Here is a 72,089-nt window from a genome sequence, read left to right as displayed (position 1 = left end):
CTTCCGCTATGAGGGATGATTTTGTAGTGTTTTGGAGTACAACTCCACCATCCTCAGAATCTACTAACCGAACCCCCAACGAAGACAATTGATGAATCTCTCTAGCTAATTGTCTTTTCTCGGGATCTACATGTGCTAAGCTACCCATAGATCGACGACTTAATGCATCTGCTACAACATTAGCTTTCCCTGGATGGTAGAGAATGTTAACATCATAATCTTTCAATAACTCAAGCCATCGCCTCTGTCGCAAATTCAACTCTTTTCTGCTTGAAGATATATTGTAGGCTTTTATGATCAGTAAATACATCAACATGAACACCATATAAATAATGCCGCCATATCTTAAGTGCATGGACAACCGCAGCTAACTCGAGGTCGTGGGTCGGATAATTCCTCTCGTGCTTCCTCAACTGCCTTGAAGCATACGCAATTACCTTCCCATGTTGCATCAGGACACATCCTAACCCGACACCTGATGCATCACAATACACGGCATAACCCTCTAGACCCTCTGGAAGTGTTAGAACTGGAGCTGAGGTCAACCTGTTCTTAAGCTCTTGGAAACTCCGCTCACAAGCCTCTGTCCATTGAAACTTAGTTTCTTTCTGTGTCAACTTCGTCAATGGTGCCGAAAGGGAAGAAAAACCCTCTACGAACCTCCGATAGTATCCTGCTAAGCCTAGAAAGCTACGAACCTCTGTCGGAGTGGTAGGTCTAGGCCAATATTTCACGGCCTCAATCTTCTGAGTGTCCACCTTTATCCCTTCATCTGATACAATATGCCCCAAGAATGCTACAGACTTCAACCAGAACTCACATTTAGAAAACTTAGCATACAACTTACGATCACGGAGGGTTTGGAGTACCGCTCGCAGGTGGTCCGCATGCTCATCCTCTGAACAGGAATAAACCAGAATATCATCAATAAATACTATCACGAACAGATCTAAAAATGGCCGGAATAGGCTATTCATCAAGTCCATAAATACAGCGGGTGCATTAGTCAACCCGAAGGACATGATAAGGAACTCGAAGTGGCCATATCGGGTCCTGAAGGCTGTCTTTGGAATATCTTTTTCCCGAACTCTGACCTGGTGGTACCCCGACCTCAAATCTATCTTTGAAAAGCATCTAGCCCCCTGCAACTGATCAAACAAGTCATCGATCCTTGGAAGTGGATACTTATTCTTAATAGTTACCTTGTTCAGCTGCCTATAATCGATACACATCCTCAGCGAGCCATCTTTCTTCCGCACAAATAGTACTGGTGCACCCCAAGGTGAGGTACTGGGCCTGATGTAACCTTTCTCCAGCAAATCTTTTAACTGCTCCTTCAACTCCTTCAATTCGCCAGGTGCCATTCTATACGGAGGGACGGATATTGGTTGAGTTCCTGGAAGCAAATCGATGCTAAAATCAATCTCTCGCTCTGGAGGAATACCTGGAAGCTCATCTGGAAACACATCTGCATACTCTTTGACTACGGGAATAGACTGAAGTGTAGGTATCTCAGCATCTGCATCTCTAACTCGCACAATATGATAAATGCACCCTTTTGCGATCATTTTCCTCGCCTTCAGATAGGAAATAAACCTACCTCTGGGTGTTGGTGTATTACCTACCCATTCAAGGACTGGCTCACCCGGAAAATGAAATCTGGCTGCCTTTGCTCGGCAATCAACTGTGGCATAGCAAGCTGCCAACCAGTCCATGCCCTTGATAGCATCAAAATCCATCATCTCTAGCTCAACTAGGTCAGCTGAGGTCTGACGACTACAAATTGTCACCGTACAACCTCGGTAAACCCGTCTAGCAATAATCAATTCTCCGACCGGTGTAGATACCGCAAAAGGATCACTTAGTATTTCAGGCACTATACCAAAATTCCTCGCGACAAATGGGGTAATATACGATAAAGTAGATCCTGGGTCTATCAAAGCATAAGCATCGTGAGAGCAAATGGTTAATATACCTGTCACAACATCTGGTGAAGACTCCTGGTCCTGTCGACCCGCTAAAGCATAGATACGATTCTGATTACCACTTGAACTGGAACCTCTACCTCTGCCCCGACCTCTACCAGCTGAAGACTGAGACTCGCGCCCTGAAGGATGCACTGACATAGATGATCCTGTTGCTGAACTCGCTAGTTGTGCCATTCCCCCCGAATATCTATTTGGGCAATCTCGCATCATATGCCCTGGACGCCCACATGTATAACAAGCATCAGAACTTGCTCGGCATTGGCCCAAGTGTCCTCTACCACAGATGTCACACCATGGAGGAAATGACCATGTCTGCGCAGATCCTCGCTGTCGCTGCAAACCCGACGCCCGTGAGCTCTCACCTGGTCCTGACTTAGTATAACGGTCATACCTGTAACCCTGTAACTGAGGTAGCAGAGGCCTAGGTGGCCGTCCGAAGTACTGGGTCCTATAACTACCCTGATATTGCTCCTGAGACCTGGGAAATCTCATCCTCTTACGTTGCCCTTGCTCAGCCCTCTCTGTACCCTGCTGCCGACGCCTACCCCTTTCTATATTCTGGGCGAATGCCTGAATCCGGGAGATATCCATACTATCCTGCAATGCAGCGGTGGCACATGCCTCGGTTAACTCTGGGGCTAACCCTGCTATAAACCTGTGAATCCTGTCCCGCATAGTAGCAACTATGGATGGTGCATATCTGGCCAATGAGTCAAAACGGAGACTATACTCTCGAACACTCATATTACCCTGCTTGAGGGCTAGAAACTGATCGACTCGAGCCTGTCGGATCTCCCGTGGTAAGTACTGGTCAAGGAAGGCATCTGAAAAATTCTCCCAAATAGCTGGAGGTGCATCACGTCCCCTGGACCTCTCCCATCCCTCATACCAAAGGATGGCTATATCTCGGAGTCGAAAAGCTGCTAGCTCAACTGCCTCTTTCTCCGTGGCATGCATAACACGAAAGATCCTGTGAAGCTGATCTATGAAATCCTGTGGGTCCTCCCTCTGATCTGTCCCCGTGAACTCTGGGGGACTCAAAGCTGGCGTACCAAATTGCGACTAAGGGACTCTGAACACATAATGTCATACTTTGGCCATAGGGCCACCTTGCAAGACAATTTGCGAAGCAAAATATAAAACTGAATGGAAACTAGCACTAACTAAACATCAATATAAAGCTAGGCTGAAAAGGCCGTCATAGCTACTACAGCTGACAAACCACCAAATTATACATACCAGGCCTACAAACCCAACATACTGCACTAACCAACAGGATATGTCTACAAGCCTCTACTGATAGATGTACTATGATCGGAACAGGGCCCCGACCTACCCATAACATATATACAGATATACATAAGATGTACACAACACTCTAGACCTGGCAACTCCGAAAGGCGTGGAGCTTACCGATCAGGCTGAACTCGGGAAACACCTACTGAGGAGATCTACTCGTCTGTCTATCTGAACCTGCATGCATGAAATGCAGCGTCCCCGGAAAAGGGACGTCAGTACGAAATAATGTACCGAGTATGTAAGGCAATAACATAACTGAAAATCGAAACTGAACTGATAATATAATAACTGGAAGTAACTGGGAGTCAAAGATGATCTGAAGATATACTTACCTGCTGATACTGACTCAACTCCTTCAATGTAGAAAGTAAAATAATTGTACGGCCTTATAAGGCTCGGTATATATAACTGTTGTGCCATAGTAGGCTCGCTCATAGGCGCTCGGCCATACTAGGCTATGTATCTCGACCATGCTGGGCTCGCTCATAGGTGCTCGGCCACAGTAGGCTCGGTATATAACTTTCCATCTGATCAGAGGTTGCCCAATAGGGGCCTGCCCATCGATTATAGCTCGATGGTAATGAAAATACTGTAATACTGTATATATAGGCTTGTTGCTCTCTTGACTGGAAGAAGACAATACTAAATTGAATATAGAATCTCGATAAGGAATAATATTGTAACTTATGAGACTAGAATAGTGTGAATAAATTCATGAATATGAACTTCTCTTTTTGTCTTATTACTAACACATGTAGCTACGAGATCATGCCAAAATGAAGGAAGGCTTAGCCTTAACATACCTTATCACAATCTTTCCAATCACCAAGTTGAACTCACCTCTTTGCACCTTAATCTACAAGAACGATAATAATACTATCATTAAGTTACGAAAGGTACAACTATCGCACAACGAACGACAAACTTATTTTGTATTAAAACGGGCAGCATCTCCCCTATAATCCTTACTTCCTCCAAATTCAAGATAACACCAACAATACAAGAACAGAACAATAACAACATATATACATCATTTTCCAGCCCTATATACACCATCAAATACTACAAAACAGCCCAACACACCCCAATCTCTTCGTACACAAAACGACCACCGTAGTAGTGTCAAACGACCCGAAAATGTTATGACGAACGACCAGCCAACCACCCTACATTTATATGGTGTTTATAAACCCCCTTCCTCCTCCAAAACTCCACAAAATAGTAGTAAAACACGCAGCCCAACAGCAACACAAAACAGTCCACAAAACAGTCCGCTACAAGTGAATAACTCGAACTCACGGCTTCCGATCACCGTCCCGTGAGTTCTTACAAGTATAGAACGACTTACCATGAATTTACAGAAGAAAAATTGGATGAAAGAGAGAAGTAAACTCACCTTATTTGTTGGATAACTCAGCTCTTATCTTGGTTCTTCAAACTCTAGGTTTTACCTCCAATTGGAACTTGAAAGGGAGAGAAAATCAATTAGGGTTTGTGGGAAATTTTTGGGAGGATTCTTTGCAGAGCTTATGTCTGGTTATTATGCTCTATTTTAAGTCTAATATATGAAGAAAATAGGCCCTTAAAAGGCCTCTTTGGACGACCCGAAATGGCCCATTTTTGGGCTTTCATTTAAGCAAGTAGGTGACACACCTACTTGTCACCTAGCAGCTTGCGCAGTATCGCACAAATGCCCATATCTTTCTACTCCAATGTTGTATTGACAAACGGTTTAGTGCGTTGGAAAATAGACTCATAGATCTTTAATTTGATGGGTGGAACACCCCATAACTCTAAGTATATTGGGAGAAAATCGCAGTTACATTTGACCCAAAATTTCAGTAAAACTTATGAGTGTAACTTGTGATGACTTTCATCGACTTTTGTTCCACAACTCGCTTGACATTAAAACATAACACACAGATGTCATACGACTAATATAAATCATAACATAATCTCCTTATCATGTTAATCACCCTAGTCTCACCCCAAAGGTACATGTTATAACATTCCCAACTTGTCGACTTTCGACGAAACATTATTTTATTTAATTGCTTTAGCTTCTGAACTGTCCAACCCTCTTTGTACTTGTTGTTCATGATCTTCAATATTTGTAACCTCAGAGGTAACATGATTAACTTACTTTATATACTTTTAAATATTATCTCATTTTTGGTCCTACATTAGTTTGCTTACGACGCATTTTTACGTACGAAAATATAGGGTGTAACACCAGGTCATGGTATAACTCAACTGGGAAAAATCAGAACAAGAATTAAAAAATTGACTTCTTATTAAATATATGAATAGGTTGGCACAGGATATGTACGAGATGTCCGATTTGAGAATCTTGAATTCGACTCTGTGGACAACCCTATTATTATTGACCAAAACTATTGTGATGTTCGAGGAACCTGCAAGGAAATGGTAATATAGCAATAAACTTGAACTGTAGTAATTCAGTGCCATGCACTGATATAACACTGCAAATCCTAAAGGGAAAGTTACAGCATATTGTAAGAATGCTCATGGCCAACAGTATGGTATTGAACCTGATGGTCCTTATTTAATTACACCGTAGGTCTTTGTAGGAACCTGTAAACTTTAAATTATGGATCCGTTTCTGCACATTTAGCCTCTAAATATATGAAGTTGGAGTTCTAGTTAAAATTAGAAAGATATATATATAGATTTCGTTTTTTATAGTATTTGGTTTAATATGTAGAGTTGGTACGTAGGCGGAGTCAATGACAAGATGAATGCATATATAAAGTAATTTCATTTATTATGATTATTATAAGTCTGGTATTTTAATTACTCTCTCTATTTCTTTGTTTCAATGTTATGTATCTTAATTTCAATTTTAAGTAAGCGGAATGAATGAAATTATAAAATGTTTTAGTGACGAACAGAGTCGCCAGTAACAGCCTTAACCGTGCTACTTAAAATTAGCATAGTAGGTCACCGCTAAAAGGCGCGACAAGCCAGACCAACTTTTTGGGGCGACAGTAAGGCTTTTAGTGGCGACTTTGGGCGCTGTGAGCACCTAATTTTTTACCGTGCTTGAATATTTCCCGCTCTCATCTTCCCAGGTATGTCCCCACTCCACTTTTCTTTGTCCCCCATGCTTGTCCCCCATACTTGTCCCCCATATTTTGTCCCCCATGCTTTGTCCCCCCATGCTTTGTCCCCCGCACTTGGTCCCCTCTTCACTTTCGCTTGCCCCCCATGCTTGTCCCCTCACTCACAAACTCCATACCACTCTCCCTACCCATTTAAAACAGCCCAATTCCTTTCTTCTGAAAAGAGGAAAAAATCACAGGACCCTCCCGTTTTGAAAACTAGCGTCTGCTCACCTTCATCTCCCTACTGCCAACTTCAACCAGCGGAGAACCACCCCAGAAACAACTTCCAAAACTCAGCAGAATTCCAGCTCCAAAACACACTCTAACACACTTAGCCATCATCCTTTACACTCTAAAGAAAAACACAACATCAGAGAGAAACAAAACAGTAGCTAAAATAGCTTTCAGTTCTCTCTTTGTACGTTCCAAAAATGAAACGAGTCTCATTTGGTGTTTAGCTTCTATTTTTTTTGTCTGTTGGCTCAAGCATTATCTGGGTTATTGAAGTTTTTGATATTCGCTGCTGCTGGGGTATTTGATTTGAATTGTTCTGCTGGCTTCTCGTCGTTGTTGCTCTAGCATTTGAACATTTAGGTATTTCTTCTTCTATTGTAGCTTTTGAATTGTTTCATATGAATAAAGAATGCATGGTTTTGGAGTCTTTATTTGAAATTATTCAACAGTCTTGATTCGTCCTTGTTTGTCATATATGAACAATTTGAGCTGTGGTAGTAAATATGGATGGCTGAAGCAATGAAGTACGTATATAGTTTTGAGTTCATACTTGTCAAGTTTTTTTTTAGTGTAGGTGCAGCAGTCCCTATTAAGGAAAGAATTGATTTTACTTCATTAAAAATCTTGGTAAAAATCTCCCATGATTGAACTTTACTTGAATATTTTCGTATATGGTTTATTGTTTCCTCGTAATGTTCATGTATACAAGGTTTGGTGGAAGTTGATACATTTCATGTCTACAGGCATAATTAGCTTAAAGATAATTGTGAAGTATTTTTTTTTTTGTAAGAATCTACTGCCTAAATTCTTGTCATGGAAATAATTTGTTCATATCTTCCTGTATGCATATTTAGGCTAGTTTATTTTATATTAATAGGTTACTTCTTTTAAATACTTATTATTAGTTATAAAAATATGATTTTTGTCTTCAATCAACCATCAATGGCCAGTAAGGGATAGCAATTGACCTTTGAATAAGTGCTGGAATTTAGGAAAATATAAAGGGACATGAGACTCAAATAGTCTGTTTTGGTGGTGATCAATTAAAGAAGAGATTTGGGCCAAGTAAATTTCAGCAGCTACCCATTTTCTTTTAGTAATAAAGGTTAGCCCAAGTTTAACACCATGGTTGTTTACATAATTACTTTTCAATAGAAAAAATAAATTTGTTCTGTAATTAGAATAACTCATTAACTTAATCACCTTAATAATTAATTCATGCTACTAGGCAACTAGTAGGCGTGCTTTAACCTCTTTTTTTTATTCACGAACTCGCTTGTGTAGCGTGATGTTTAACTTACATTAAATTAGTTTCAATAATCTCATACCATACCCATTAGTTTTAGTTAAATTTTTTTTAATTTAATTAATCCTTTGCTAAAATCACAGATTCGCTTGCGTAGCGCGATAGTTGATAAAAATAATTTTCAAGAATTAATTTGCTCAAATGTAGTAATTTCTTTAAAGTATTATAAATAATTGATTGTCATAATTTCGGATTCGCTTGCGAGTCACAATTATGATAGTTTAATTAATTTTGTTATTCGATCATGCATTCGCCTGCGTAGCGTAGTTATGTCAACACATTTTTTTTTTTTAAAAAAAATTTAATAAAAAAAATAAATAAAAAGCGATTAGGTAAAAATATGAAAACCAATAAATCACAGTTTATTCCAAATTAATTCAAGCCAAATTATAGTCAATAAAGCGACCGTGCTAGAACCACGGGACTCGGGGAATGCCTTACACCTTCTCCCTGGTCAACAAAATTTCTTACCCGGACTTTATTTTCGCAGACCAATAATAATAGAGTCAAACCTCCTTTGACTAGGGATTCAAATAAAAGGTGACTTGGAACACCCCAAAACTCAATTCCAAGTGGCGACTCTGTAAGTAAAATAATCCCTACTCAAGTTTGTCACTTTAATTGGAAAAACTCTTTAACTCAATCCATATGACACACCATTATCGTTTTGGGGGTAGAAAAGGGGTGTGACAGCTCTGGCGACTCTGCTGGGGAACTTTCAAGAATTCGAGCTTGTACATTGACTTTATTTGGCTTTATTATTTTTTGTATATATTGTGATTTATTTGAGCCTAATGTGTTACTTGTCGAGTTTTTACCGTTTTGATATTGTTGAACTGTACATATAAATTGTATCTTTCCTCGCATCCCTCTGAGTCTTCTGATAATTAGTTATGTTGTGTTTGCCTACCAGCATCACAAAATTTCTATCTTGAGATAAAGCCAGTTAGCCTACCAGCTTCTGGTGAAGGATTTAGTCACACATGTTTAGGCAGGAGAGCCGTTAGCTAGCCAGTGCTGTTCTACTACTGGTAATGCTTGACGCTCCTCGGCTCGGGTTGTCTGTCCGGGTAAGCCAGGTCTAGATACCATCTCCTTTAGGATTTACAAACTTAGAAGAACAAGCCACAAACAATGAATATCCCTAGTAGGTTACGCTTTATTTGCATCATGTGCATTTGACTTAGCAGCTTTTGACACAAGGGTCGAGTTCTATTTTAGGACAAGTACCTTGTTGAGACCATTATGTCATGTTATGTGCTACTTGCCCAACTTGGTGCGATATGGCTGTGCTACAGGCACATATACTGCACACCCAAAAATTCTTAAACATGATATATTAGGCTTATGAGCCGAAACTAATTGCAACGGAAATATTTATGATAATTTATCGGTCTAAGACGAACTAGCTGTTACAACCCAAATTCGCATATCATAGATCACGCCGTAAGGTAGTCGACGTAAATCCAAGAAGAGATTATCTTTGAGATGATAATAAGTTAATCCTATTGGTCTTAAACGATACAAGGGTGTATAAGAGTGGTTAACAAGTATTTGAAGTTAAGCTAATCAAGGATGTTGTAACCCGTATTTTCGGATAACACTAGAGGTGATTAACTGTCCCAAGAGGTCTTGTTTTAATGTATTTGAATCATATAATATCCGCATCATAAGTCTTGAAGTCAAGCGAGTTATGAAATAAAAGTCGATAAAAGTTGTCGCAACTTAGGTTTATAATTTTACTTAAACTTTAGGTCAAATGTTACTGAATTTTACTCCCAATGTGCTTGGAATTATGGGGTGATCTACCTATCAAATTGAAGATCTACGAGTCTAGTTTCCAACGCATTAAACCGTTCGTCGATACGATCTCGGAATAGAGAGATATTCGCGTTTTCGCGAGAGTGCGCCAAGCTGCTCTCTATGGGGCCCACAAAGGCGGTTTAAGACATTTGGACATATATAAGATAACTCAACCCCGTTTTAAGTCATTATTTTTCAGTATATTCAGACCTTATAAACCTAAAAACATTCTCTCAAGGTTCTCTCATGATCCAAGACCCAAACAAAGGGCAAACAACACAAATCAAATGTCGGGAATCCCGTGGTGCTAGTAAGTTTCTTATTTTTCTTGTTGTTGCTGATTTTTGTGTTGTTCCAGATCGTGTGGGAGGTTGTTTTAAGTGCTTTATGTTCTGTAAATACACCTTCAAGTTTTTAATATCAACCCTAGGTGATTTCAAGTCTTCTAAAGTAATTCTAGTGCCGAAAAACCCGAATTAATTGCTAGTTTCGCTTCCTTGATCTTGTGGCAGAATTGAAGGGATATTTCGAGGAAAATTAAGGTCAAATTGGAGTTGTTCTTTCTGTTTAAAGGTAATGAACCTCTTACTCTATATATATTTAAGATTATCCAAGTTGTGGCTAAGTCGTTGATGCTAGAACTTGTGAAATATATATTGAAAGGCTTGGTAGTAATGTTGTTAGTTGGTGGACTGTTTTGGAGGCTCAATATGATTATTAATGATGTTGTTTGGGCTGTTTGGTGATTGTATTGACTTGTGTGAAGTCATATAAATAGGGGAGGTGCTGTCCGTTTCATCGTAAAATAGGTTGCGGTCGATACATAATAGTTACGACGCTTAAACGATAATGATAGTGTCATTTCTTTTATTGTAGACTAAGGAGTCGTGACATTTGCATAGCTTGAGGTTGGGCAGTATATACAAGGTATGTGAGGCTATCCCCTTCATTCTTTTGCACGACTCCAATTGTACATAATGTAATGAACGAGCTCCCAAAGATACTCTACTCTTAGAAGCTAGCAGTACTTACATTGCTGCCTTTCTTATGAAACGATTGATATTGATGTTACTTCTCTTATTCTTATATTATCAATGTTGTTGGTAGTTCCTGATTCTTATAAGATTCTTGATGAAGAGTTAATCCTAATAACGTGTACGAAGGATACCGACCTTACGTCACTCCGAAAGGTTCAAAATATGATTCCAACGAGTCCAGCATGCATCATATATATGTATCTATTTTACTCTACCGAGCCGCGCTATAGTCGGCCGGGTATGGCACCTATTGTGCAACCACTGATCAGTTGGGTTTTACCGAGCTCCACGTGGCCGGGTACGATTCTACCGAGCCCTATGATGGCCGGGTACGTTTTACCGAGCCTATTATGGCCGGGTACGATATGATGATGATGATGCCCACAAAGGCATATGTTTTAAACGTTTATGTATATATATATGTATGTATCATGTATTTCATGTCAGTAGCCCTCAGAGGTACCCAGATGTCACAGATTGTATATTCCCTATTACTGTTTACATTATTGTTCTTACTTATGCTATTCTGCCTTACATACTCAGTACTTTATTCGTACTGACATCCTTTTTATTTGTGGATGCTGCATGTCGTGCTGCAGGTCCTGATAGACGGGTAGACGCAGCTCCCCCATCACAGTAGGCTATCCGGTTCAGCGTTATTGGCAAGATCCTTTCTCCGGACTTGCCGTGGTCTTGGTATGCATTTTTGTTATAGACATTATGGGTATGTCGGGGCCCTGTTCTGGCAATGTTGTAGCACTTATGTTCTTTTAGAGGCTCATAGACAGGTGTCGACTCATGTATGGTTTGGAATGCCTTGTCGGCTGATTTTTGTTGTATAGTCTTTCATGGCACCATGGTAGCTCGTACCTTATATATAGTTTCTTGACAGTCTTGTCGTCCCATGTTACGTATGTTCATGACATTATCTTTCATTATTGGATGTTCATGATCCATGTCTTTCATTTATATTGGTCTTGTCGGCCCTTAAAGATAATAAGGAAGGTTAGATAAAATGTACGTTGGTGCTCGGCAAGTATGGCCCGGGTGCTAGTCATGACCCTCCAGTTGGGTCGTGACAAACTTGGTATCAGAGCAAGTCTGTCCTAGGGGTTGTCTATGAGCCGTGTCTAGTAGAGTTTTGATTATGGATGTGTAGCGCGCCACATTTATAATCAGGAGGCTACATGACATCTAGGGTTGTTACCTTCTTCCTAAATCTAGATCGTGCGTAGAGTTGAGTCGTAAGTGTTCATATCTAATATTCACATTGTTTTCTTTCAGCGATGCCTTCGACTAGGAAGCAAGCGATTAGTAAACGGCTTGATACAGCTGTGGGCGAGGGTAACATTCAGGTCCCTCCAGCCAGAGCAGGCCAAAGTGAGGCTCAGAGTGAGATGCCGTCTCATACCTCTCCATCTCCTCCAGAGGATATTAGGAGGCACCCAGTACATCCAGTTCCACCATCTGGCACTACAGACCACGATATGCGCAGTGCAGTGCAGTTGTTGACTAGCTTGGTAGCTGCTCAGGCTCAGAGGCAGAATACCGGTGTTGCTGATAAACCGGTTAGTGCGAGAGTTCGTGATTTTATTAATCTAGACCCTCCAGTGTTTACCGGATCAGATCCCAAGGAGGACCCACAAACATTTATTGATCAGGTTCATCGTACATTGCGGGTTATGCATGCTAGTGATACGGAGGCAGTAGAGTTGGCTTCTTATCGGTTACGGGATTTAGCGGTTTTCTGGTATGATAGTTGGGAGAGATCTAGGGGTCCGAACGCTCCTCTAGCCGTGTGGAAGGAATTTTCTAAGGCCTTTCTTCGTCACTACTTGCCAGTTGAGATACGACGAGCAAGAGCTGATAAGTTCTTGAACCTTCGACAGGGTAATATGAGTGTACGAGAGTATAGTATACAATTTGATTCTTTAGCAAGGTATGCTCCCCATATGGTGGCCGAAATGAGTGATAGGGTGCATCTGTTCGTGAACGGGTTGGGACCACATCTGATAAATGAGTGCACAACAGCCTCCTTGGTAGAGGGCATGGATATTTCCCGTATTCAGGCTTATGCCCAGACCCTAGAGGATCGTAAGCGCCAGCAAAGGGCAGATAGGGAGCAGGATAGGGGCCAGCATAAGAGGGCAAGATTTGCAGGGTATTCTGATGAGTTCAGAGGCAGTATCAGGCCCCAATCTTCGAGGAGTTCGGCGCCACCTGTAGCTAGTGCTCCTCCACAGTTTCAGAGGCCTCAGTATGATCGATTTACCTATTCTGGTTCAGGTCAGAGTTCGAGGGCATCAGGCTCACAATTTCATAGAGATACTAGTCAGACGAGACCCCCAACACCTCGTTGTGATCAGTGCGGCAAGGCCCACTTTGGACTGTGCCGTCGAGGTTCCGATGCGTGCTATTCTTGCGGACAGCGTGGCCATATGATGCGGGATTGTCCTAACAGAGGAGGTGGTGGTATGGCTCAACCGACTGGATCTGTGTCTGGTTCTTCCTCATCAGTTCGACCTCCAGCACAAGGTTTTCAGCAGTCGACAGGTCGTGGTAGAGGTAGAGGTTCAGTGCCGAGTTCGAGTGGTGCTCAAAATCGAACCTATGCTCTAGTAGGTCGACAAGATCTCGAATCGTCTCCGGATGTTGTTACAGGTATATTGTCTGTGTTTTCTTATGATGTATATGCGCTAATTGATCCAGGATCTACCTTATCATATGTTACACCCTTTGTGGCTAATAAGTTTGGCATTGAACCTGAATTGATAAGTAAACCACTTGCGGTATCCACTCCGTTAGGAGATTCTGTGATTGCTAGAAGGGTATATAAAGGTTGCACTGTGATGATTTGTAGTCGTCAAACCTCGGCAAATTTATTTGAGTTAGAAATGGTTGATTTCGATGTGATAATGGGAATGGACTGGTTGGCCTCATGCTATGCAACTGTTGACTGTCGTACGAAGATGGTTAGGTTTCAGTTTCCGGGTGAACCCACCATTGAATGGAAGGGGAACATTGCTATGCTGAAAGGTAGGTTTATTTCCTATCTTAAGGCAAGGAAGATGATCTCAAAAGGTTACATTTATCATCTTGTTCGTGTTAGGGATGTGGAGGCGAAGCCGCCTACTCTACAATTAATCCCCGTGGTCAATGAATTTCCAGATGTTTTCCCAGATGAACTCCCAGGCCTTCCTCCTGAAAGGGAGATTGAGTTTAGCATTGATGCATTGCCTGACACTCAACCGATCTCTATCCCTCCATACAGGATGGCCCCGGCAGAGTTGCGAGAGTTGAAGGCACAGTTGAAGGACTTGCTGGATAAGGGTTTCATTAGGCCTAGCACTTCACCTTGGGGTGCGCCAGTCTTGTTCGTGCGGAAGAAAGATGGGTCGTTAAGGATGTGTATCGATTATCGACAGTTGAATAAGTTTACAATAAAGAACAAGTATCCACTTCCAAGAATTGATGACCTGTTTGACCAACTCCAGGGTGCCAAGTATTTCTCCAAGATTGACTTGCGTTCAGGGTATCATCAGGTGAGGGTTAAGGAGAAGGATATTCCAAAGACGGCCTTCCGGACAAGATATGGGCATTTTGAGTTCTTGGTGATGTCGTTCGGGCTAACAAATGCCCCAGCAGCTTTTATGGATCTCATGAATAGTGTATTCAGGCCCTATCTTGATGTGTTCGTGATCGTATTCATTGATGACATTCTGGTGTATTCTCGTTCGGAGGCGGAACATGCGGGCCACTTGCGGATAGTATTACAGACCCTTCAGGATCATAAGTTATATGCTAAGCTCTCTAAATGTGAATTCTGGCTGAACTCAGTAGCATTCCTTGGCCATGTGATATCTGATGAGGGTATTAGTGTCGACACTCAGAAGATCGATGCAGTGAAGAATTGGCCGAGACCTACAACACCATCAGAAGTCCGCAGCTTCCTGGGGCTAGCAGGGTATTATAGGCGGTTTGTAGAAGGGTTTTCCTCTATATCAGCACCATTGACTAAGTTAACACAGAAAGCTACCAAGTTCCAGTGGTCTGATTCTTGTGAACATAGTTTTCAGGAGCTAAAGAATCGATTGACATCTGCGCCAGTGCTCACTCTCCCAGAAGGAACAGAAGGTTATGTGGTATATTGTGATGCCTCAGGTATAGGTTTGGGGTGCGTATTGATGCAACGTGGGAAGGTGATTGCTTATGCATCACGACAATTGAAGAAGCATGAAAAGAATTACCCGACTCATGATTTGGAATTGGCTGCAGTAATATATGCTTTGAAGATATGGCGGCACTACTTATACGGCGTCCATGTTGACATCTACACAGATCACAAAAGTTTACAATACATCTTCAAGCAGAAGGAGTTGAATTTGAGGCAGCGTAGGTGGCTTGAATTACTGAAAGACTATGACGTCGAGATATTGTACCATCCTGGTAAAGCCAATGTTGTGGCAGACGCTCTCAGCCGTAAGTCAATGGGAAGCTTAATACATATTGAGGCAGGTAGACAAGGGTTGACCAAAGAGCTTCACCAGCTGGCCAATATGAGAATCAGATTGTTGGACTCTGATGACGGAGGTGTTACTGTACAGAATACAGCAGAATCATCTTTGGTAGCCGAGGTAAAAGCACGGCAATATGAAGATCCTACCTTAGTAAGATTGAGAGAGGGAATTCAGCAGTGTAAGATTACAGCTTTCAAGATCGGAGGAGATGGGACACTGAGATACCAGGGCCGATTATGTGTGCCTAGTGTGGCAGGGTTGCGAGAGAAGATTATGATTGAGATTCATCAGTCCCGATATTCTATCCATCCTGGCTCGACAAAGATGTATCATGACGTTAAGGAGCAGTATTGGTGGGACAACATGAAGAAGTCTATTGCAAAATTTGTAGCCCAGTGTCCTAATTGTCAACAAGTAAAGATCGAGCATCAGAAACCCAGTGGATTGATTCAGAATATAGAGATTCCGACCTGGAAATGGGAGGTGATTAATATGGACTTCATTATTGGATTACCTCGCTCTTATCATAAGTTTGACTCCATTTGGGTGATAGTTGATCGACTTACAAAATCTGCCCATTTTCTACCAGTTAAGACAACTTACACGGCTGAAGATTATGCGAAGTTGTATATCAAGGAGATTGTTAGGCTTCATGGTGTGCCGGTATCTATTATATCAGACCGAGGAGCTCAATTTACGGCTAACTTTTGGAGGTCTTTTCAGAAGGGTTTAGGCACACAAGTAAATCTCAGCACTGCATTCCATCCGCAGACTGACGGACAGGCTGAACGTACCATCCAGACGCTGGAAGATATGCTACGAGCATGTGTTCTAGATTTTAAGGGGAATTGGGATGACCATCTGGCACTTATAGAATTTGCCTACAATAATAGCTACCATTCCAGTATTAAAATGGCCCCGTATGAGGCACTGTACGGGAGGAGATGTAGATCACCAGTTGGATGGTTCGAAGTCGGTGAGACAGAATTATATGGGCCAGATTTGATTTACCAAGCCATTGAGAAGGTGAAACTGATACAAGAGCGGCTGAGGACGGCACAAAGCAGGCAAAAATCTTATTCCGATGTCCGACGTCGTGATCTGGAATTTGAGGTTGGTGATTGGGTTTTCCTGAAGATCTCGCCGATGAAGGGTGTTATGCGTTTTGGGAAGAAGGGTAAGTTGAGTCCGCGGTATATTGGGCCGTACAAAATTCTTCGACGAATTGGACAGGTTGCTTACGAGTTAGAATTGCCATCTGAATTGGAATTTGTCCACCCGGTATTCCATGTATCTATGTTGAGGAAATGTATTGGAGACCCTTCTCGGGTCGTCCCTATCAAAGATGTACAAGTTACAAAGGATCTATCATATGATGAACTGCCAGTGGCTATATTAGATCGACAAGTCCGCAAGCTGAGAACAAAGGATGTAGCTTCCGTGAAAGTATTATGGAGGAACAAGAATATAGAAGAAATGACATGGGAAGCAGAAGAGGAGATGAAGTCTAAATACCCTTACCTATTCCAGAGTGAAAATAACGAGGATACCGGGGGAAAGAAGGACGCATTATAAGGTGAAACGGCTCTATGAGGTAAGCAATAGCTTGTGAATACTCTTTTTTTAATACAAAATGGTGATATGCAGATAATGTACATATCCATAATGCTTTGTATAGTCTTGTATGGCCATAGGTTGGGTTTAACTGCTTGCAAGTTTGGCTAGTGTCCATTTTATAAGGGAAACTCAGCCGGAAATCTCCGTCGGAATCCACGATGAGTTAGACACCCCATAAACCCTTACATTCGAGGACGAATGTTCCTAAGGGGGAGAGGATGTTACAACCCAAATTCGCATATCATAGATCACGCCGTAAGGTAGTCGACGTAAATCCAAGAAGAGATTATCTTTGAGATGATAATAAGTTAATCCTATTGGTCTTAAACGATACAAGGGTGTATAAGAGTGGTTAACAAGTATTTGAAGTTAAGCTAATCAAGGATGTTGTAACCCGTATTTTCGGATAACACTAGAGGTGATTAACTGTCCCAAGAGGTCTTGTTTTAATGTATTTGAATCATATAATATCCGCATCATAAGTCTTGAAGTCAAGCGAGTTATGAAATAAAAGTCGATAAAAGTTGTCGCAACTTAGGTTTATAATTTTACTTAAACTTTAGGTCAAATGTTACTGAATTTTACTCCCAATGTGCTTGGAATTATGGGGTGATCTACCTATCAAATTGAAGATCTACGAGTCTAGTTTCCAACGCATTAAACCGTTCGTCGATACGATCTCGGAATAGAGAGATATTCGCGTTTTCGCGAGAGTGCGCCAAGCTGCTCTCTATGGGGCCCACAAAGGCGGTTTAAGACATTTGGACATATATAAGATAACTCAACCCCGTTTTAAGTCATTATTTTTCAGTATATTCAGACCTTATAACCCTAAAAATATTCTCTCAAGGTTCTCTCATGATCCAAGACCCAAACAAAGGGCAAACAACACAAATCAAATGTCGGGAATCCCGTGGTGCTAGTAAGTTTCTTGTTTTTCTTGTTGTTGCTGATTTTTGTGTTGTTCCAGCTCGTGTGGGAGGTTGTTTTAAGTGCTTTATGTTCTGTAAATACACCTTCAAGTTTTTAATATCAACCCTAGGTGATTTCAAGTCTTCTAAAGTAATTCTAGTGCCGAAAAACCCGAATTAATTGCTAGTTTCGCTTCCTTGATCTTGTGGCAGAATTGAAGGGATATTTCGAGGAAAATTAAGGTCAAATTGGAGTTGTTCTTTCTGTTTAAAGGTAATGAACCTCTTACTCTATATATATTTAAGATTATCCAAGTTGTGGCTAAGTCGTTGATGCTAGAACTTGTGAAATATATATTGAAAGGCTTGGTAGTAATGTTGTTAGTTGGTGGACTGTTTTGGAGGCTCAATATGATTATTAATGATGTTGTTTGGGCTGTTTGGTGATTGTATTGACTTGTGTGAAGTCATATAAATAGGGGAGGTGCTGTCCGTTTCATCGTAAAATAGGTTGCGGTCGATACATAATAGTTACGACGCTTAAACGATAATGATAGTGTCATTTCTTTTATTGTAGACTAAGGAGTCGTGACATTTGCATAGCTTGAGGTTGGGCAGTATATACAAGGTATGTGAGGCTATCCCCTTCATTCTTTTGCACGACTCCAATTGTACATAATGTAATGAACGAGCTCCCAAAGATACTCTACTCTTAGAAGCTAGCAGTACTTACATTGCTGCCCTTCTTATGAAACGATTGATATTGATGTTACTTCTCTTATTCTTATATTATCAATGTTGTTGGTAGTTCCTGATTCTTATAAGATTCTTGATGAAGAGTTAATCCTAATAACGTGTACGAAGGATACCGACCTTACGTCACTCCGAAAGGTTCAAAATATGATTCCAACGAGTCCAGCATGCATCATATATATGTATCTATTTTACTCTACCGAGCCGCGCTATAGTCGGCCGGGTATGGCACCTATTGTGCAACCACTGATCAGTTGGGTTTTACCGAGCTCCACGTGGCCGGGTACGATTCTACCGAGCCCTATGATGGCCGGGTACGTTTTACCGAGCCTATTATGGCCGGGTACGATATGATGATGATGATGCCCACAAAGGCATATGTTTTAAACGTTTATGTATATATATATATGTATGTATCATGTATTTCATGTCAGTAGCCCTCAGAGGTACCCAGATGTCACAGGTTGTATATTCCCTATCACTGTTTACATTATTGTTCTTACTTATGCTATTCTGCCTTACATACTCAGTACTTTATTCGTACTGACGTCCTTTTTATTTGTGGACGCTGCATGTCGTGCTGCAGGTCCTGATAGACGGGTAGACGCAGCTCCCCCATCACAGTAGGCTATCCGGTTCAGCGTTATTGGCAAGATCCTTTCTCCGGACTTGCCGTGGTCTTGGTATGCATTTTTGTTATAGACATTATGGGTATGTCGGGGCCCTGTTCCGGCAATGTTGTAGCACTTATGTTCTTTTAGAGGCTCATAGACAGGTGTCGACTCATGTATGGTTTGGAATGCCTTGTCGGCTGATTTTTGTTGTATAGTCTTTCATGGCACCATGGTAGCTCGTACCTTATATATAGTTTCTTGACAGTCTTGTCGTCCCATGTTACGTATGTTCATGACATTATCTTTCATTATTGGATGTTCATGATCCATGTCTTTCATTTATATTGGTCTTGTCGGCCCTTAAAGATAATAAGGAAGGTTAGATAAAATGTACGTTGGTGCTCGGCAAGTATGGCCCGGGTGCTAGTCATGACCCTCCAGTTGGGTCGTGACACTAGCATTGCTACATGTAAAATGACATGACCCCAAACAGAAGTGGGCAACCTTTTTTTCATGAGTAATTGTCTTGCTATCAATTGAAGACGTTTAATCAAATACTTTACAATGCCATTTTGAGTGTGAACGTGAGCTACAGGATGTTCCACTTTTATCCCAATTAATAAACAATAATCATTAAATGCTTGGAATAAAAACTCAGCAGTATTATCATGTCACACCCCAACCTTGGGAGATACGACCGGCACACGACGCCCGAAGGCCCGTGCGAACTGACGTCTGTACTTACCTTTCTCACCATGATTTTGGGCCAATCAGGCCTCCATGTATAATAATGAAAAATTAATAAGGGTTTATAAGTGACTGTAGAAGAAATCTCAACATTGCAAATGTATGTGTGTGTGTGTGTGTGTGTGTGTATATATATATATATATATATATATATATATATATATATATATATATATATATATATATATATATATATAACCCGGACACTAGCCTACAAGCCTCTAAGAGTACCTTTATATACAATGTGGTCGGGACAGGGCCCCACCATACCCAAAATAATAGGAAATACACAATTTAGTACCTATCGATTCCCATACAACTACGCTAAAGAAGTGGAGTATGATAACCAATCGCTGAAATAAGCACCCCTCTGTGGAGGAATGCCACCAAGTCTACAAGTACATGTGGGCATGAACACAACGCCCAAAGAAAAAGGCGTCAGTACGAAAGATGTACTGAGTATGTAAAGCTGATAATATACTTGTAAACCGGGGGTTACCCCGACCCGGCTACTGCACCCGGTGGGGCAGCTGGCACAAATCTAATGAAGCATAATCATAACCTTGTCCCCATGAGGTGCCTCCGGCTGATTGGTTGTACTAAATATGTTTATTCTTTTCCCATTTTTTTTAGTTTCATAAATGAGTAAAAAGGTGCAGGGTGTAACATCATTCCCCCTTTGGAACATCTGTCCTCGAATGTTGAATTGCAATCAATCTCTCGTAATTCTTTTCTTCTCTTCAATCATCCCTGGTGGTACTGGATCTATAAAAGCATACACATTAATGAAAAATATGAATAGTATACATGTAACCATATCCGGTGGTAATTCTAAGTTCTGTTGTCCTGACAATGCATAGATACTGTTTTGTGGTCCATCCGAATTAGATGCTTCGCTTCTATCTCTACCTCTACCAACCGATAGCTACATGCCTTGATCATGAGGGTGTACGGATGATTAAGAAGCTGCAACAGATCCCGTTGGTTGCATCACATTTCTCCTACCTCTTACTGGGGAAAAACGCATGATATGTCCCATTTGCCCGCATAAATCTGAACCTTGGCGACATGGCCCAAAATGATTCTTACCACATCAGTCACAATATAGCATCGGGGGTATCTCCTTACTACAATCCCCACTATAGTGCGAGCTCTATCCCCGGAAACTCCGGCCTTGATCGGAATAAGCGGTATGATCACGATTCTGGCCCTGGAACTGTGACGGTACATTAATTACCAAATAAGATGGGGAGCTAAGGAATTGGAGGTTTAAATTCACCTCGAGACCCTCATGTATCATTTGTGGACCTAATTCTCTTATTCTAACCCGGATCATGCTCTCGGACGGTCTGTTTCTGCCTCTTTCGATCCTCCAAGGTCTGCGCGTACATTTGTATACGAGTAATGTCCATAATTAGATTCAAAGAAGCAATATTACACTCATTAATCAAATGTGGCCCCAAACCTCCCGCAAATCTATGTACTCGATCATTCATGTCAGCCACAATCGAAGGAGCATACCTAGCGAAAGAGTTATATTGCATGCAATTCCCTCAAACACTCATATTAGCTTGTTCCAACCGTAGAAATCCATCTTGCCTGGCTCGACGAAGCTCAACAGGTAAATACTGCTACATAAATGCCTTAGATAACTCCCTCCATCCTGCTGGGGGTGCAAGAGGTCCCCTAGATTATTCCCAAGTTTCATACCATACTATAGAAACATCCTACAATCTACAAGAAGCAATCTCTACAGACTTAGTATCTGAGAAATGCATAACTCGTAAGGTTTGCTGCATCTGATCTAAAAAAATTTGGGGATCTGCTTTCGAATATGTTCTTGTGAATACCGGGGGGTCCAAATTAATGAAGCCTCTAACCCTTTCATTGACCGTTCTATCTGAAATTCCATGGGCCTGATGCTGAGCATGGGAAGCTACTAATCGAGTCAATAACTGTACCACACTCCTCATATCTAAATCCTGCTCAGGAGAAACCGGGGGAGGGATATGAGGTACACTAGTTTCTCTTTGCTGTTCCGGGGAGAGTGGTGTCGTCCCCGAAATCTGAGTATCAGCCTCCTTATGAGATTCACGTTGATCCATAAAGGCAGGTGACACCCGGCTAGTACCCTTTTCTGCATCCTCACCTAATGCTGAACAACCATCTGATGTCTCATAATAGGAAAATTATAAATATAAATAAGACGGGGATAAGAAGTAAAAACTTATGACTCAGCTTTATCGCACGATTTAGATCGGAAAGAAAGATATTCACCCTAAATATCATGTAGCCTCATGTCTATAAGTATGGTACACAATATACCTATAAACAAGACTCTACTAGATACGGCTTGCAGACTCCCTAGGACAAACCTGCTCTGATACCAAGTTTGTCACACCCCAACCTTGAGAGGTGCGACCGGCACACAACACCCAAAGGCCCGTGCGAGCTGACATTCGTACTTACCTTTCTCACCATGATTTTGGGTCAATCAGGCCTCCATGTATGATAATAAAAAATTAATAAGGGTCTATAAGTGACTGTAGAAGAAATCTCAACATTGAAAGTGTGTGTGTGTGTATATATGTACATCTATCATCGACAAAGTCATAACCATACAACCCAGACACTAACCTGCAAGCCTCTAAGAGTACCTTGATATACAACTTGGTCGGGACAGGGCCTCACCATACCCAAAAAAAATAGGAAATACACACTTTAGTACCTATCGACTCCCATACAACTACTATGAAGAAGTGGAGTACGACAACCAACCATTGAAATTAGCGCCCTACTATGGAGGAACGTCACCAAGTCTACTTGTACTTGTGGGCATGAACACAACGCCCAAAGGAAAAGGCGTCAGTACAAAAGATGTACTGAGTATGTAAAGCTGATAATATACTTGTAAACCGAGAATTTAACAATAACATAAGAGGTACGAGGACACAACTTTAACCGGAGAATCGAAGACAAGCCACCGAGGAAGTACACTATGGTAACCCCAAATCATACATGCATGCAATTTTTATAGAAAATAAAACCTCTCTTTGGGGAATATCATATCATATTATGTCACATCATACTCGACATCATAAAAGACTCGGTAAAATATTATACTTTCATCCTATTGTACCCGGCCTCAAAATGTCTCGGTTATCCTCAGTTTTAAGAGCATTTAGTAATATCACGTTAACATATCATTTTGTACTCGGCCACATCGGGGTTCCGTGATACCACATATCATAGTATTCGTACCTGGCCTCCTCAGGGCTCGATGACGTTGGCCAACTCATCATTTCATACTCGGTCCTATCGCGGACTCGGTTATAATATTTAAGACATCATCCATACCCGGTCTCATCGGGGACCCGATTAACTAAAATAAATACATAATATGAAAGCATAATACTCAGTCGATTATGAGGCACACCAAAATTAGACTTAGAATGAACGACATCTCACAACTTTACGACATTATCTGGAGTCATCTTAAACTGGGCAAGAAATGTCACCGGTGAAGAACATACATGAACATGAATAGTATTTCAAGAATACTTAGACCAACCCAGACTTACACCATAAGGATCAAATAGAAAGATACACTTATATCAAATCATGCCACGAAAGAAGATTGCCTTACATCTTGACGAATTACCTACGCTTCTAAATTCTTCACCTCTATTGTGATTTATCTTTACTTCCAAGAAAATCTTCAAAATCAGTATCACAAGAATATAGATGATAGTACAAAGATGATCACGAGTCCTTTTTCTTAAATTTCGCTAGGTTCACTTTGAATTTTTCCCATAAATTGTTCAGAGAATTTCTTATAAAGCTTGAAAGAGTTTCTAGAGTGAGCTAAAACTGGTGATACCACCTAGAATGTAAGAGAATAAAGCTACACGCCCTTATAATACCAAGTCTAGAAATTCCACCGCCCTAAGTTCCAAATGTGTTGCCCCTACCCGGCCACTGCACCCGATTGGGCAGCTGGCACAAATCTAATAAAGCGTAATCATACCATTGTCCCCATGAGATGCGCCGACTTATTGGTTGTACTAAAAACGTTTATCCATTACCCATATTTTTTTCAATTTCATAAATGGGTAAAAAGCTGCGGGGTGTAACATATCAAGTCGAATAGACTTAATTGGATTATCAGGAACTGTGTCTGTAATCGAATTATCGAATTATTTATGCCATTAATTTTGTAAATGTCAGGTTGCGAGATGATAATAGATACGCATGAGACTATCCAAAAGATGAATCTATTAGTACCATAAAATATCTAAATGACCCACTAGGTGGGTGAATAGGTTCACAAATATTCCCTTATATGTTCCAAAAACACAGGAGATTCAATCACAACCTTTGTTGGTGATGGTCTAGTAATTAACTTGCCTTGATAACAAGAAGTGCAAGAAAATTCATTGTTTAAACAAACCTTTAAATTCTTTAATGGATGCCTATTTGATTTTTCTATAATTCATCTCATCATAATTGATACAGGATATCCCAATCGATCATGCCAAAGTACAAAAGTATTGGAACCAGTACCTTTTGGTTTATGATAGAATGTGCCTCAATTGCACAAATTCTTGTCAAATATAGGCCAAAAGACAAAGATAAGAACTTCTCAATAACCCTTTTTTGGCCAGTGACATTCTTGGTAACGATGAGATACTCAAGATTATTCTCATCTATAATCTCAATATGATATTCATTTCGGCGGATAACTTTAAAACTCAATAAGTTCCTTCCGGACTTGGAGGAGAACATTATATTATCTATGATAAGTATTGTTTCCCTAGGTAGAGTTATAGTAGCTCCTACAAAGCCTTCAATTAAATTACTATTACCAGAATTGTAGCAACATCTGTCTTACACATACTTAAATGAGAGAAATATTTTAGCTTTTTGAATATTATATGTGTCGTACATGAATCGATTAAATAAATATTTTTACAATTGAATTTTGATCCAAGTTTGCTTTGAGAGACATCCATTTTACTTCCCATGGTTTGACATACAAAATAAAATATATGAATAAACATTAATATTTTAAGAGAAAAAGAAAAAAATAAAGTTAAATCAATAATTCAATAATGACTTTTTAATACAATTTCGAGCAAACTCTAATCATAATACAAATAATTATGTAGCTAAAAATAATGCAATTATGATTTACATTGAATGCCACATAGAGAAGATTGGATCCCTTAAAAATATACTCAATCACTTATTCAACTAATGTGCCGATAATTACTCCTTCGAACTTTCCGTAAGACACTTTCTTTAATTGAACAATTTAATTTTTTATTAGAAAACAAACACCAAAATTTCAGTTTGACATGCAAGTGCTTGAAAGTGTTATCATATCAGGATACAACACATCAAAATGGTTTTCACTTGAAAGGATCCGCATACTAAAATAACGCTTCATAATGAGTCCTATCAGACAGGTATTTAAAGATTAATATGGTCAATTTAAAGATATGCATTCGTACCCTTTCTATCCAAAACCAGTAACTAAATGTTCTTTTCACATCACAACGTTACTTTAATAAAAAAAATTGTTAATCCTTGAAAACTAAGCAAACTGAAACACTGTTTAAAGTGAATACTATAACTACATTTAATCAAAACGAACTAATACTATTTCATAAAATAAATAATACTAATTGATACTAATGACTACTACTCATTTAAAGCACTGTGATTACATGATGTTTATTCGCTATCTACTACGAATAGGAAAAAATAAAAATCAAACTACTCAATCATCTTTAACCACGGATTCATCATCGATCAGTGGTCTATTTTTCGATTAGGGTGCTCAAAGAAGTCTGTCACATCCAAGTGCGTGATGTCAAATTCATTGTTAGAGACAAAATTAACGTCAGGGCCTTTATTTTTTTGAGATGCTTGATAAAGCTCAACCAAATATCTTGGTGTACGATAAATATTTGTCCAATGCCCTTTTCCACCGCGACGATAGCATCTAGTTTCTGAACTCTTTGTTTTTGGCTTCTTATCTTTCCCTTTCCACTTTTGGTGGTTATTTTTCTTAGGGTATGATTAATACTAGAAAAATTTCTTCTTTGGCCACGGCTATGAACAAGGCCATGAAATTTTCCACGCTTAGCATAATGGGAATATATCTCATTCACTTCGAGTAATAGTATAGACCTAGTGGGTCGATTCTCGTGATTTCTCATGAGCAACTCATTGTTTTGTTCAGCCACAAGGAGAAGAAAAATCAACTCAAAGTACTTCTCGAAACCTTTCTCTCGATAATGTTGTTGCAGGAGGCATAAAACACTGCGAACGTTTTTTCAAGCGTATCATAGTGAGTGATATTATCCCCACAAAACTTCATTTGAGAAGCAACTCTGAACACCGCATAATTGCATTCAGAAACAGACTTAAAGTCTTGGAGCCTCAGATGAGCCCAATCATATCGTTCTTATGGAAGTGTGACCAGCTTTAGGTTGTCATATCTTTCCTTTAAACCATTCCACAAAATAAGTGAATCTTTGACTGTGAGATATTCTATTTTTAACCATTCATCAAGGTGATGGCGCAAGAAAATCAAGACCTTAGCACATTCTTGGGTAGATGCTTTATTTTTATCTTTAATAGCATCACCAAGACCCATTGCATCTAAATAAATTTTAGCATCCAATACCCATGACATATAGTTCTTGTTTGAAATTTTAAGGACAACGAACTTTCGTTTCATAATATCAGTTATAATTAAAAAGAGGAGATAAATTATACCTTAGTCTTCTGTCAAGACCCAAAATCTAACCATGGTCGTGATGGAGCCTATCGTGTTATAAGGCAAGCCTATTTCCCAAAATATTACTACTAAATCAATTATAAGAATTTAATAAAATAATACCAATATTTGAATTTCTCATAAACTAAATCAACTCTAAATATAATATAAAAAATACGGAAACGAGCCCCAAACATCGGGGTGTCACTAAGTCATGAGCATTTAAAACTATGAACTAAGATATATAAGCTATCTAACTGTCCAAAAGAAGAAATGACAAGAGGAGTAACAAGGTCTTGCGGACGCTAACAACTACCTTGCAGTCTCCAAAGATAGCCGGCATGAACTCAACGATCGCCGCGCTCTAACTCACCTGGATCTGCACATAAAATGCAGGGTATAGTATGAGTACAACCACCTCAGCAAGTAACAGAAATAACTAAGGAACTGAGCAGTAGTGACGAGCTAAGTAAAACAGTTCAATTATTTATTTCCACAATTAAGTACAAACAGGAGTAGACAGGTAATTTCATAAATCAGTAAGACTACAAGGAAAATTAACAGGTAAATGCAGCAACAGCATAAATAAATACAACCTCACAGCAGTGTCACTCCATCACTCATCACTCATCACTCGTACTCAGCACTCAACACTCAACACTCAAAACACTCAACACTCTGCGCTCACTGGGGGTATGTACACACTCCAGAGGGTCTCCCAAAGCCCAAGCGCTAAGCACGGACAACTCACGTGCCATCATATCAATACCTAGATCCGCACGATCAACTCACGTACTACGCGGACAACTCACGCGCTATGGTATCAATACCTGGACCCGCACGGTCAACTTACATGCTACGCAGACAACTCACGCGCTATGGTATCAATATCCTCACAACTAGGCCCTCGGCCTCACTCAATCATGTACCTCACTAGCCTCACCATCATCAACAAAAAAGGGAACACAACTCACATCAAGTATCACAGCATATTAGCAAATAATAGAGACTGAGGTAAATATGTACAATAATTTCTATGACTGAGTACAAATAATGTGAGCATGAATAAAGCCTGAGCATGATCTCTAACATGAAGGCAGACAAGTTCAACAACAAGTAACTATGTAAATACAGATGATGGCCATGAGGCCTCACGGGACGGACCAAGTCTCAATCCCTCGCGGTGCAAACCCACACGCCCGTCACCTAGCGTAGGTATCACTTCTAAACAATCACGTGATATCAAATCTCCGGGTTTATACCCTCAAAGCTAGAGTTAAAACTCTTACTTACCTTAACAACATAAAATCCTACTCCGGGATGCCCTTGTCTCTAGACTCGGTCTCCAAAATCTCCAAATCTAACCATAATCAGATTAATACCATCAACATAGGATAACGAATCGAATTCCACAATAAAAATTATAAAATATGCCAAAAATTTGAAATCGGCCAAAACCCGCCCCCGGGCCCACATCTAGGAACCAGTCAATAATGGCAGAATCAAAACCCGCGTCCCCTCCCGAGTCTAACCATATAAAATTTATCAAAATTGAACTCCGTTTGGTCCCTCAAATCCCTACCTAAAATTCTCCAAAACCCAAGCTCTAACTCCCTCAATTTCACTTTGAAATCATCAATCAAATCCAAAAAATGAAGATGGATTCATGAAATATAACCAAAACCGAGTAGAGAACACTTACCTCAATCCCTATGGTGAAAATCGCCTCCAAAATGGCCCCAATCCGAGCTCCCCAACTCAAAATATGACCGAATGAACAAACCCTTGTTATATATATATATATATATATATATTTTTCTGCCAGTTATTCTGCCTCGTTTCTCATATCAAACGATCCCGAAACTCGCCTTTTATGCCTTCAATGGATTCCTTGTGTAATTATAGTCAAGTTAGGCTTTTGAATCACTCAATTTGACCATATAATGAAGGAGATATGTTGGTTTCAATATTCGCAAATAGTGCAGATTTTCAAATACGCCGTCAGTGGCAATTTCGCAAGTAATCTGAAAAATATGGCAACCCAATATTTAGTAAAATGACCATAAAATCCTCATACGATGTTCAAATTCGACGATTCTTTTTGCTACGAGTCCGTAATTACGATACGGATCTAATGCTTCAATCAAAAAAGAAATCAGAGCACATTGTTTCAATATGATATCATTTATGCTTGAAGAAACAGTTTCGAAACATAAGAAAAACGAGTGCAACACAACCCAAATCTACCAACTCGATGCAACTCAACACAGCTGAACAACACATAAAGAAGCAAAAATGGGGAAACATGGCTATAACTCTCGGAACGACTGGCCGGGTCGTTACATCCTCCCCCTCTTAAACAAACGTTCGTCCTCGAACGTGCCAAGAGTTGTTCTCAAAACCATCAAGAACTCTCTCCGAACCCCAATGGCACAAAACCAATCCGTCAGGACTGAATCCTTCTAACTCAGCCAAGCTTCGCATACCGCCAAAAACCCAAGGACATTGCCACAAAATACTTGTAGAGCTCATTACCTCATACACACCCAAAGAACTAATTATACCCATTACCATACCGATCCAACCTACTACCAAGATGTCCTATCTATCCGAGTTCCTTCTGAATTACCTTCAAATTGATACTTTGCCCCGCCATAACACCACAATCCTCAACCCAGACTCACCACACGAGACTCAAGCATAAAACCACATCGCCCTAAGGCTCATAAGCCGCTGAATACTCTCTTAAATATCCCCAAAAGTACCACAAGCACGCGCTCACACAATCAACAGCTCAGTGCTCAAACTACAGTCAAAACCCGGCCTCATGTCCTCGAGACTGGCCCGACATCAACACACAAAAATCACATCTCGCACCTCATCCAGGGAATCACAAGTCGTCGATGCACAACTGATACCGAGCGCCCATGTGCGCATACGAATGCGTGGAAGAAATTCAAAGAGTTACACGTCAAGCTGAATCAATACCGCACGAAAAGAATTCAAGAATGTGAAGTTTTCCTAAAGGTTCTGCAGCCTCTCGAAGATAAGTACAGACGTCTCCGTACCGATCCGCAAGACTTTACTAAACCCGCTCATGACTCGTGAGACCTATGTAACCTAGGCTCTGATACCAACTTGTCACGACCCAAAATCTAACCATGGTCGTGATGGCGCTACCATGTTACAAGGCAAGCCTATTTTCCAAAATATTACTACTAAATCGATTATAAGAATTTAATAAAATAATACCAATATTTGAATTTCTCATAAACTAAATCAACTCTAAATATAATATAGAAAATACGGAAACGAGCCCAAAACATCGGAGTGGCACTAAGTCATGAGCATCTAAAACTATGAATTAAGATATATAAGCTGTCTAACTGTCCAAAAGAAGAAATGACAAGAGGAGTAACAAGGTCTTGCGGACGCTAACAACTACCTTGCAGTCTCCAAAGATAGCCGGCTTGAACTCAACGATCGCCGCGCTCTAACTCACATGGATCTGCACATAAAGTGCAGGGTGTAGTATGAGTACAACCACCTCAACAAGTAACAGAAATAACTAAGGAACTGAGTAGTAGTGACGAGCTAAGTAAAACAGTCCAATTATTTATTTCCACAATTAAGTACAAACAGGAGTAGACAGGTAATTTCATAAATTAGTAAGACTACAAGGAAAATTAACAAGTAAATGCAGCAATAGCACAAATAAATACAACCTCACAACGGTGTAACTCCATCACTCATCACTCGCACTTAGCACCCAACACTCAAAATACTCAATACTCTACGCTTACTGGGGGTGTGTACAGACTCAGGAGGGGCTCCCAAAGCCCAAGCGCTAAGCACGGACAACTCATGTGCCATCATATCAATACCTGGATCCGCACGGTCAACTCACGTGCTATGCGGACAACTCATGCGCTATGGTATCAATACCTAAACCCGTACGGTCAACTCACATACTACGCAAACAACTCACGTGCTATGGTATTAATATCCTCACAACCAGGCCCTCGGCCTCACTCAATCATGTACCTTACTATCCTCACCATCATCAACAAATAAGGGAACACAACCCACATCAAGTATCACAATATATTAGCAAATAGTAGAGACTGAGGTAAATATGTACGATAATTTCTATGACTGAGTACAAATAATGTGAGCATGAATAAAGCCTAAGTATGATCTCTAACATGAAGGCAGACAAGTTCAACAACAAGTAACTACGTAAATACAGATGATGGCCATGAGGCCTCACGGGACAGACCAAGTCTCAATCCCTCCCGATGCAAACCCACACGCCCGTCACCTAGCGTGGGTATCACCTCCAGATAATCACGTGATATCAAATCTCCGGGTTTATACCCTCAAAGCCAGAGTTAAAACTGTTACTTACCTTAACAACGTAAAATCCTACTCTGGGATGCCCTTGTCTCTGGACTCGGTCTCCAAAATTTCCAAATCTAACCATAATCAGATTAATACCATCAACATAGGCTAACGAATCGAATTTCACAATAAAAACTATAAAATATGCCAAAAAATCCGAAACCGGCCAAAATCCGGCCCCCGGGCCCACATCTCGGAACCAACCAACATTGGCAGAATCAAAATTTTCGTCCTCTCCCGAGTCTAACCATATAAAATTTATCAAAATCGGACTCCGTTTGGCCCCTCAAATCCCTACCTAAAACTCTCCAAAACTCAAGCTCTAACTCCCTCAATTTCATTTTGAAATCATCGATCAAATTCCAAAAACGGAGATGGATTTATGAAATATAACTAAAACCGAGTAGAGAACACTTACCCCAATCCCTATGGTGAAAAGCGCCTCCAAAATCGTCCCAATCCGAGCTCTCCAACTCAAAATATGACCGAATGAACAAATCCTTGTTATATATATTTTTCTTCCAGCTATTCTACCTCGTTTCTCATGCCAAACGATCCCTAAACTCTCTTTTTATGCCTCCAATGGATTTCTTGTGAAATTCTAGTCAAGTTAGGCTTTTGAATCACTCAATTTGACCTTATAATGAAGGAGATATGTTAGTTTCAATATTTGCAAATAGTGCAGATTTTTAAATACGCCATCAGTGGCAATTTCGTAATATTTGAAAAATCTAGCAACCCAATTTTTAGTAAAATGACCATAAAATTCTCATACGATGTCCAAATTCGACGATTATTTTTCCTACGAGTCCGTAATTAGGATACGGATCTAATGCTTCTATCAAAAAAGAAATCAGAGCTCATTGTTTCAATATGATATCATTTATGCTTGAAGAAACGACGTCGAAAGATAAGAAAAACGAGCGCAACACAACCCAAACCTACTAACTCGATGCAACTCAACACAGCTGAACAACACATAAAGAAGCAAAAATAGAGAAACATGGCTATAACTCTCGGAATAACTCTCGGAACGACTTGCCGAGTCGTTACATCTTCTCAAAAGTTTTCTTGAAATAATAAAGTCTTGTGGTGATAACGTAAAATAAAATAATAAAATATTATAGAGAAAAGATAGAATTCTTATTCATTTTGGGATGAATTACACAATAGAACATATCTATTTATATGGGAAAATATAGCCACAAAGTAATAAATTGTGAAATCTATCTAAAATAGACATTCGAATACAATATTGCTTATAATAGTGTGCTATTTTTTCAACGAAATTTATTTTGCTGATAATAACGTAATTGCAATATCACTTTAGCTTGCTTGCCAAATCCTCATTCCCAAATTCCAACTGCCACGCCAAAAGACCGCTAAAGATCACCATTTACCTCCCAAATAAGAGCACAACAATCAACAAAATACAGCGAAAAATTGAACAAAACTAGCTCGGTAAATTGAACAAAAGCTCCGGTAAGACGAAAACTAGCTCGGTGGCTTCAACAGCACCATGTTTGCTAAAATCTTTGAAAAGCTCAATCCTACGCCACCGGTAAATTGCTCGATTTCACGATTTTTTTTGAATTGTGAATTTTGCGTATTACTCTGTTTTCTCATTTTACCACCACCTACTTTACTTTCCCGATCTGTTCTTTTTTTTGGGGTGGGGTGGGGGGGAGGGTGGTGGTAAAGTTGCAATGATACGATTATTCTATTATGAGTTCTGCTGAATTCGTTCCTTATGTCATTTTCAATTAGTGTTTGATCGTTTGATTCTTATAGATTCTATATTACCATTTATGTAGTCTGTCAATCTTACAGAAATCTGGAAAAAAGAAAGAAAGAAAGAGGAAAATCTGTTTTACTTTTAAAAGGCATGGATTAGAATTATGCATAACTTAATTGTTATTGCTGCAAGAGAAAAGAGATACACCTCAACCTAAAGAATGAGATTTTATGGTAGTCTTAGCATGGATATTGACATAAGAGTATTTGGCGCGAGTTTATATCTGTTATGTTTAGTTACATAAAATTGTGAACAAGGGTAAGAACTAGAATGATAGAGAGACCTATTGATTTACTTCCTTAAGTAAAGTAACACTTACTAGTTTTGGTTGTGTCAGACAGAAAAGATCCATTTCGTCCATAAAATATATAAACTTGCAATTATATCACATGATCAAAAACGATTATTAATCATCACCGATTACAATGTATGGTGCAAGACACTATGTGATTGTTAATGACAGTTCCAAGATCAATATATGCTGCCTAAACTGATTTTCAGTGCATGACAGGACCAGAGTTGCATTCATTCAGCTCCCCGAAACCCTATATCCATGCCCTTCTCTTCCTTTTTGCTGTGAAAAGAAAATCTAAGAGAAGTCATCAGCAATGATTTCTGCTCAAACTGCAGGAAAGCAGGGGCGGAAGGGGGTTCACCCGAACCCCCTTCGCCGAAAAATTACACGGTATATATAAGGCAAAATCTGTTTTTTACCTCTATATATTAAGTTTTGAACCCCTTTGACACAGCCCAAAAGTGTAGCTTAGTGGTCAAGGGGGTTCAAAATCTTTGTAAGGTCATAGGTTCAATTCCCACTAGCTACGATATTTTTTTTCTTGAACCCCCTTCGCGGAGATCCTGGCTCTGCCACTGCAGGAAAGATATGAAGCATTACACAGAAGAATTAATATCCTGTGTTTGACAATCTAAAGTAAAAGAGTTATCATTTCTTGTCAGCTCATAAGCAATAGCTAGAGCCAATTGTTTCTATTGGAGCATTTTTGCATTTCTTATAGTCAGGTCTAGGGCTAGGCACATTCCAAAATGTAAATGTGTTGAACTTGTCTTTTTTTTTTTAAACCTCTCCCAAATAATAAAAAAAAAAAAGAAGACAAGTTGAACTTGTCAATATGTCTTTGTCGAACTCTTTCAGTCTTTAAACTGAAGACCTGAAATATGAGGTAACATTATCTGGGCCTTCTTTCATGTCCTGTGAAAAGGGGGGCTATGGATTGGATTTCAGGCTGCGGAAGAAATTAGACAGAAATAAGCAAAAGTATGATTAAAATGAAATCAACAATTTTCTTTTTGAGTCAATACCAAATTCTTAGAAGTTTGGTTTGCGATATTGTGAAGGGTAACTCTATATATTAGGTTCAACTAATTGTTTTTCTTACATCACTCCAATACAAATACAATAGACTGGGACAGGGGCTGTACCAAGTAAAATGCAACACAATGTAAGAGCTCCTCCATAGGATAAGATCCTTAATTCAAGTGCGGGTACTATCTGTAGTCTATCTTTTATCTCTTCCTCGCTCATGAAGGGGGATCAAAGATAGTTAACTTACTTCTCTCCTGAGCAAATGTCTATTTATGTCGTGGTCGGCCTTCCTACTTGATGCAAGATCAAGAAAGCCAAGAATCCAAGAAACTCAAGAAAGTCCAAGAATACATTCAAGATTAGGATTTCTTTTCCTTAAAAACTAGGATTTCTTTTTTCTTTTTTCCTAGTAATTTGATTCTTGTTTAAGTAACTAGGATTGTTAGTTGGTACCCCATTCCTACTAGAATTCTTTTTTCTATTTTAGTTAGGATAGGTATTTCTTAACCTTATTCTTGTTCTAGTTTAATTAGGATTAGTTTTCCTTAACCTCATCATTTTTACTCATTATAATACCTATTTAAAGAGCTCAATATGCTGAAAATAGAGATTAGTGATTAATTTTTCTAAGCTCTTGCTTCGAAAACGTAATTTATTCTTTTATTCATTCTTCTTCCTTTATTCAACACTCGTGCAATCTTGGAGGATTGAGGAACGAGTGGGTAAGGTTCATCTTACATTCTTCTCACGTGAGTTTGAAGAACACTTTCACTAGTTTTGTAAAAAAAACTTTAGCGAGGTGCTTTTGTTTTTCTCTCTTCTTTGTGCTTGAGAGGTGCAAAACCTTGAAAGTACATCACTACTAGAATGCCTTCTTAGTTGAAGAGCATTTTGTGAACTACTTAGGATGGTGGAAGCAAAAAAGAACTTACTTGAATGATGTTTTCTGCTTTGCTTCTCCCCAAAGGCCAAGGAAGAGACTGCATTGTAGATAGAAAACATGGAGAGAAAGAGATGGTAATTCTAAGTTCAGCTTTTGCTGCTTTACCAGTGCAAGAGATGATTTGTATTGCTCATTGCTCCAACACTTTCGTTTTCCTTCTGTCAATGCAACATATGATTACGGACAGTTTGATAGTGCACTTAGAAAGTCTCTTCCAGCTTGCATGAACAATACTTGCATAGTATATAACTCAAACCTAGTTGTCTCTATCTGCTGATCTATTATATTGTGCTTTCAAACTCTCTTACCACATGTTCTCAGCATAGTGCATCCCGAGGAAATGAGAAATTGACAGACCTGGAAGCAACAATTGCTGTTCACTATGGGATTCCATCTACAGCGTCCATTCTGGCATTTGACCCTATACAACAACTCTTGGCGATAGGAACATTGTGAGTAAAAAGCATATTATTTAATATGCATTTGAAGATGCTTATGATGGTGCTTTGTTTAGTGTACAAAACTTTTATTACCGGTTTTTGTATGGGCTGATAAGTAGCAGATAATATAGTGCATTATTTGTCACCTTTACCTACAAGGTACAGAAGCCTCTCCACTTTGGAAGTAGCTCAATATTTTGAGGAGTTCATCTGGGAGTAATAAGTTCCTTGAGAGAACTTTCAAACAGTACCTTGTTATATATATATATATATATATATATATATATATATAGAGAGAGAGAGAGAGAGAGAGAGAGAGTGTTTGAACAGAGAAAAGCAATTATTTTTTGCTAGAAATTTTGTTCGAATCTATTGTTGTCTACTTATTCTTCTTGAGCTTTGTTAATGACTAGAAAGCAAAAAGTATTTGTGGTAAAAATTACTTTCTTTGTAAACGCTTAATATTTTATTAATAAGTTATCTTATATAATAGCAAAGTGTTATAGTACTTCGTGTGAATATATATGGCATAGACCAAAACCAAACCAAGTTAATAATCAAACCAAAGCACCCAAGTTAGGTAGACCAATAGCCTGTTTGGCCAAGTTTTTTTTTGGGCCAAAAGTGCTTTTTTTGGCCAAAAACACTTTTGGCCAAAAATTGAGGTGTTTGGCCAAGCGTTTAGATGGAAAAAAAAGTGCTTTTGAAGAGAAGCAGAAGCAGTTTTTGAAAAGCAGAAAAAAGTAGCTTCTCTCCAAAAGCACTTTTCTGAGAAGTACTTTTGAGAAAAATACACTTAGAAGCAGTTTTCAAAAGCTTGGCCAAACACTAATTACTGCTTAAAAGTGCTTTTCAAATTAATTAGCCAAACACAAACTGCTTCTCACCAAAAGCACTTTTTTGAAAAGTACTTTTGAGAAAAGCACTTCTCAAAATAAGCTGATTTTAGAAGCTTGGCCAAACAGGCTACAAATCTGGTATGTAACCCACACCCACACCCACACCCAAATCGTTCCAAGTGACAACAGGGGTGCGGCAAAATTTTGAAGGATCCGAGCAACACATCATTTAACAATTCTTTCAAGGCTGCAGCATCACCATGTAAACACATATTAGGACCAATTGTCATAATTTTTCAGGTGACGTGAATATAGCATTTTTTTTATCATAAGCTGTACAAAGAAGCTGAACTTATGAAACTTCTTCGACCTCAAACATAGTTCAGAAACATGTCATTTCAGCTTCCGCATTCATGTGTAACAAGCATGGATGTAGTAGCTTGAAGGAATTGCCATCAACTAGAACTGTCTTATCCTCATTTCTCTGTCCTAGTTCTTGTATACAATTCAATAATCATTATAATTACAGGGATGGAAGGATTAAAGTGATTGGTGGATCTAATGTTGAGGGCCTTCTTTTTTCTCCTAAGCCATTACCATTCAAGAATTTGGAGGTTTGTAATCTGAGCTGCGCGAAGTCTCTCTGTGTGTGTCTGCATATATGCACTTTTCTGAACTTAGACTGCGAGCATGTGGGAATTCTTCTTGGTGCTGAGGCTCTCAGTTTTGTAGTCAAAATATATGACTGATTTTACGTAGGTTGCCTTTCTGTTTCTTCTTTCTTTCCAAGGGATGTTTCTCCACATATTTGTTCATCACTTGTTTATTTGGTTTTGATGTTTTGCATTATCAACTGATGAAATTCATTTCTGGTTTCATGATATTTTTGTCAAGCTGATGCTTGACTCTATGCATCCAAATGTTTGATGCTATATATTTTACTACATGGTGATGGTTAGCATCCACTTCAAATATGTTGGTGTTCTTCTGATATACATATATGTTTCTCTTACCTCTTTCCAGTTCCTGCAAAACCAAGGATTTTTAGTGGGCGTCTCAAATGGAAATGAAATTCAGGTAATTTTTCTGCTTTGCAATTTAACCTAGTAAAGACTGGTTCCAGAGCTGGCATTATTGAATCTCTTAGTTCATTGGTGGAGATGTATAACAATGTGCTTACTTTGACAGAAGCTTTTGATGTGACAGTGGTAGGCAAGTTAATTCACACACATATACATATTTATTTGTTTAAGAAGTATTCATTCAGGTACCCAGGAAACTCTTCTTTCGCATTAATGTGTCTTTGCGGGAGATGGGATTACTGTTAGCCAGCCATGAATTTGCACCACTCTCTTCTCTTCCTTCATCACTGCCTTATTTCTTCCCCAATTGTCCATATGCTGCATTCACATCTCTTTAACAGCCAATTTCCTTTAAAATTGACAGGTTTGGGATCTAGAAAACAGGAGAATGTCTTCTAATTTACAATGGGAGTCCAATATTACTGCATTCTCCATGATCTATGACACTCATTACATGTAAATGGGTAGATATTGTTTTTCAAAGGATTTTTGTTTACTGTACAATTAAGTTTGTGTTTGATACAGGCGATATGGCTGTACACAGGTTTGTGGGCGATGAATATGGTTATCTCTCTGTTCTGAAGTACGAGAGCAGAGAAGGGAGCTTGGAACTGCTACCTTATCACATTCCTCCAAATCTTATAGCTGGTAATGGGATTGCTTTCAGAAATCTGGTATATAGTAGGTGTAAGAGTCCCACATAGGGCACCTTAGAGATGTGAGGTCTCTTTAAATGGTCTTGGACAATCCTCACCTCATGAGCTAGTTTTTGGGGTTGGGTTAGGCACAAGGTCCATTTCTTTATCAGTAGGTTTCATATAGTTAGAGGATCGTGGCTTTACCAGAAATTAGTGACTAAATGTTCTCTTAGTTGCAGAGAAACTTGAGACGATGTGAATTGTGAAACCATTGTTTTTCTTCTTATTTCATTTCTTTTAGTCTTCCATTCTAGTTTCTATTATGGAAAATTTTGACTAATTTTGACTGAGGGAAAACCTAATGCTAAATCTTTTTTCTTTTCCTAATGCATTTTCACTGTCATCTTATCTCTTGTTCCAAATGTTCTTTTCTACCCCGTTCTTGTTCTTGAATTTATCTCTAGTTTTGATTTTCACAGTAACACGGATTGGCATTAGTGAGACCCTGGTTATTGCTCTTGTTATGCTTATAGTTTTTAGGGTAAGCTTATAGTTGATCAATTTGCAGTCGAGAGATTTGATATGAAAATGATTATCTAAACTAATTGACAATCTTATTTAAGCTCGATTGCATTTGCAGTCGCAAAACTGCTTAACACTAAAACATTTGAACTAGAGGCCAAGCAGTGAAGTTTTGTTTGACATGCAGTTCCACCACTAAGAATATCTGCTATAATTGATTTATGTAGCATCTAGTAAGCCTTAAATTTGGCACATAGGTTGATGGTTTTATAAGAACATTGACATCAACTCTTAAGGCAAAGTAAGCTAAACAATACACCTGCCTGTTTCTTGGAAATTTCTTTTAGTTTCCACATGCTTCTGAATAACTCAATTGCTTAGCTTTCAATGATGGTTAATATTTTTAGGATTTCTCAGTGCATGCAGCATCAATAAACTTATGATTTACAGGAGAAACATGAATCTTTGGAATGTTAGAGGTGAAAGAGGAGGAGGATAACTGATATTCCCTCCGTCCTAATTATGTGACAGTGTTTGACTGCGCACGGAGTTTAAGAAACAAAGGAAGACTTTTGAAACTTGTAGTCTAAAACAAACCATATATATTTGTGTCGCTAAGGGTAAAGTGAGAAGTTTAAAGTTAAATTGTTCCGAAATAAGGTAGTAAGACATTATTTTTTGGATTGATTAAAAAGGAAAGAGCGCCACATAAATTGGGAAAGAGGGAGTAATTAGGAACGTTTAACGTCAATAAGAGTAAGAAATGCATTTCCATGAATGTCTTCCCTTTTTGGCTTGTAGGACTAAGTCATAGTCTGCTCTTTTGGAAATTCCACTTCTTTTAATATGCAGTGTGATTTTTATCCCCCAAAAGCAAAGGTACAGATGTAGACTAATGTATGTAAATGCTCTTCATGTTGCCATAACCATCTTTTGCAGAAGCTGCTGAGATTTCAATGCCTGATCAACTAGCCATTGTTGGTTTACTTCCCCAACCTAGTTCACTTGGAAATAGGTAAGAGATCATCGAAATTTCTTCCTTATTTTCTGGTTTTTGGTTTTTCATTTTAGAGTTGTCTTCAACATCTACGCTATTCTGCTTCTTATGGCATATTTGTTCTTGGTATCTTCCTTCACTCAATTACTTTTTAGGGTCTCAGCAATGTCTTTCTTTTTTGTGTCATCAGGGTCCTAATTGCTTATGAGAATGGATTAATTATTCTCTGGGACGTTACAGAAGATCGAGCTGTTCTTGTTAAAAAGTATAAACAGCTCCATGTGAAGGATGAAATTGTTGTTCATGCTTCAAAAAATGCAAGTGAAGAGAAGTTTCGTGGTTCATCAGATAATCAAGAGGGGGAAAAGGAAATAAGCTCACTCTGTTGGTTGTCATCTGATGGGTCAATTTTGGCTGTTGGTTATGTTGATGGAGATATCTTGTTGTGGAACTTATCAGTTCCTGGCAAGAAAAGTTCAGAGGCTGAAGCATCATCTAGTTATGTCAAGCTGCAGCTCTCAGCAGGAGATAGAAGACTCCCTGTTATTATTCTGCGTTGGTCTGCTAACAATGCACAGAATGGTTGTGGGGGCCAATTGTTTGTCTATGGTGGTGATGCAATTGGATCAGAGGAGGCCTTGACGGTAAGCGCTGATCCTAATTTAATTTCTCAGCTTAGCCTTTTCTTCTATCTCCATCTTAATTCTGTTAGCATTCAGCAAATATGACATCCATAGAACTTGAGACATGCAGAACCAAAGCTTATTTGCTCTTGATGATTTTGCTATGACAAATACTCCTCCTTTTATCTCATTTGGTCTGCTGAATCTAATTGAACGAGAGCACAGTGATCCTTGTTTATATGTTACATGTTGTTTAAAATCTTGTACTCCATCTATCTGATAGTTCTAGAACTTCATAGTTGATATCTGAGATCTATTCTGTGTTCTGAAGCAGTTAGTTTCATGTAATACAGCTTTGATGTCTGTTCTTTTTCTCTTTTGTTCTCTCTGAAGTTCCTCATGTTGAGATTTCTTTTTTCAAGTCAATTATCCTCCTTATTTGGTGTTCTGGCTTAGTTGAAGTACCCTCCTGTATGGTTAATTGAGAGTTGATTAACTGGAATACAGTCAAAACTAGGCTTCTGGATTGGGTCTCACCACCCAAGTTACTAAAAGCACTAGATGAATTTTATTTCTCTTAAGAGATGGTAACTATTCTTTTCTTCCCTTATAAGTGATACTAACTACTATTATTTATGTATATACTAGCCAAATAATCAGTCTTATTAGTGCTTTAGCATTTTGATTCTTTTAATCTCATTACATATTTGTCTTACACTCGATAGATAATTCCAACATATAGAGGATAATTTTCTCTTTGTTTTCCTTTTATTTAAGACGAATTTCCTAAACTCCAAAGGCATGATATATAAACTTCCTCAAAGTTATAGATTTAGCAGGCATATAGTATTCCATAAGAAGCACAATTACTAGTCAGGAATCATAAAACAAAATGAAAAAAGGGAAAAGGAGAAGAATAATATACAAAACATTAAATACCACTTTTGACAAATAGAAAGAGAACACTTGCAACAAATAAACATCAAACATTCAAAAAAAAACGGAATCAGTATTCTCCAAATGATGATGATGATATTATTATGAAGTTTATTGATATTAAAAATGGAACTTAGTTAAGAATAAAAGTTATCCTACCCTAGAAAATTGACTTTATAATTACCTTTGAAAAATTAGACAAAAGAAAGGATCAGAACTATCAAAGAACATTTAGGATGATTAGCTTTTCAAAAGTTATTTGATAAGCTAAACACAATATAATGGTTTAATTTTCATATTTTATGGATTCTAGTAACAAGTATTTAACTAATAAAATATATTTTATCATTTTGCTTCAATATGCTACATTAAGCTAAATTTATATGTTTGTCCCCTATTATGCTATTACATTTTAGAATATAATTAGCAAAACTAAATCTAAAATAGAAGTCCAAATGTGTTGGTCCATTAGTGTGGCAATGATGATTGAAGGTGTTAAAAGGTGATGGGGTATACCTAAACTCACATGGAAGAAAGTTGTCGTTTAAGGACTTACAATCTCTTAGAATCAATGCAAATTTAGTGAAAAAAGTCCACGTGGAAGTAGAAGATCTATATTGGCAATATCAACAAGTTAGAATTAAGTTTAGTCATATTAATATGCTTGCAGTTCCATAGCTTAGTTGACTGGTAGTTTGGATGTAGTTAGTTGACTGTTACTGCAATGGGGCTGTCCATATGCAGTTATTTTTTCTTCTGTACAGATTGCTATTGGTAATAAAATTCTTTATTTACCCAAAAAAAAATGCTTGCAATAGAGAGAGGGAGGGAGGGAGCATCATGTCATGGTTTAAATTATAATTGAATTTATACTTTCTACAAACTTGTAGGTTGTTCTAATTAATTGTTAATTTTGGAAAGTTAGCATGTTAAATTGGTTAAATAAGAAGTACAACATTACAAGAATGCGGGAAAGCTTAAACATGCCAATAGTTTCCATTGCTAAAATATTGAATCATATGGAATTTTAAGCTGTCCCACATTCTTGTAGAACCATATTTTAGCCTACGTTTTCTACTTTTTGGTATACTGCTTGTATTCAGGGATTTTCTCAACATTAATAAAATTATTTACCTTCTCAAAAAAATACGAGATATATGATTTTTTTGTGGTATCTAGTTTGATGTGTGCCTACATTTATGCCAATATTTTTTTCTGTGTTACGCAGGTCTTGAATCTTGATTGGTCCTCTGGGATAGCAGCACTGAAATGTGTTGAAAGAGTAGACCTTGGACTTGATGGATCTTTTGCAGATGCCATTGTAGTTTCAAATGCTAATGGAACAGGAATTGATGATGCTTCTTCCTTGTTTGTGTTGACAAATCCAGGGCAACTGCACTTTTATGACAAGACAAGCTTATCTGCTTTAAAATCTAACCCAAAGAAGAAGCATGCAGATTTTGCTGTTAGGTGTCCTACAGTTGTACCTACCCTTGAACCACGTATAACTGTGGCAAACCTATATCCAGTGGATAGGAAATGGAATTCCTCAAGGACTCCTTCCGAGGTATTGGATGCTTTCTAATTTAGATTATTCAATGCAAATCCGTTGTCATGTGTTTTAATAATCTTCTTCAACTAATATTAGTTGTTTCTTTAGGAAGTTATGAATGCACAACTCCATCCAGCTCATGGTGTGACTGAACGGGAGATCAAAATGCCTCTAAGTGGTAGTATTGCCGGACAACTTCCTCTTACTGAGGATGGTGGAATAGAGAGAATACTTGTTGCTGGCTATCTGGATGGATCTGTCCGTCTGTGGAATGCAACATTTCCAGTCTTTTCACTTATAGCTATTCTGGAAGCTCAGGTCCTTGCATTTTGCATTTATTCGACTCTTAATTGATAAGCAACTGCCTTGATGTGTTCTCATATTCACCTATATAGTCATAAAAAGTCTCTAGTTTCATTGGCATGTCGATACTTACCGAGAGATAACATGTCAAAGTGTGATGGCCAGGTGGAGGGCATTCAAGACACTGGTCCTAGAACAGCAATATCTGCTTTGGATTTCTCCTCCACTGCTTTAACTCTTGCCATTGGCCACCAATGTGGCCAGGTAATATCTATCATGTTTTCAGATGGCTGCATCTTTGGGAAACTGGTAACACCATCTGTGCATAACTTACTGATACTTTTCGTTGGTGTAGGTTCGTGTTTCTAGCCTCATGGGGCAGTCTAAGACAACTAGCTTGAACTTGGTTCCGGATACTGAACAGGATGGTATGCCTTTATGTTCTTAAACTCTTCTGTAACTTATGTCATTTTGAAGTATTCTTCTAAACCATAGATAGACACTGGCCCGACATGGGTGGGAAGTCTGAAATTCATCATTTATTAGGAGCCTCCAGGAGAACAATCATCACTTTTCTGTTTTAAGTTCTAATTCTGCTCGGTGGTATTGACAATGGATCGGAGAGGAGAGGCATGAGAAGAGAAAGTTGTTTTTTAATGATTAAACTCAATACAAAGAAGCTCTTATATAGGAGTAGTTAGACTCAAATGTGGTACTGACAATTGATCAGAGAGGAGTGGCATGAGTAGAGACTTTTTTTTCCCTGATTAAACTCGATTATAATAGCCCACAAACAATTGGCGGTTGAACTTGAAAGGGGTTCGCCGTGAAGCTTAGCTTAGCAAAATCCCGCATTGGAATGGAGGAATGTTAGGGACCATATAAGTGGGTTCTGGAATTTAACTGTTGAGGTGCCTGTTGAGTTAAAGTCTAAGGGGACAAAACTTTGAGGCCCCAAAGGTTGGGCAGAGTGAGCAATACCTTGGTAGTTAGGCCTGGACCATGACAAATAGTATTTCCTTTTTATTTTACATTCTTAGTGGAAGGGATTCGTGAGTCCATGAGTGATGAAACAAATTTCCTTCTTCATCAAGTTCATGTCATTACACATTTTCACTCTTTTCCACAACCATCTCGTTCTGCATCATTATAGTGATCCGTATCTAGTTCATTTTCAGTTCAGTACTGTCCAGGTGATGCTGGCTTTCAGTTTTCCCTTGTAAAATCTCCAGTAAGCATCCTAAAATTTGTAGCTGTGGGTTCCAGACTTGTCGCAGGATTTGAAAGCGGCCAGGTAAGGTCAATCCAAGCAGTATTCTTTTGATCATTACTAATTGTAGTGGCAGATACTTTGGAAATCTATCAGATGTTCATGTTTGTGTTGTCCTGTCAGGTTGCCATGCTTGATATTAGTTCATCATCAGCCTTGTTCGTTACGGATTGTTTATCTAGTTCAAGTTCCGGAATCACTTCTGTGGCTGTGAAAACATTAGCTGATGCTCGTGAAGACACTGTGGACCACTGTGAAGAGGGAACAACAAATGCACATCCGAAAGAAGTTATTTCAGTATTAACCAGAGATGCAGAAGTGATTTTGCTCGATGGCTCCACTGGCAATAAAATTAGCTCTCAGGCAAAACACACAAAGGAAATGTCAACTGCTATATCTCTGTATATTTTAGGCAAGCATGACTTTTCATTTTTAATCAATTAATCTCTATGAAAACTCTTATGAAGAGGAAATTGTAATTAGGTTCTTATTTAAATTCTTATCAATGAAGAAAAAGATATTAGCTTCTTAAAAGCTTTTTTGTTGTATGTAGATGACATCACCTCTGTCTCTGAAGAGTTGCAAAAGCATTCTTCAACGCTAGACAGTGCTGTGCAGCCTGAAGATTTGAGACAGAAATGTGTGGATTACCAAATTTTGCTTTGTTGTCAGAATGGCTTGCATTTGTTCTCTTTAAGTTCTATAATTCAGGTGCTTTTTTTTTACCATTCACTACTGCAGTGTTTCCTGTTAATCTCCTAACTTCACTAGTTTGTAATAAGATTATGTAATTATAGGGCGGTGTCAACCCTATTCGTGAAGTTAAACTTGCTAAACCGTGTTCTTGGACTTCCATTCTTAAGAATGATGCTGAAAAATATGGACTGGTTTTAGTATATCAGAGTGGAGCAGTTGAAATAAGGTAAAAAGATTTTATTTGCGTCTCTCTTTTTGTACTCTTCTCATGCATGCTTGAGCAGTGAGATGAACATCACTGGCTTACAGACGTTTTCTGACTCTATGCATTTTGGTGATGGATTTTATTTTATCCTGAGATTACTGATTATTTTGGGATTCATTTGTCATTGTTCGAGTATTTTGATGTATATATGTGGAAAACATATGATTAATCTACATCAACTCTTGCCAGGTCCTTGCCGGATCTTAACGTCTTGGGAGAATCCTCATTAATGTCTATACTTCGATGGAATTCCAAGATAAACATGGATAAGACCATAAGTTCTCCTGGTAAAGGGATGATTTCACTGGTTGGTATTGTCTTCACTCTTTTTCTCCCTTCCACGTAAAAAGATAGACTACTTGTTTGTACTCATGATACTGCTTGCTATTTTATATTAGGACCCATTTCATTGTCTATAACATTTCAGAAGTATACTGGGATCCTATGTTAGGTTGAAACCAATAGAACTGCTTATGATTGCTTTCCATGCCCACGTCCACGTTTCAGATTATAGTTAGGACATGACTACTTCTGACTCTCACCATAATGCTTCTACTCAGTTTGTGATGGTTGTAAATACTTTCCAGAAAATTATGACTGGTTAACAGTGTATTAATGTCTTGGAAGAATGAGGCACGATAACTTGTTACAATCTAAGGGGTTATTGATAGGCTGTTAAAGGCTCATTATTGACTTCACTCTTGATTGTGTTTTCTTTTCAAAACACTAATATTTTGCTAATTGTTCTTTCAATTTGTAGGTGAATGGGTCTGAATTTGCTATTTTATCTCTGTTGGCCTTCGGAAATGATTTCAGGTCTGTCACTCATTTACATTCCATCTTGCATGTAATCCCGCAATCCTAAAATACTCAGCCCTGCTACCCAGGGGAAGATCAAAAGAGTCTCCACACACATTCATGAGCTTTCTGTTTATGATATGATGGGATAACAATGACCTATTTATAGGATTCCGGAAGCTTTACCCCCGCTTCATAATAAATCTCTCGCAGCTGCTGCAGATGATGCTGTCAGTACATCCCAACATCAAAAGAAGAAACAGGTTCCTACAGTGTGATATCAGGCTTCTATTCTTCGTCTTTTGCTAGACCTCTTATGGAAGGTAATTTTCTGCTTTTTCTAGAATGCTACCGTCGGTAGTTTTGGTGGCATCATGAAGGGGTTGAAAGGGTTTAAAGGACAGCAGGCTGCTGATTACAGTAACGCTCGAGATTCTCTTGTTACTCATCTGGAAAACATATTCTCTAGATTTCCATTCTCAGACCCTACAAATGTAATGGATGACCTTGGAAGCCTGGAACTGAAGTTAGGTAGTTTCCCTAGCCCTACTATGCGCATTCTTGAAAAAGGTTATGGTCCACTAGTACAGATTGATTCTTAACTGTCTGTGTTCGTTTGTTACAGATGATATTGAAATTGATGAACCTGTTCATGTTACTTCATCATCTCTCAGCAGTGATGATGTCAGAAAAGGTATTTTTTTATTGCTACACAGTAAATAGAATCTTTCTTCCTTTGTATACCCTTAATGAATCTATTGTTTTACTCCACTTATCCAGAAAAGGAGACCGATAGAGACAGGTTATTGGAAGGTGGTATTGGTGATGCCAAGCCACGACAAAGAACTCGTGAAGAAATCATTGCTAAATATAGAAACAAGGGGGTAATATTATCCTACAAATATATCTCACAATGAGTAACTGTGTTTGGGCATTTGCATTTACTGACTTGCTCATTTCTTGTAGGATGCTGCCTCTGCTGCAGCGGAGGCAAAAGATAAGCTTCTTGAGCGTCAGGAGAAACTCGAGGTATGTCTATTTAAAGCATGTTTTCTTAACCTTCATCCTGCTATATTCAAATGCATGTTTTTGTTCTTCTGCTAGTATATTGCACAATGTAAGTAATAAATTTCTTTTGTAATTTATCTTTTCATTTGCTTAATTTTCTATTTTGAAGTAAAGTGGTAGTTGTTTCCATGAAATGACATTGAAAGAAGTCATTTAAGAGATGCTAACTTGTCGCATGTCAAAATCATGAGCCTAGACACCTATAGTAGTTTGTGGCATTGTTTTTTTTTATGAAGTAAGGTACTGCATTATAGGCATCAAGAAGATGCAAAAGGTTACAATAGAAAACTTGGTTAACTCTTAGTACAAAAAACTATTCTAGAGCAGGGAGTTAACCAAGAGCAAAAGGCAATGGTTACTAAACCATTGAGAGAGAGCTAATAAAATCTAAGAGGGGAATAATATCATTTACAGGGGAAAGGTTACTCCAGCTGAAAAGACTCATCAAACATTTAGACTTCAGGTGACAGTTGGAAGTTGAAATGCCATCAAAACATCTACGATTCCTCTCTGTCCATATACACCAGAAAATACATGCTGGGATCATTTGCCAGATCTTCTTGATGGATCTATCAACTTCCCAGAGGCTCCAGCTAACTGCTGCATCCCTAATGTTCTGTGGGACTGTCCAACTGATTCCAAAAAGTGCAAGGAACATGTTCCAAATATCTGCTGCCACTGTACAGTGTAGTAACAGGTGGTTAACCGACTCTGAGTTGAGCTGACACATGTAGCACCTATTTGCCAACTGAAAATTCCTTCTGCACAGGTTATCCTGGGTCAAAATAGCTTCCTTGAGGGCTGTCCAGGAGAAGCACATAACTTTTGTAGGGAGTTTTGTCTTCCATATCAGCTTCCATGGCCAATGTTCAATCGTATCATTAGATGCACTTAGTTTACTATATCCTGCCTTCACTGTGTAGATATCCTTTTCAGAATTGCCCCACCTTAAGCTGTCTGAGACTTGAGGATTCCCTATGGCATCTTCAAGTACTCTGTATAGGTCAAATAACTGATTTAGCTCCCAATCCTGCATGTTTCTTCTGAAGTGGGGATCCCATGTGTTCCCTGCTCTATTTTGAGCTATTGAAGAGTCAGGGTCAGAAGCAATCTGATAGAGGCCAGGATGTGAATCTTTCAGAGGTTGATTGTTGAGCCATTTGTCCTTCCAGAATTTAATGTTGCCATTCCCAATCTTGAAGGATACCTCTTGAAAGAATGCATCTTTCAGATTGTTGATATGCTTCCACGGGCCAACTGCATGTGGGGCTCTGCTTTGCTTGGTGCACCACCTGTCTTGCACCCCATATTTGGCATTTACTACCTCTTTCCAGATGCTTGTTGTTTCTTGAGCATACCTCCACCACCATTTCATGAGCAGACTCTTGTTGTGCTTGGTCAAATCTCTGATACCCAGACCTCCTTGGTTTTTTGGCATGATCACTTTTGGCCACTTCACCAGATGGAATTTATGGCCTTCACTATTTCCTTCCCATAGGAAAATTCTCCTAATTTTGTCCAGTTGTTCCTGCACCTTGCTTGGCATAGGGAAGAGGGACATAATGTAAGTGGGAATACTATCTAAAACACTACTAATTAGTGTCAATCTTCCAACCATGGACAGATATTGCATTTTCCATGTTGCTAATTTTTTCTCCACTTTCTCTATTACTCCATTCCAGATCTCTGTTGCTTTGTACTTTGCTCCTAGAGGGAGGCCTAAGTAAGTTGTTGGAAAAGAGCCTATGTTACAGCCCATTATGTTTGCCGGTTCCTCCAGATTAGGTACTTCATCATTTTCCATGTTGCTAATTTTTTCTCCACTTTCTCTATTACTCCATTCCAGATCTCTGTTGCTTTGTACTTTGCCCCTTGAGGGAGGCCTAAGTAAGTTGTTGGAAAAGAGCCTATGTTACAGCCCATTATGTTTGCCAGTTCCTCCAGATTAGGTACTTCATTCACCGGGTAAATCATGCTCTTCAACATATTGATGTGTAGCCCTAAGATTGCTTCAAATAGTAGTAGTGCCAGGTTTAGAAACTGCACCTGAGAACTCTCTGCCCCGCAGAAGATTAAAGTATCATCTGCATAAAGTAAATGTGTAACTGTAACTGAGGTAGCTACATTGTTTCCCACCCTGAACCCTTCAATCCACTGTATTTTCTTTGCCTTGTCTAGCATTTTACTCAGACCCTCCATGGTTAGGATGAATAAGAAAGGGGACAGTGGGTCACCCTGTCTAATTCCTTTTTGAGGAGAGAAAAAGCCTACCGGAGATCTATTCACAAGAACTGAGTACTTGATAGTTGTGAGGCTGTATTTTATCCATCAGATTCATCTTTCCCCAAACCCCATAGCTTTCAACATTGAAATTAGGTAGGACCAATTAACTTTGCCAAAAGCCTTCTCAACATCTAGCTTGCAAAGAATTCCAGGAACCCCTCTTTTCAGTCTGTCATCCAGCAGTTCATTGGCTACAAATGAGGCATCTGTGATCTGCCTATTCTTCAGAAATGCACTTTGCTCTCCAGAAACTAATTTCCAAATTACTGTCTTCAATCTCTCAGCTAGAACTTTGGCAACAATTTTGTAGATACTTCCAATTTTGTAGGTCTAAAGTCTCGGAGTTCTATTGCTCCCTTCTTTTTGGGAACAAGAGCAATGAATGAGGCATTACAGGATCTAACTATATAGCAGTGTTGATAAAAGTGAGTGAGAGCTCCCATAATATCAGATTTGATAACAGCCCATGCTTTTTGGTAGAAAGCCATGGTAAATCCATCAGGAACTGGACTTTTATCAGGTGCACAAGAGTTTATTGCTGCCAGCACTTCTTCCTCCTCAAAAGGTCTTTCAAGCCATACTTTTTCAACTGATGTTATGCTGGCCAAACCTTCAAAGGTCGCAGTAGGTCTCCATTGCTCATTCTCAGTGTACAGGTTTTGATAAAATCTTAAGATTTCAGCTTTGATTTCATCAGTCTTCATTTAATTCATTCCCAATCATTAGTTTATCGATACAGTTGTTTCTCCTGTGAGAGTTGGCCATTTTTTGAAAAAATTGTGTTCCTGTCTCCTTCTTTGAGCCACAGGCACCTGGATTTTTGCCTCCATGACACCTCTTCCGCCTTTGCCATCTTTTTCAACTCAAGCTTTAAATGCATTGATAGTTCCTTTTCAGCCTGAGACACGAGTCTATTTTCTGTTGCTTGCTCCAGCAAAGCTAAATCTTCCAGAAGTTTGGTTTTTTGTGCTTCCAATTGACCGAAGGTTGTTCTATTCCAGTCCGTGATGTCTTTTTTCAGTTTTCTCTGTTTTTGCACTAATATGAAGTCTGGACTGCGCCTAATTGAGTAACTGTGCCACCATTCCTCAATTTTGTCCACAAAACCTTCTACCTGGAGCCACATGTTTTCAAATTTGAAGTAGGAAGGGTTGGCTTTCCAATCACCACATTCCAGAAGTAGAGGCCTATGATCTGATTCAACTCTTGGTAGAGCCAGTTGCTTGATTGTTTTAAAGTTGTCATTCCATTCTGGTGATATTAAAAACCTATCAATTCTGGAAGCTTGCAAGGAATCCTCCCCCCTGAACCAAGTGTAATGAGCTCCTTGAAGGGGTAGATCGATGATGCCCAAGTCTTGGATGATATCTGTAAAAGATTTCATAGCCCTGGACCTTCTAACACAGTTGTATCTTTCACTTTCATATCTACAAACATTGAAGTCTCCTCCTATGACCCATTGATTCTCCCAAATGCCTCTGATAGCTGCAAGTTCATGCCAGAAGTTCTCCCTCTCTATGTTGTTATGTGGACCATAAACCCCTGTGGAACACCACCTCAAGTCTTCTTGTGAGCTTTCTAGCATACAAGAAATAGTGTAGAGACCTTGATGTACTCCCCTGTTGGACCATTGCCTTTTATCCCAAAGCACAATGACTCCACCACTTCTCCCAATTGAGTTCAGAGTTGCCCATTCAACCCATCTGTTGCCCCAAACTTGTCTGATCAAGAGTGGTGACCAGTCTTCGATCTTTGTTTCTTGTAGACATACTATATCTGCTTTCCATTTGTGAAATAGTGACTTTATTGTACTCCTTTTTTCTGCTTCATTGAGACCCCGCACATTCCAACTAAGAATTTTGATCTTCATCCAGAGAATGCTTTGTAATACCTGCCCCTAACCCCTTCCTTCTTGCCATCAGAATTCATTCCCCATTTCAATCTTTCCAACTCCAATGTTTGCTTCTTCTTACCCTTCGAACTCGCCTTGATTAAAGATTCCTGCTTCTGGATTTGCTCCTGTCTTTTTTGTTCCATGCGCAAGACCATACCAAGAATCTCATGCTCAAACCCCGAAAAATGAATTCCAAATGCCTTGCATGCTTTGACCATCACTGATTTGGTCCATCTTGAAGTTTCGATAACTGCTTGGTTGCATACTAGAGGAGCCCAGATCATACCAAGGGAGGGAGAGAGTGTCACAAGAAGAGGCATCAGCTTCAGAGCTACTCACTGATTCGAATTGCTTTAGTAATGGCTGCCCTGGAATGATTAACTTCATCTGCTCTGCCTCATCATCTGCATCTGATGTTGTGTCACAGGCGAAGTCTCTGGCCAACTGGACTGTTCGTAGCCCTTCTAAGGCTTCTATTTCAGCAGTAATGGGGTCGAATTGATTTGCAAGAGTGATAGGGTTGTTTTTATTAACACATGGGTCTATTAGAGGCCCAATGGCCCGCCATTTCGCAGAAGTTAATTTTGTTTTTAATTTGGTCTTTGGGCCTCTTTTATAATACACTTGGTCTAGTTTTCGGCCCATACTTTTGACAGCCTCTTTGCCTAACTTATTATTTACAAGTTGGGCTGGTCCACGTGGCGGGTTGTCCAAGTTGTTCTTTTTTACCCCGTTTGAATTAAAGTGGCTCGGTCGTCTATGCTGCAGGCTATGTACCGAAGGGTTTTCCCCTGTCTTCTTCGATAGGGTCGAGGAAGCGACGGTCGGCGGTAACTTCAACCCTACTTCCACCATTTTTCCCTTCTCTGAAGCTTGCTACAGCGTCACCATCCGCGATAATGTTTGATATTTGGTCCTCCAGAATTGAGATCTTGAATCTCACACCATCAATCATCCGTTCCAGTTCCTTTGGGGGGACTTCGGCTTTGCTTTGGACACAAATTCTAGCCCAGTAAAAATGAGTTTTGTGCTTAGTGTCTTCATCCACATCAATAAAGCCTCCACAGAGCTCGCCGATATATCGAAAAGAATTCGTTGTCCAGCCATGCAATGGGATGCCAAATGCTTTGACCCATCTTTGCCCTGTTTCATTCTTCATCGGAAAAGACCCATATTCCGGCGACCACCATTCTAGGGATAGGCGTCTTCCATTCCAGAACCAGTCACCTGCTTTGACTCTGGCTGCTTCTTGTTTGGAAGGTAGTTCAAAAAGAAATTTGTTGTGAGCAATAGGGGTGATTCTGAGGCCGGCTGTTACTTTCCACCTTGTGAGAAACCATTTCTGTATGACTTCAGAGTTGGGACTTTGAGTTAAGGGATCATTGAAGCAGCCAACCAAGCATTTTGCTAAAAAATCTTTAGTTCCACCTAGGGTTTTATCATCCACCTGTTGCAGAGGCCATTTCGAGATTTCAGCAGCAGCTATGAATGGTCTTCTTTGCAAACCTTTAAATTCCTTGTATTTGTAATTTGAAGCTTCCCCAAGAAAGTGTAATATTTTTCCTGCTATGTCTCCCCAGCCCTTGTTGTGAACAACTTCTGGAATGATAATTGCTTTTTTCCTGTCCCCTACCCATACTTCAATTCTGAGATATCTGCCATAGTTGTTGTAGTTCTGATAGACCTTATAGACGTAAGCTTGAATCTTCCTCCCCCATCTTCTGTAGAGATTCCCATAACCACGTGAAGCTTGATGCATTTGCTCACATACCCATCTCAAGTTTTCTTCGTCAATCTGAATCTAGCTCGTGAATCTCCGACCACGTTCTATCCATACATATCATCTGTCAGATCCCTCACTATCTTCAATAAGATCAAAGGATTTATCACCTGAAATAAAAAAAGATTTCCTCCCCATAGAGGGAAAACACTTAGAAAGAGAAAATTCCAGGTGGCACGTTTCCCAAGTCAGAGCTCAGTCTTATACAACTGCCGTTTGTGGCATTGTTAGATCACGACAATCTTCCTCTTAAATTTAATTGGACGGTTAGCTAGAACCTTCAGTGTGTTGACTCAGCCTCATGAAAGACTCGCCCCTTGCCACATGTAATTATTGTCATTATTTGATGGAAATGAATTGAATCAAGAACACCATTTATCTCATGCATAATTTGTTTTCATCTTAAGCTCGGAGAAAGGCCATGATTTTTCTTTTTTGGATCATATAGTGGTTTTGAATTTAGCGACTGTACACTACTCTGAAAACAATGGCACCAGTGCCTCTTTGTCTCAGCATAGTTCAATATTTTGTTCACATTACAACTGCTCGGGTGTTCATGAAATCATAGTGTTGGGTTACCTTGAGTTTTAGAAATGTTTCTCCAAGATATTTTACAACAAAATGGGAAAATGGTGTCTTTTAACTTTCCCTCTACAAACATCTCACTCTTTTTCCATGTCACTTGCTTCAATCAACACTTAGACATTGTTATCAACTTTAATACTCAAAATTATTACTATTAGAACACTATTGTCATATCCTAACATACATCTTGTTCAGTTAACCATTTTTCACTTACTTTTATGCGTAGTCAAACTGTAAAAAAGATTCAAGAAATGAATTTCCAAGGTAGTACCCTTTTTTAGATAGGTGCCTTTAACCATCTTCGTTCTTTTTCTAGTAAATTTTTTAGATTCCATTTTTACTCAGTTCTGAGATTGAAGTTCTGATATCCCTCCTACAAACTTTCCTGTTTTCTGTTACTATCTTTACCAGAGGCTCAGTAAAAACACTCAGGAGCTACAAAGTGGGGCCGAAAACTTTGCAGATCTCGCAGGTGAGCTCGTCAAGGCCATGGAGAAACGCAAGTGGTGGAACCTATAATAAAATGGCTACCTTTCTTTTTCTTCTTCTTGTTCGCCGATTGACAGTATGGCTATCACTTTTCACTAATTGCACCCCAGAGGTACTTTAATTCTTTATTTTTCATCAAGCATCAAATTGTTGATACACTATCTTAACACACAAAAAGGGGCATAATTTGTACATATTGTAAACGTGTATGATACATGCATCTCTATGTTATTGCAGTGAACATGGAAAACAAAAGACATATTGTTAAGCGCATAAAGTTTACAGAGAATTGTTGATTGTTCTGTAGTTGCGCAAGAGCATAAGTTATAGTTTGACTAATTTGTTTTGAGGTCACCACTAACCCACGAGTGACAAGCACCTGTGCTTCAGTTTGAAGAGAAACGAGAAAAAAAAAATGGCCCACGAACTTTAATTAAAAACGAGTGATTTGACTTAGACTTGCTATTTCGTTTGGTTCGGTTATTTTGCTATCTTGATATTACTGCACTGCTTTCATCTTTTCTTTCGGAAACTTCTTTTAACTTTCATAAGGTAGGGATAATGTTTGCATATATATTACCTTCCGTAGACCTTACTTGTGAGATTTGTGTTATTATTACTATTTTAATAGAACAAGGGGAATAAAATTAAAGAAGAAATAGAGGTTTCCATTATAGAATATATCACATGGTCTATAAATTGACCGCACGCACGAAGCATGGACGGCACTTGGCATAAATTACACTTCTGACTATCTCCTGAAGAATTTTGTTCTTGACTTGCTAATGTCACCTTTGGACCAACTAATATTATAATAAATTAACAGTTTTCAGGATTGAATCGTTCCAAATTGGAGTTCGAAAGAGTTCCAATTTTTTATTCATCCCGTCAATTCGTTTTTGCTGCATCTGTAATTTCCTCTCTTTTTTTCCAGAAAATGAAAAAGAAAATGCTGTTTCTTGTTGAGCAAACTTCATTTATGGTCATCGCTAGAAACTAATATCAGCCGCTAGCCACAAATTGCAGTATATATTTTATAGCCCAAAATCAATTATAACGGCTAGCCACCGAATTATGCATCTGACCCACAAGCACAAACACATGTTCATTGGAGAAATGATTTTCGGCCCAAAATGGTTTAGCCGGAAAACTTCACCGATCGCAGCAGCGGCCGAAAAATTCACTGTCGTCGGAATTCAAATAGCAAGCAAACCATCTTTCAGATCTAGATTTTTATAATATCAAAAGTCCCAAAAACAATAAATAAAACGAGAAGGAGTCGCCGGATTTAATAGAGGGTCGTCGATGTTTGAGTTTCCGTCCAGATCTAAAGTTAACGAGATCGAGCACAGTGGGTTAGACTAACTGGGTTTTGATTTCAATTTCATGATTTGTGGTGAGGTCGAAGCTGGAGCCTGGGCACCATTAATATTAATTTGCAATATTTATTTTTCTCAAGCGACCCCTTTTCGTTTGCAGTAATTAGAGAATAGGAAAGTAATAGGGAAGATAATAGGAAAAAGGAAATCATTACCAGCAGTAGAGGTTGGGGCTTCATTGCCTCTAGATTCTGCCATGGGGAAGGCTCTGATAAGGTAATAGTGCCGTTTTGCAGGAGACGAGAGAACCGAAGAACTTGGGTTCGGGAAATGTGGATAGTACTAAATTAGAGAAAACTACACTCTATAGCATGTAACTATACAAAATAGACTATCACTATACAATTTATATACAATAAATTGTCACTATACAAAATATATACAAAAATAGACTGTCATTATACAAAAAGTATACTAAATAGACTGTCACTATACAAAATAGACTAAAAATATACTAAATAGACTGTCACTATATAATTTATATATAATAGACTATCTCTATACAAAATACATACAAAATAGACTGTCACTATACAAAATATATACTAAATAGACTATCACTATACAAAAAAATATACAAAATAGACTGTCACGATACAAAATAGACTGTTACTACACAATAAATATACAAAATAAACTATCACTATACAAAAAATATACAAAATAGACATTTCGTGCTATTAGATATAATATGTTTGGGCCGGAGGGCCATTTTGTGTCAATGAACAAAAATATGGGTTATTAAAATTTTGAGGGACTTCGGTAGTTTTCTCTTTCTTGTTTGTACCTTTTGTTTTTTCATCCTTTTACGATTGAACAAGACTATGTTCTATTCATTCACAAATGCCTTTGCTACAATTGTATTACTTAGGAGGACCACCAAAATAGAGGGGAGTTTTCACTTTTAGCTCGTCGCCGAAAAAGTATATAAAGTTTATATAATTTTTGTATATAACATATAAAATATATATCTATGGAGTACAAAATATATTCAAAAAATATACATTTTTTCAATTATTATTTTGATAGCGGCTATACAGTATCATTTTCCCAAATAGAAATATAGGAGGACCCAAGGAGACCCATACCCTCGTTAACCCCACTACCCCTCCCAAACCCAACAATTCAATCATCCTTTTCGTTTCTCTCCTTCGCATTTATGACAAGTTTATTTATGGTGCATTTGGTATTGAGGAAGAAAATGTTTTTCCATCATTTGGTAGGAATAGGATATAAAAATCAAAAGACTGCATAATCATGTCTAAGTATTGATTAAATTTAGTAATTATAGAGCAGAGTTGAGGTATATGTGAAGGAAAACGACGAAGTCAATTTTCTGAGTTTGTGAAAAAATATCTTTCTTAGAAAAAAAAACATTTTAAAAATTCAAGGTAATCAATCACACACTATAGAATCCCTTTCTTTCCCTTTCTCCGGACCCCATTTGTGTGAATAAACTGTGTCGTTGTTCTTATTGTCAAGGTAATCAATCATACACTATAGAAAAATATATTTTTTAAAATAATATTTTTCACCAAACAACACACTCCATATCGAAGCAAAGCAGGAAAATGTGAGAATAGGGTGTGATGGTCTTCAATTAACTGTGATTTGATCAGCTACGTCTGAAATAACGAAAAGAATCGCTTATACTCGTTATTTTCGATAAATTATATTAATGTGCCATGGTTATAGATAAAATTGAGGTGAGAATGTATATCAATTAATTATGGTCAAGTAAAAAGTTTATATATATATATATATATAAAGACGTTATTTAACTGGGATAAACACTGAGTATGGCTTTAAAAAATTGTTAAACAATTATCAGTAAAGTATCCTTAACGTGATACTCATTTCCTTTAATTTCTGCTTTTATTTTTTAGAGAAGTCACTTTATCAACATAGTGCAAAATTCAGCATCATTTTCTCATGTCACAATTAACCAGTTATAGTGTGAGCATAATTGCCGTCCATCAAAATTCAAATAAAAGAAGTGAATGGGTGAGAGTGATTGCATTATTATCCCAAATCCAATTTGCTTATACGATTCCTTCTTAAGCTTCTTTTTTAGGCAAAATAGAACTTAGCCGACATGTCAGTTGGAAAATAATAGAATTAAGAATGAGATAAACGTTATCTACGGAATAGCTAAGCTCACCGTCCAAATGGGAAAATCTCAAACTCTCCAAACTCGATTTTGTTTAGGATGACCCAAAAAGTATTATCAACAAGCAGAGGAAAACCAAAATAATCCCTTTGGAATTCCACCTGTTTATGTCAATATTCTTGGTCTATTCTTTTTTATTAACTCTTCAAAATTCTTCTATTTGTTTAACAACAGAACAAACGGAATAAATTGGACAAACTAAAAGAAAACCAGAAAGGGAGGCTAATAGCTTGTTTGGCAAGATTTCTAAAATTAGCTTATTGCTTTTTCTCAAAAGTACTTTTGGTGAAAATCAGTTTGTGTTTGTCTAATTAATTTGAAAAGCACTTCTGAGCAGCAATTAGTGTTCGGCCAAGCTGTAATAAAGTATTTCTAAGTGTATTTTCTCAAAAGCCCTTTTTAAAAAAGTACTTCCGGAGAGAAACTATTTTTTTCTTACTTCTCCAAAACTGCTTCTACTTCTAATCAAAAGCATTTTTTTTTCTTCTATAAGTTTGTCCAAACACTCCAACCTTTTTTTTTATTTTTAAAAAGGGTATTTTTAGCCTTGGAGAAGTTTGGTCAAACATGCTATAAGACGTAAAAAAAAAGCCTCGCTTCAATTGTTTTTGTTATAAGAAAAATTAAAAATGGTGGATGTCTACTCTTCTCCATTATCTTCATAACCTACCCCATGATCTTCCACTCAAATGCTTAATGACATGTTCAATGACATATTTGTAATAGTGATTCTTCATTTTTTATGCCTATATAAAGGCCTTGTAATAAATAGGAAAAGATACACAATTGAAGAAGAAATAATAATCTCTCCTCTCTTTCTCTCTATATCTCTTTGCTTGTTTTTCCTTGTTCTATATTGTTACTTTGAGCTATATTTCATAACACGTTATCAGCACGAGTTTCTCACCAATTGAGTTTGATCTCTTCCTTCTTCAAGAATTTCCCTATAGAAAATAGAAGAGACGATATCATCATAAATAAAAGATGTGATAGGATGGAAACTCAAGCAGTATATTTGATATCACAATATTTGTTAGTATAACTTAAAGGTAACATTGGCATATCTTACAGCTTATGATAACACACAAACCTTTATGCTATATTTCACTATATTTCCAAGAAGGTATGGTTTGTGCAATTTTGATTTATGCAATTTGTACTTTATGGATTTACGTATCCACAAATATGTTACTGCCATCACATAATATATGACACTAAAAAAAATGCACTTCAAATAGTCTTATGTAGAATACTTCTTAGATCAGAAACTTCTTATGATCAATAATTAATAAAAAAGTTGAGAAGTTTAATTTTAAATACATATTGAGCTATATTTTTAATAAATAGTAGACAGTGTTTGCATAAGAAATGCACTTCATTGTAGCTGCCACACATCTCTTGGTTTATATTTCTTTTCGAAAAAATAAATAGTAACCATTTATATTAGCCACAATGCATTTCTTTTTGGCATGATTGTTGTGGAGGTAAGTAGTGCTTCTTTGCAATTTTATCTAAGTTCATTTGAATCTAGAAGTGATAATAATTTTACTCAGAATGACTCGCCAATGACGGTGTCATTATAACCACCAAAAGTGGTAGGCTCGAGGGGGAGTCCTTATGAACTATGCCTATTATCCTGTCGGTAGAGGGCAAAGCGGTAGATTCAAGTCCACTATACCATGAGAGTTGGGTGTGAGTCCCGGTGTATCATGATGATAAGAGTTAGGTTCGAGTCCCAACTTATTATGGCCTAAGATGCCTTTATATGGGTAAAGAATTTGGTTTGAGTCCTAATGCACCACATTGATAATAATAATAATAATAATAATAATAATAATAATAATAATAATAATAATAATAATAATAATGTATTTTTCATGAAAAAACATGAAGCTTGTCCCACTTGATTTGCTCCATTCTTGAAGTGAATGTGATAGGAGTGCACGATAAGTCTAAAATAAATACAAGTGGTTGACCAATGAATGTGGGCGTGCGAAAGACCAAAATAATAATAGTTATCATTATGGTAATTATAAAAAGGAAGAACAAGGCAATGTTTACCATCAAATTGGTATGAGAAAATTAATAAAGCACATACCTATGATTATACTCCATTCTTTGAAGAGAATGTGACTTGCGATAAACATTGATAATGCAGTCTCATTCCTGAAAGTGAATATGAAAATATATATGTGATAAAGATTATGCATAATAATGTACTTATACATGGTTGGATAAATACTACAATTCATCTCTAAGAGAGGTTTGAGACAAAGAAAGATAATGAATATTATTGTGTAGTTACATGCATATATCATTGGTCGCATACATGTGATACGCCAAAAATATTTTGTCATGCCTTATGAAATTTATTAAAAGCAAAATTAAAGCAAGAAATTATTTTGCTTATGATGATTTTGACCGTGACAATTATTATGACATGATTCTCTTTGTGAAGGAAACATTCATTATATGGATGGTGTAATAAAAGATCTTGTAGTACAAAAGCAGTAAAGAGCTCTGAAAGAACTAATTTGTTACTACCCTGATGAATAAAATTATTCATGACATTAATATTATAGTAAGTCTCAAAAGAAATATTTTGATTTACAAATATAAGAGTCAAAGTGGTTGGCATATATAAGACTATAAATGAAAAGAAAATTGAATATCTGTATATTATTATAATCATATCGGGTAAATATGAAAGGTTATCTGACTTTTCTTCTATTTGTACTACACAAGCATAAGCATGATGATGCAATCACAAGCCACAAGTAAACTAGAAGTTTACTGAAATAAATATTAGTTGGCATGACCAGTTGGTCATCCCGGTTCAATTATGATAAAAAAAATTAATTGAGAATTACATTGGCATATATTAAAGAAATAGAAGATTCTTCAAGAATTCTCTTGTGCTGCTTATTTTCATGATATACCAGTTAAGGTTTTGATTAAATCCCTTGATTTATGGAACAAATAAAAGGTGATAAATATATGGGCTCAGTCACCTGCCATGTGGACCGTTTACTATTATATGATTTTAATAAATGCATATATTCTATGGTCACATGTGCAATTATTATCAACTTGTAGTTTGGATTTTGCAAGGTTGATTGCTCAAATTATTAGAGCACAATTTCAGAATATAAATTATGATAATTTATTTTGATAATGCTGGTTTAAATCCAAGTTGGTTTAGCATAATTTGTATGCCTCCAGTTATAGTTAAACCATTGGTTATGAGAACAAAACTGCCAAAATAAAATTTGGTATGTGATGTATTATTTAATATACAGCAGCACTTATACGCATCTTGCCAAGTTATGATAAGTTCTCCCCGTTACAATCGGCTCACGGTCAGGAACCAAATAATTTCTATCTAGAAATATGGGTGTGCTATATGATTTAATTGTTCCACCATAATGCACAAAGATGGATCCCCAAATAAGACTAGGGTTATGTGTGTAACGACCCGACCGATCGTTTTGAGTATTACAGCCCCGTTCCCCCATTTACTGCTTATCCTGTATTCAATTATAATTATGTGGCTCGTCGGAGAGGGTTCAAAATGAATTGGAACACTTAGTTCCAAGATTTAAAGCTTAAGTAAAAATAGTTGACCGGATGTTGACTATGTATAAACGACCCCGAAATAGAGTTTTGATGATTCCAATAGCTCCGTATGCTGATTTTGGACTTAGGAGCGTGTCCGAAAAAGTATTTGAAACTCCGTAGTTAAATTAGGCTTGAATCGGCTAAAATAGAAATTTAAGTTAGGAAGTTTGACCAGGCAGTTGACTTTTTGATATCGGGGTCGGAATTCGATTCTGGAAATTGGAATAGGCCTTTACGTCATTTATGACTTGTGTGCAAAATTTGAGGTCAATCAGACTTGATTTGATAGGTTTCGGCATCGAATGAGAAGTTGAAAATTCTTAGTTTCATTAAGCTTGAATTGGAGTATTATTCGTGGTTTTAGCGTTGTTTGATATGATTTAGAGGTTTGACTAAGTTCGTATGATATTTTAGGACTTGTTGGTGTATTTGGTTGAGGTCCCGGGGGGCTTCGGGTGAGTTTCGGATGATTAACGAATAAAATTCGGATTTAAGGGAATGCTGGAATTTTTCTGTTGCTGGTATCTTCGCACCTGCGCATGAGGGACCGCATGTGCGGCTGGCAGAAGCGTGAAAATTGGTCGCAAAAGCGACCTGGGGAAGGCTGGCTGGGAGGCTCGCACAAGCGGCCCAACTCGCGCAAAAGCGCGACCGCAGATGCAGTTTGGACGTCGCAGAAGAGACCATTGCTGGCCAAGGCTGACTCGCAGATGCGAGCTTCTTCCGCAGAAGTGGAGGCCGCAGATGCGACTATGCGATCGCAAATGCGGAAGACGCTGGGCAGGAACTTTAAGTTCGGGGTTTCGCTATTTTTAGCCATTTTCGGTTTTGGAGCTCGGTTTGGGCGAATTTGGAGAGGAAGTTTCCACACAATTTGGGTTAAGTATTCTTGACTCACTTGTGATTATATTTCATGGACTAATCTTCATTATTGGCGTATGATTATCGAATTTTCAAGAGAAATCGAAGGAAATTTCTATAATTTTATAAAATAATTTTTCGAGTTTTGAATACCGATTCGGAGTCGGATTTGAGTGAAATTAATATGGTTAGACTCGTGGTTGAATGGTTGTTCATATTTTATAACTTTTGTCGGGTTCCGAGACGTGGGTCCCACAGGTAATTTTTGAGTGTAATTTCGGATTTTGTCAAAAAATTAGTATTTTTATATGGAATTAATTCCTATAATTTGTGTTGGTCGAATCAGATTAATTGTGACTAGATTTGAGCCGTTTGGAAGTTCATACGTGTAGAATAGAATTTCTGGAGCATTGTTTAGCTTGCTCGACATTGGATTCGGCTTGTTCGAGTTAAGTAACTCTTCTAGTCTTGGAGCTGAAGGTATGAACCCTGATTATACGTGTTATGTATTTGGTGTTGAAGTGACGCAGATGCTAGGTGACGGGCGTGTGGGCGTACACCGTGTGAACTGTGACTCCGTTATTTCTATGGTACTGTGTAGTTACCTGAACTTATCTGTAATCAAGAAATCTCTACGTACTAGAGTTATCAAGTTGTGACTCATATTAGAAATAATGCTTAGGCAGATGTTGGTATTATTGGGACCCACTGAGGTCATTTCTGCTATCGAATTATTTGTTTAAATTGTAACTTCATACTCAGTCATGTTCATTCATTTCATATCATCTCTCAGTCTCTGTTACTATTTATTAATTCATCATATCATCATTTTGGACTGATTTTTAATGACATTGTGAGCCCGAGAGACTGGAGAGATTGATGACTGAGTGAGGCTGAGGGCCTGATGGTGAGGATATTTATGGGATCGGGCTGCGCGTCGTAGCATGTTTTATTGATTTATTCCATGATTGGCTTGTTATAGCGCTTGGGCTGAAGGAGCCCCTCCGGAGTCTGTACACACCCCCGGTATACGTAAATACCTACTGAGTGTGAGTGCCGAGTGTTTGTGAGGATTTAGTGACTGTGAGGACTAAGTGATGCGGAGGACTGGGTGAATTGATACTCTGAGAGTATGCATATGGTTTTATCACTGAGATACATTGCATTGGCATGCACACATGACATACATGCATGGAGATGCATTTTCCTCATGTTGTACGGTATCACGTCATTCATGATTTCTCACACATGTTGGCATATGGGCATAGTGATGCATTTTCCACTGGCTATCTGGAAAGAAAATGAAACATCTTATTTATTGTTGAAAGGATTTTTGGGAAAATTACTGTTGTCAAACTTACTCATATTTTTGGCAATTTCGGTAAACGACTTGAGTTTTCACTGATACACTTGAAAGAGTTACTTCTTTTATTACTTGCTTTACGTTGTTATGGACTGTTGTTGGCTATTGGTATTGGACCCAACCTTTCTTTCAGCTCGTCACTACTTTCAACCTAAGGTTATGTTTGTTACTTATTGAGTAACATGGGGTCAGTTGTACTCATACTACACTTCTGCACCTTGTGTGCAAATATTGGATGTTAATGTTGTTGTGATCAACGGGAGCTGGATTTGAAAATACACTTGTGTTCCGGTCGTAGCTGCCTCTTGTTCATGGTAGCCTTAGATTTATAAAAATCTGTTTATGTAAATTTTGAACAGATGGTGTATTTATTTCATACCAGCTTTGTAATTTCTAATCTCAAAAGCTCGTGATTTGTACTACCAGTCCTTGGGGAGTGTATTATAGTCAGTTAATTATTAATCGAATCGGATTTTTGTAATTTGGTTTACCTAGCGGGTGAGGTTAGATTCCATCACGGCTAGTTAGATTTTGATTTATGACAAGTTGGTATGTGAGCTCTAGGTTCATAGGTTCTACAAGTCAAGAGCAAGTGTCTAGTAGTCTTGCGGATCGGTATGATAACGTCCATACTTATTTTCGAGAGGCTACAGGGTACTTAGGATAATTTTCCATCTTTATTTCCTTATCGTGCAAAATTGATTTAGCTTAAAGCATAACTCCTTGAATTCCTTCCACGCATTCGTGTGCGCATGTGAGCGCTCGGTATCAGTTGTGCATCGTCGCCTTGTGATTTCAAGGATGACGTGCGAGATGTGTATTCTGTGTTTTGGTGATAGGCCAGTCTGGAGGACTTGAGGCCAGGTTTAGACTGCAACTTAGACTCGGCAGTTTCGGTTGTGAGAACTTGTACATTTGGACCCACATGTCCGGTAATGTCCCCACGAGTGGAATTTGTGGCTCAATGAGTGATTGAATGACTATAAGATAAGTATGATGTGACTGCAGGGTGTGTTCATATGGGTTGAATGTGACAAATAAAGTTTACTTGTGACTCAAGAGTTTGCTATTGGGTACTTGATTTTTGTCTTAATTTGACGTATAGTCTCGAGTTTTGAGTGTATTGAAGGATCTTTCACGTTGTTAAATTGAGGGACAAATTAAATTCTCATGTCTTGTCAATGAGTTTGGACTCAAGAAGGTTAAGTGATTACATAGTAGTTGTGGCTGTAAAAGGGTATAGAAAGATGCAGTTTGAGGCCAAGCATGCGGGTTATCACCTGCGGGGTAATTTACGGATGTGTGATCCTTAAAATGTTGAGTGGGGAGTTTCTTTTCTACCAGCGTAGTGTATATGTTGAGATTTGAATTTGAATCTAGGTGAGAAAGTTGACCTGAGTGTCAAGAGAATAAATGTGATATAAGCGGATGTGTAATGACCCGATCGGCCGTTTTGAGCATTTGCACTTTGCTCGGTAGTTTATGGGCACGAGTAGCTTCGTATGATACATTATCACTTATATGAATTGTCGGTTTTGATTTACAGGTTATTCGGAATCGAATTGAAAGAACGGATTTCATTGTCGAAGCTTTAAATTGGGAGAGTTGACCAAGTTTTACTTTTTGTGAATTTGAACCCAGAACGGAGTTTTGATGGTTCTGTTAGCTTCGTTGGGTGATTTTGGACTTAGGAGCGCGTCTGAATTGTGATTCGGAGGTCCGTAGTGGAATTTGGCTTGAAATGGCGAAAGTTAAATTTTTGGAAAGTTTGACCGGGGGGTTGACTCTTTGATATCGGGGTCGGATTTCGATTCCGAAAGTGGGAGTAGGTCCGTAATGTCGAATGTGACTTGTGTGCAAAATTTGAGGTCAATCGGACGTGATTTGGTAGGTTTCGGCATCAGTTGTGGAAGTTTGAAGTTTCAAAGTTCATAGATTTTGAATTGAGGTGTGATTCGTCGTTTCGATGTTGTTTTGTGTGTTTTGAGGCCTCGAGTAGGTCCGTATTATGTTATGGGATTTGTTGGTACATTTGGATGGGGTCCCGAGGGGCTCGGGTGAGTTTCGGACGTTGTTCAGATCATTTCGAATGGTTTTTGCATTGCTTGTTTTTCTGTTGTTACGTGTTGTTTCTGACGTTCTTCGCGATCGCGAAGGCTTGGCCGTGATCGCGAAAGGTGTTTGGTCAGTGGAGCTATTTGTTCTTCGCGTTCGTGCTTCTAACGTCGCGTTCGCACTGGATTGAAGATTGTAGTCTTCGCGTCCGCGTCCATGGCTATGCGTTCGCGTAGTGTTGAGCGGGGGTTAGTCAGTCTATATGGATTCTTATCGCGTTCGCAGGGAGTTATCCGTGATCGCGGAAGTCTAGTAGTGTGTTTCATCGCGTTCGCAAGGGTTTTTCCGTGAACGCATAGTACAAAGTGACGCAGTGTGGATTTGTGCTTCGCATAAGTATAAAGTACTCTATTTCGAGGGTTTCAGCCATTTTTACATTTTTGAAGCTATGGAGCTCGGATTGAGGCGATTCTTGAAGCAATTTTCATCATATGAATTGGAGTAAGTGTTCTCTACTCAGTTTTGGTTATATTTCATGAATCTATCTTCGATTTTAGCGTTTGGTTGATGCATTTTAAAGAGGAAATTGGGGGTTTTGGCCTAAAGTTTCATAATATGAATTTTTGAGTTTTGAACATCGAGTTGTAGTCGGATTTGAGTAAAACTAGTATGGTTGGACTCATAATTGAATGGATTGTCGGATTTTATAAATTTTTTCGGGTTCCGAGGTGCGGGCCCGGGTGGGGCTTTTTGGCCGATTTTGGGCTTTTGATTCAAGATTTAATCTTTTTCGATCGGGATTGGTTCCTTTAGCATTGTTTGATGCATTTGAGTTATTTTTGGTTAGTTTCGAGCCGTACGAAGGTCGGAACGCACGGGATGGCATATTTGGAGCATCGCTTTGCTTGCTCGGCATTAGTATTGGTTTGTTCGAGGTAAGTAACTCTTCTAATCTTAGTGCTGAGAGTATGAAATCCCAAATTACGTCTTATGTGATTGGTATTGAGGTGACGCACATGCTAGGTAATGGGCGTGTGGGTGTGCACCATATGAATTGGGACTCTGTTGTTTCCATGGCACAGTATAGTGGTCCTACTTTGTTGATATCCGTGTTTTCACTATGTGATAAAGTAGTTAAGCTATCAATCATGCTAGATATCATGTTTAGGCATTATGTCGATACTGTTTGGACCCATAGTGTTCGTTTTTTACTGTCACCTCACTGATTTCATTGATATTTCATACTCACTCATATCCATGCATTCATGCCATATCTCAGTCTAAGTTATTATTTATTGATACATCATATCATTATTGTCGGGCTAGATTCATGACAATGTGAGCCCGTGAGTAATACTGGAGAGATTGATGACTAAGTGAGGCCGAGGGCCTGAGTGAGAGTGATATTTTTTTGGGATCGGGCTGCACGCTGCAGCATGATACATTGATTACATTTTTGGGATCGGGCTGCACGCTGTAGCATGATACATTGATTACATTTTTGGGATTGGGCTGCACGCCGCATCATGATACATTGATTTCATTTATGAGATCGGGTTGCACGCCACAACGAGTCTTAGGGTTGTATATGTATATGAATCGGGTTGCACACCGCAACGAGCCTTATGAATATTTATATATTATGGGATCGGGCTGCACGCCGCAGCGATATAGTGCTTGGGCTGAAAGGAGCCCCACCAGGAGTCTGCACATCCCTAGTGAGCGCAGTCGACTATAAACAGGGATCGGGCTGCCCGCCACAGCGGGTATTGTACATCGCTGAGTGATTGAGTGTATTGAGCATAGTGAGAGAGAATGCGATATAGTGAGATTGAGTACTCTGAGAGTATGAGTACATGAGATCATCCTTAAGGATGCATTGCATTTGACATACGTACTTGAGATACATGCATAGAGATGCATTTCCTTCTACTACCCGATTTTTGGGACATTTATGATTTTACTTGTATCTTGATATGTAGGCATAGAGAAGTACTTTCCTCATGCTATCTGAAAATGAAACAACTTAGTATTTGTTGAAAGGAGTTTTTGGAAAAAATCATAGTTTTCAAACTTATCGTATTTTGGCTTTTTCGGTAAAAGATTTATATTTTCACTGAGATACTTGAAAATAAATGCCTACTTTTCTGGAAATGTGAGCAAACTGAGCCTTTTATTTTTGAGATACTCTTTTATTACTTGTACTATGCTGTTATGTTGAATTGTGGAATATTGGTGTTGAACCCGACCTTGTGTTAGCTCGTCACTACTTTCAACCTAAGGTTATGTTTGTTACTTATTGAGTACATAGGGTCGGTTGTACTCATACTACACTTTTGCACCGTGCGTGCAGATGTTGGCTGCTGATGCTGCTGTGTTCAACGGGAGCTGGATTGAAGATGTACCTGCGTCCCGGCTATAGCTGCCTCTTGTTCGTGGTCGCTTTAGATCTGTAAAACTCTATTTATATACTATTCAAACAGACTATGTATTTATTTTATTTTCGCTTTGTAAACTCTATTCTTAGAAGCTCATGATTTGTACTACCAGTTCTTGGGGAATGTAATAGATTCAAATATTTCTTATGAATAATTGTCTTATTAATATGATTGGAATTGGTTAGTGGTTAATTGGCTTACCTAGCGGGTTGGGTTAGGTGCCATCACGACTAGTCGGATTTTGGGTCGTGATAGGGTAGTATCAGAGCTCTAGGTTCATAGGTTCTACAAGTTATGAGCAAGTGTCTAGTAGAGTCTTGCGGATCGGTATGATGACGTCCATACCTATCTTCGAGAGGCTACATGACATTTAGGATATACTTCCCGTCTTTCTTTCCTTATCGTGCGGCATTGATTAAGCTTGAAGCGTAACTCTTTGAATTCCCTCCACGCATTCGTATGCGCATGCGAGCGCTCGGTATTAACTGTGCATTCGCCGGCTTGTGATTCTATGAATGGGGTGCGAGATGTGATTTCAGTATGCTGATGATGGGCCAGTCTGGAAGACTTGTGGCCGGATTTTGACTGTGACGTGAGCGCAGAGATGTTGATTGTGTGAGCACGTGATTTTGGATATATATGTCCAGTAGTGTCCTTATTAGTGGAATTTGTGGCTCGATGAGCGGTGGAATGGATTGTGGTGAGTATGATGTGACTGCGAGATGTATTCATATGGTTTGAATGTGACAAGAAGAGTTTACTTGAGATGTAGCAAGAACTATTGAGTGTTTTATTTCTGTATTGATTTGGCGTATGGCCTCGAGTTATGGATATGTTGAAGGACCTCTCATGTTATTTAGTTGTGGAGTGCAGTAGATTTCATGTCGTGTTATGAGTTCCGACTCAGGAAGATTAAGTGATTGTGTAATAGTTATGAGTATGGAAGGGTATAAAGAGATGTCATCTTGAGGCAGAGCAGGTAGGTTATCTCCTGCGAGGTATCCTGAGATTGTGTGGTCCTTATGATATTTTGTAGAGAGTTCTCTTTTACCAGTGAATGATATATGTTGCAATTTGAGTTTGGATTGCTTGAGGAAGTTGGCTTGACTATTACAAGGGTGAATGCGAGATTTGCAGACGATTTGAGGTATTATATGGTTTGTGTTACATGGGCTTGCTAAGGATTTAGTTGAATTTCAGTGTGGGATTCTGGCAGTAATAGAGTATGGGTATCGTGATGTTATCGACTGTTTTGTTCTATGGCTTAGAGCCAAATAGGGGATTCTGCTATCGACAAGTTGATTGCACGATTATGTGTTGTATTGATTTTGCTTCGAGGTATAATGGTGAATCAGATATGACTGCAGGGGTTGAGATTGAGGATGACTCGAGTAAGGGACTTTCTGGATACAGGTTGTATTATACTCTATGGGTATGTGGGAATCATAAAATAATTGAGTTGTTATTCGCAAAGGATGTAGTGTACATGGAGTAGGAATTTTCTCGATTGCTTAGGAGTGTGGGTTACTCTTTACTCCCTTGGGTGTTGGTGTGCTAGTGGGGCACAGATCGTTCGGTCCGTTTGGTCGGTTTAATTGAGATGTTAGTAGAGTGGATGACTCTCGAGAATGGTTCTAATGGATTCAAGATTTATATGTAGCGCTTTGGAATTTTCAAGATTTATATATGGCTAGAAACTGGGAGTTGCATTGGATGATGTCGAGATTTGTGGAATTTTATATCATTGTGGATTATGCATTTCAGTATCAAGAAGTTGAGGGAAACAGGTTTAGGTTCACATAAGGTCTCTTTAGAGTGGGCGTCTAGGTTGTGGCGCCTTGGGGTGCTTAAGAGGGGAGTCAGCGGCTTGTGGGTCTTAGGGCATTGTGGTTTTGTACTAGGGTCTCTTGTGCGGTAAGTTTTGGTTAGGGATCGTGGTGTTCTAGCAAGGAGAAGTATCAATTTGAAGGAAATTTGGAAAGTACTTAGAGAAATAGGACAGCTTGGTAGTAGGTTGGGTTAGCACAGTAATGGGTACGATCAGCTCTTTGGGTACTTATGACGTCACTAGTCTCTACAGGTATTTTGTGGTGATGCTCTTGGGTTTTGGCAACCTACGTGGCTGGGTTGAGTTAGAGAGATTCGGTTCAGATAGCTTGGTTATGTGCAAATGGGTTTCGAAGAGTTCTCAATGGTTTTTACCAAGGTTTGAGGGGTATATTTCCTGCTGGCGTGAGGAGCATGTGGTGTATAGTGAATTTCTCCTGGATGAAATCAAATGGAAGGTCCTTGGCTAATTAAGTATGTAGTTGCTTGTGACTTGGAGTGGACTATGAAGTTCTCGTATTTTTCATATGATGGCATGGTATATGCAGTGTGCTGTGTGGGATTGAGATTTACGTGAGCGGGATCACAGTTCAGTTTTGAAGGGGAAGGTCATAAAATTCTTAAGAAGCATGGACGGTTTCAGATGACTAGGTAAATGATATTACTAATTGGTATGGCGTGATGAGAGTATACATTTCAAAAGGGGCAATGTGTTTTGATTTATGGGCACTTCACTAGTATTGCGGCACTCTTCTGGTTGATCGACTGCGGATATTCAAATTTTTCCTGATGGCACGGAAGAATTTTAGAAGTATTCCTCATGGGATGATCGTGTATGATAGATGTGTCAGACCTTCTGGCGGTGGAATTGGGATCAGAAATGGTGATTCGTGTGTTCTATGGATTTGTAGACTGGGAGTTCTCAAGAGCAGGTTGTTTCATGGTTGTGGACTGTGAAGTCATGGCCGAAGCTAGCTAGACGATAGTATATGTTATGATTCAGTCATTGTAGATTTTCGGAGGCTTATTTATCCATTTGTGGGTGCCCAGAGTTAATTTGGGGGTCCATTGGTAGGCCCAATTAGGGTAAGGTATTCTACACAGAGCCGGATTGGTTGGATCCATACTGCTATTGCTGAGGGATGTGCCATTCGGTTGTTGTTGAGCTTATTCGTGTTCTGAAATGATCTGTGAGTCACTCTTCTATGCTATGAGGAGTTGTGATTCGTTGGTTATATGCACATATGGTGCGATTCTATTGTGGCCTTATAGCGGAATTTGAGCGAGAAGAGTATTGGGTATTGCTTGGTTGATGATGTATTGGTTATGCTCTTTCGGGTTTTATGTGGCATGGTGTCATTTTCTTCTCCGTGGTTATGGTAATGCACTTTGAGTACTTGATGTCAAGTTGCGCATGGTTATTGATTTTTAGCAGGGTGGCTTGAGGTGTTTCATATGGACCAATATTTGGATAGGGTCGCGTATTGCAGCAGAGTTATGTGGAAATATGATCCTTTGTGTTAGATTCGTGTGTTATGGTTCTGCGGTGGGTGATGGGTTCTTAGCATTGTGTCGGGGTGGTACCCGTCGAGCTTGCGGGACGGTTCTCTTGTTTGAGTCATTTTCATGATTGAGTACAGTTGGAATGTTACTATTTGGTGCACAGATTACACGGGTTGTGGCTTTAGATTGTATTGATGTGTCATGTCACTAGAGTGGTCGTGTTGGATGAGATGAGGTCATTGGACCTAGAATGGATGCTATCGGATTTGATTGTGGTATATTTGGAAGGATAATATCGGAAGTCTGCTTAGAAATTGGCTATAGTTCTTGTAGAAGGAGAGGGAGCTCCATGACCGTTGATCTGATGCATGGCTGTGAATTCTGCATGTTTCTTTCATCATCGGCAGTGTATGAAGGTTTTACAACGAGGCTTTGCTTGATATGAGGTCTATTACCGGTATTGGGTTATTTTGAGCAGCTACTGTGATTTGAAATTTTCGCTATGAGTAATTGAGTTATGTGGTACATCATGTGATTACATCTTGGGTTATAGATATGGCTTGATACAGCTTGTTCAGACTTATACAGTATGTATATGCAAAATTCTGATCTTA

At 38.7% G+C, this 72,089-nt stretch overlaps 1 protein-coding gene across 5 annotated transcripts; it reads left to right on the top strand.

Annotated features, from left to right (window-relative positions):
* Window positions 1–32,445: 32,445 nt before the first annotated feature.
* Window positions 32,446–54,550, top strand: LOC104105514 (lethal(2) giant larvae protein homolog SRO77). 5 transcript variants are annotated; one of them, XM_070197015.1, is made up of 25 exons: window positions 32,447–32,700; window positions 35,523–35,653; window positions 37,010–37,094; window positions 37,504–37,557; window positions 37,927–38,018; window positions 38,107–38,210; window positions 39,662–39,737; window positions 39,910–40,363; window positions 42,507–42,845; window positions 42,939–43,148; window positions 43,299–43,397; window positions 43,489–43,561; window positions 44,312–44,427; window positions 44,527–44,815; window positions 44,957–45,114; window positions 45,201–45,325; window positions 45,554–45,671; window positions 46,125–46,180; window positions 46,332–46,425; window positions 46,507–46,693; window positions 46,788–46,856; window positions 46,943–47,046; window positions 47,129–47,191; window positions 54,184–54,319; window positions 54,477–54,550. In XM_070197015.1, the coding sequence occupies exons 1-24, from the start codon at window positions 32,659–32,661 to the stop codon at window positions 54,289–54,291; spliced, it is 3,246 nt and encodes a 1,081-aa protein (XP_070053116.1). In that variant the 5' UTR covers window positions 32,447–32,658; the 3' UTR covers window positions 54,292–54,319; window positions 54,477–54,550. The 5 variants fall into 5 exon arrangements, with proteins under 5 accessions (XP_009612132.1, XP_070053116.1, XP_009612131.1 ...); XM_009613837.4 differs by having other exon boundaries at window positions 32,446–32,700; window positions 44,327–44,427; window positions 54,184–54,550; XM_009613836.4 differs by having other exon boundaries at window positions 54,184–54,550.
* Window positions 54,551–72,089: the final 17,539 nt, after the last annotated feature.

Source organism: Nicotiana tomentosiformis, chromosome 3 (assembly GCF_000390325.3).
Source record: "Nicotiana tomentosiformis chromosome 3, ASM39032v3, whole genome shotgun sequence".
In the NCBI taxonomy this organism is placed as follows: Eukaryota; Viridiplantae; Streptophyta; class Magnoliopsida; order Solanales; family Solanaceae; genus Nicotiana; species Nicotiana tomentosiformis.
This window is presented reverse-complemented; position numbering and strand designations above follow the sequence as displayed.

Coding starts and splice junctions, on each gene's coding strand:
- LOC104105514 (XM_070197015.1), top strand. CDS start 32,659: ATGTTTGCTAAAATCTTTGAAAAGCTCAATCCTACGCCACCG. Junction 39,738..39,909: donor CCTAGTTCACTTGGAAATAG/GTAAGAGATCAT, acceptor TTGTGTCATCAG/GGTCCTAATTGCTTATGAGA. Junction 46,857..46,942: donor CAGTGATGATGTCAGAAAAG/GTATTTTTTTAT, acceptor CCACTTATCCAG/AAAAGGAGACCGATAGAGAC.